This window comes from Emys orbicularis, chromosome 8, assembly GCF_028017835.1.
Source record: "Emys orbicularis isolate rEmyOrb1 chromosome 8, rEmyOrb1.hap1, whole genome shotgun sequence".
Lineage (NCBI taxonomy): Eukaryota > Metazoa > Chordata > Testudines > Emydidae > Emys > Emys orbicularis.
The window spans coordinates 13,080,405-13,151,768 of record NC_088690.1 but is presented as its reverse complement, the minus strand read 5'-3'; the positions used below and the strand labels follow the sequence as shown (position 1 = coordinate 13,151,768).

Sequence of the window (71,364 nt, the reverse complement as noted above, 5' to 3'; positions counted from 1 at the left end):
AGAGAGGGGGGAGACTCTATTGTTTAGGAACATTGGGGAAATGTGTGATCACCTGACCTCGGCTGCTTGCTGGCGTAGCCTTTAGTAATTAAAAAGCATTATTAAATCTCTTTAAGCATTTTAATCATTTAATATTTTTATTGTCTAGTTCTCTTTAACCAAATCCTCACATAAAGTTTATAGTTATTGTTTTTAAATTTGTTTGCTTGGGTGAGTTTGAATTATTTGTGAGTTCATGCGGGGTAGCCACTGCCTTAGTATGATTAATCCCTTGTCTCACTGGGGGCACCACCAAGTAGCTTTAGTCTTCAGCACACCAAGCAGAGGAAGTGTCGGACACCTACCAGCAGCAGCATGAAACTAGCCCAGGCAACAGAAACTTGGGGACTGTCCAAAGACCGTGAAGTCCCCATCTGTTCGCACATCATACAGGTACTAAGCCAGTGCCAAATGGGGGATTACATTTGTAGTGGTGGATTAGTTACACAGAGGTTTGCAACCGTCAGGCTGGTGTTGGTCTTTGGTTTTAAATAAAGAATAAGGTTCTCACAGAGGGATTAACTAGCCCCACTGCACGCAGGGTGTAGGGTAGGTTCCTAATTACACTGTTAAATAGAACTGGCCAGTTCTTCACCCAGTGAAAATAGACCCAGCTCCAATTGACTTCAGTGGAGTTATATGGGCCAACATCAATGCACTGTGGGCCCCATCCTGCCCTGAGAGGAAAACCCAAATCTGATTGACTTCAGTGAGGTTTTCACAGATGTACCTGAGGTCAAAATTGACACTGCTGTGTGCAATGTGGTGAGATAAGGTTCCTGTAGCCGCCCATTTGCAGTTCCTGATTTCTGTGCATTTCAAACTGTAACCTTAAGCTAAGCTGTTCAGGTTACTGCATTGACTGGCTGCATTCGTCTCAGTGCCGTCAGGCAGGGATCCCAGCCACGTGGCTTTGTACTTGTTCTTTTCAAACCCGCAGGCGCGCTATTCTCAGCCTGCACTGGCCACATCCTAGCATTCTCCCAGTGTAACCTTAGCTGAGCACTTGTCTGGTGCTGGCTCGGGAAACCGAAGGCATGACATTAACACAGCAGCTCCCAGAGGGAGGGAGCGAGGGACTGGAACTTGGCCCTTACAATCCAGCCATGCCCACATGACAGCTGAAGGAAGGAGGGGCTGACGCCTACATTGAGGCACTTCCATAAAGGCCTCCCTGTGGTACAGTCCCCACAGGTAGTGCTGGGCTGGTAGATGGGGAGCCCTCCAAGGCAGCACTGTTAGAAAGAAGCTGTCCAAGAATCAGGCCGATGTATGTATCAGCTCCTGCCTTTGGAGCGTGTTTGAGCTTTAGACACTGTCAGCCTTCGGCAAGAGTTTAATCATTATAAACTTCCCCAGCCTCAGCCAGCCAGCCCTCGTGCACTCAGTTTTCTTTTGGAGGTAGCTGGAGTTTCATAATGCAGCTGCCCAAGAGTGGGTGCACTCAGAGGACTGTCATGGTTTCCAGTCAGAGGAGGTGTCCTTCCATAGGAGCGACAGGAGCAGCAGTGATTGGTGTCTGCGTTGTTGCGGTGATTTCTACCTGCATCGCTCTGGCTGTGTGTCTGACCATTAACAGGACTCCCCCCCAAGGTACAAAGCCAAACCAGTTCATGCTTCTTGACCTTAAATTCTGGCTGATTGGCTCCAGAGGGTGCATTTGGGGAAAGTGGCTAAATTATTTGCACGGGAAAAAGAAGCAGAAACAAGATGGGAGCCAGCTGTGCTAAAAGGGGAGTGAGAGTGTGTGTGGGGGGGGGGGGAGAGAGAAAGTGAAGACACTGGGGTGTGATAGATGTAATGATGATTGTGTGGTGGCTTTGTGGATCAGGAAGAATCTCTCACACCATTCATTGTGGAGGAACAGGCTTCAATCATTAAAAATAAATGGCGTACCTGGAGTCTGTCTGCAGAGCTTCCCCAGAAGTGACACTTCAGTGAGAATATAAATGCCATCCCAAGCCTCTGTCAGGTGCGAGAGCTGTCCTTTCAAACTGCATTAAGCTAAACTTAATATACAATTTGTCAGCCTGGAGAGGGGATTTATATTTTGTTTGTCTGCCTGTAACCGTCTGTTACTGACATAATATTTAGAACTGGGGGACTACACAGAGCAAGGAGTTTTTTAATTAGATTTTTAACCACTGCCATAGCAGGGATCAGTGTCTACATTGTTATGCATATGGAGATCAAAAATGGGTATTGCATGTATCCCAGGGGGCTCTTCACTGCATTGTCATCTTACCAGCACCGTTCATGTGAGTCTCTGCTGAGACTCTCCTCGTTCTTACTGCAGGTGCGAACACAATGAGGCACAGGACAGTTACAGTCACTCCTGGCACTAACTCCATTGTGTCACAGCCAAAAAGTCTACAGGTGTTAACCCTTTCCCCACCCCCGCTCTGCTGCAGCTTTCCCTTGAAATCAGCAAAATGAGAGAGGAAACCTGCTGTGCTACAGAATATGTCCTACGTTTGGGAGCAGTCAGGCAGTTCTCCTATTACTTCCCTTTGGGTCCCACTCTTCAAAAACCCAGCTATTGCTTGGGTTAGTTTCACCTTTGTTTCCCAAAATTAATTGCGATTAATTGCACTTTTAAACAAGAATAGAATACCATTTATTTAAAATATTTTTGGAGGTTTTCTATATTTTCAAATATATTGATTTCAATTACAACACAGAATACAAAGTGTACAGTGCTCACTTGATATTTATTTTTGGTTACAAATATTTGCACTGTAAAAAAAGAAACAGTATTTTTCAATTCACCTAATAGCACTACAGTAGTGCTATTGTAACGTCGGCGTGCGGGATCGAACCGGGGAATCTCTGGAGCTAAATGCATGAGCCTCTACCGCATGAGCTAAAAAACAACTGGCTGTTAACTAAGGCTGTAGAGCAGACTCATTTCTCTCTTCTCAGTGGTCTTGATGCCACTAGATGGGACAGCAGGTGTGTGGGTTACACTATCTCTTTATCCTGAAAGTTGAACTTACAGATCACTGCAATAAAAATTAAATAATGTAAAGCTTTAGAGTCTACAAGTCCACTCAGTCCTACTTCTTGTTCAGCCAATCACTCAAAAACAAGTTTGTTTACATTTGCAGGAGATAATGCTGCCCGCTTCTTGTTTACAATGTCACCGGAAAGTGAGAACAGGCATTCGCATGGCACTGTTGTAGCTAGCATCGCAAGATATTTATGTGACAGATGCGCTAAAGAGTCATATGTCCCTTCATGCTTCAACCACCATTCCAGAGGACATGCATCCATGCTGATGGCGGGTTCTGCTCAATAACAAGCCAAAGCAGTGTGGAGCAACGTATGTTCATTTTCATCATCTGAGTCAGAGGCCACCAGTAGAAGGTGGATTTTCTTTTTTGGTGGTTTGGATTCTGTAGTTTCCGCATTGGAGTGTTGCTCTTTTTAAGACTTCTGAAAGCATGCTTCACACCTCATCCCTCTCAGATTTTGGAAGGCACTTCAGATTCTTAAACCTTGGGCCAAGTACTGTAGCTATCCTTAGAAATCTCACATTGGTACCTTCTTTGTGTTTTGTCAAATCTGCTGTGAAATTGTCCTTAAAATGAACAATATGTGCTGGGTCATCATCTGAGACTGCTATAACATGAAATATATGGCAGAATGCAGGTAAAACAGAGCAGGAGACATATAGTTCTCCCCCAGAGAGTTCAGTCACAAATTTAATTAAATTTTTTTTAACGAGCATCATCAGCATGTCCTCTGGAATGGTGGCCGAAGTACGAAGGGGCATAAGAATATTTAGCATATCTGGCATGTAAATACCTTGCAATGCTGGCTACAAAAGTGCCATGTGAATGCCTGTTCTTATTTACAATGGCACCTGAGAGTGAGAAGTGGGCAGCATTATCTCCTGTAAATGTAAACAAACTTGTTTGTCTTAGCGATTGGCTGAACAAGAAGTAAGACTGAGTGGTCTTGCAGGCTCTAAAGTTTTACATTGTTTTGATTTTGAGTGCAGTTATGTAACAAACAAACAAACAAAATCTACATTTGTAAATTGCACTTTCCCGATAAAGAGATTGCATTATGGTACTTGTAGGAGGTGAATTGAAAAATACTATTTCTTTTATTTTTACAGTGCAAATATTTGTAATAAAAAATAATATAAAGTGAGCACTGTACACTTTGTATTGTGTTGTAATTGAAATCAATATGATTGAAAATGTAGAAAAACATCCAAAAATAAACATCAAGTGGTATTCTATTGTTTAACAGTGGGATTAAAACTACGATTAATCACGATTAATTTTTTTAATTGCGATTAATTTTTTTTAGTTAAGCACGTGAGTTAACTGCGATTAATCAACAGCCCTAAAAATTACTTATTACGAATCTTCCTTGGTATTTCAGACTCTGCACCCAAACCAGCCTTTGAGACAGACGGAGACCTGTTAGAATACCTGCTAAATCTGGGAAGCATTGACAGGAAGGATGGATTGCTGGTCACCTGGTATCATTCTGCAAACAAAAAGAGCGAGCTGGCAGCTGCCTTGAAGAGTAAAATATATTTTTTCCGTCTGTAATAACCTGTGTAGCTAGGAAAGCTAAGATAACAAGGGGAGTTGGTTCTCACACTTCAGGGTGTAATCAGATCACCTACAGGAGGCAGAAAGGAATTTTTCCCCCCTTTCTCACCGGGTACAACACTGAACAATTGATTTAGTGGCGAGTTTTCCTTCCTTTGAAGCATGGCCAAAGGCAGGATGCCGGACTCCATGTATCAGTGGTCTTGCCAACTCTGGCAAATCTTATTCCCTGTCCTTTATGTTTCTAGTTACATGATATTGGAAAGCCATAGGGTCAAACCCTGGTTCCATTTATGTCAATGGCAAAACTCCCAGTTGACTTCAGTGGGGCCAGAATTTCACTCAGGAGAGTTAGCTGCCAGCACACAATGTAGGGAGCTCAGGCAAACACTGAACATATTAGATTTTGGCATGATTTGATCAAAATAGTGGCAACTGAGCATATGTAGAGTTTCTGTAGTGATTCATTTATCAGTTTATCTGATTGGGGCAAAAAAGATACGTCCTACCCAGAAGACAATGCTGAAGGGGTTATCCGACATTTAAGGTAAAACTAAATGGTTTGAAACTGGGCTTTGTACTAGCAAAAAGTAGAATACTTTAGGAAGAGAAGAGGTCTGCTCAAGTTTAATGTTCAGATGAGAACATCGTTCTACACACTGAATCAAGCAGCAGAAATCCCGGATACGTTGAAAGGCGGGCTCACCTGAAGTGATAAGCAGGGCTTGCTTATAGCTTCATGAGATAAAGCTACTCTGTAAAAGTTGACTGTTTTGTGCCACATTCACCTGAAGCAGTTTTATCTTGTGGTGATAACGTACAAGAGGAAAGTACAGAAAGCTCCATGGTGATGCAAGACAGTACCAAAAAAAAAAAAAAAAAAATCAGCTTTTTCTGATCTTATGAGATACATCGCAGATTAGAGGTTTATCTGCTAACTCAGGGTCATCATGGAGCATTTGGAATCATTCCAGAAAGAAAAACTGGAACTTACCAGTCTGGTATCACTCACCTGGAATGGCCAGGGACTAGTTACAGCTGGAAGAGAGGAATCTCAGTAATAGCTCTACCCAGGAATCGGTGGGTAGCACCAGGCTTAGAAGAACCCCCCTTTTGGGGTGATTTGGGGCCTGATCTGAAGCCCAGTTAAATTAGAATCATAGACTATCAGGGTTGGAAGGGAGCTCAGGAGGTCATCTAGTCCAACCCCCTGCTCAAAGCAGGACCAATCCCCAGCTAAATCCGAAAGTAGTTTTTCACCCCAGATGGGATTAATAGAAAGACTCCCATTGACTTTAAGGGGCAGTGGATCAGGCCTTTTGTTATCACCTCTCTAATCATTTAATGGACTATAGGGACTCATCTGTTCCCTGGCCATATTTATGATCAGAGCAGGAACTATTAGCCTGGAGCTGTTGGTGAAGCTGCTGGCTGCCTTGTAGGTGACCATCCCGCTTAAAGAAAGACATTGCGGCTCCTTGGTCTAGCACAGGCAGGAAACATCGCATATGTATCTGTGAGAGACACAGGGCTTGAGCCTCCAAGAGCTAAGCACCATGGCCCCTATCCAGCAAAGCACTTAAGCACATGCTTAACTTTAAGCACCTGAGTAATTCATCAACTTCAGTATGACCATGCACACGCTTAAATGCTTTGCTGGGTAATGAACAGAGTGCGCAGCCCATAGGGAGCTGCCTTCCTATGTTGTGAAGACACTGACAAGTGTGGAGGGTGTAATTTACGTACACAGACTCCAGTCAAGGATTCATACTGTGAATTCACTTTGCATACAGGTGATGCTATGGTCCTGGAAGCAGATGTCAACATAGAAGGACATAACACTCGTAATGAGACCGACAAGCCCATCATGGCCCACCCCCCTGCTATTTACAGTGACAACTCTTTTCAGGAATGGCTGGATGTCGTCCTTAACTCATCTAGCAAAGGTAATCTAAAGTGCTATACCTTTAAACAAGCTGATGTAACCCTTTGCCTGAGTGGTCTATGAACATATGGAATTCAGAAGCATGCTCTTCACACCCCATTTGGCAGGGAATGATGGGGCAGTGCTGGGGACTAGCAGTAGGCAATGATAAAGATATCATCATTAATTATTTGTAGGACCATAGTGCCAAGGAGCCCTAGTCCTGGACCAGGACCCCCCGGTGCTGGGTGCTGTACAAACAGGCCTCCTATTTTCATTTGTGCATAATTGACCAGCTGCTACTATTCAATACTAATGGAATTTCTCAACGGATTCTTTCTCGGACAGGTATCAAGCTGGATTTCAAAAGCATCAAGGCAGTTGGCCCATCTCTGGATATTTTACTAAAGAAATCCTCAGAAGTGAAGCTCAATAGACCTCTGTGGTTAAACGCAGATATTCTAATGGGTCCCAATGTCCCCATAAACACTGCAGTTAACGCAAGTTTGTGAGTAAAACGCATTTTTCTTAAATCACTTTCAGGGCTTATTTTGTGCTTTTCAGTTACTTATATCCCAGCCTGGACTGATCACGTCCATAGCTTTGGAACAAAATACTCTGTTATACACTAGCAACAATCCTCTACCGCAGTAAGAACTCTGTGAGCCCAAGAAGCGCCAAGAATAGAGTTCAGCTAAAGAGCTGACAAAGGTGGGCAAAAAAAGTTTATATAGGTAAAAAGAAGAAAACCAACCATTTAAGATCCCAGGTCACTGAGTGCCTGATCCAGTGGCTATTCATGTGAGTGGGAGGCTTTCAATAGGCTTTGGATCAAGCCCCTGGAGAACATATTTAGGTTTCAGAAATCACTCCTTCCTCCAGTTGCTGGAGCCTTGAGTTTACTAATCCTTGGTTACCCTGTAACAGCCGGTAACCCTGTTAGCCAGGGCCACTCGAAAATTTTCCATTGAAATGGTTTTTAGCAGAAATTTATGTTTTTAAACCTAAAATAATTTTCTTGGCAAAAAGTCTCAGCTTTCCATAGAGAATTTTGACTTTTCATTTAAAGAAAAAAATGAACCCTTGAAGAAAAAAAAAAAATTCTGATCTGGGGACACCGCCATGATACCTCCTGGGAGTTGTAGCTTGGCGGTCTCCTGCCCCCATTCTCCTCTACGGGCTGGGCTCTCTTGCTGGACTGTTTCTCCCAGGACCATTTTATAACCAGCTGTGCACCTGAAACTGAGCAGATCTTGGCACGTAAGTAAAGGAGAAACTGATTTTTGAACTCTGTTGGGTTTAAAGTGATCTGTTCAAATTTCTCAATGCACATACTGTTATTAATAGGAGCTCTTAGACTGTATTAAAAAAATTAAAAGCTACACCTCTAAGCCCACAAAAAAGCCAGGAGTTACAGAGTTAACACTGAAAATCTGGGGTTTCCGACCCAAATTTAGCTCAGACTCTTTTGGAAGAAGCAAACACCACCAGAAGGTGAGTTAAAGTAGGAGCAACAGAATGGACTTTTAACCTCAGCGCTGAACTTTTTCCTCTATTAAGGAAAAAAAAAAACTGTACAGTTTAATAGGAATCAAACCAATGGGGTCCTACAGAAATTACTCTAAAACCCTACAGAGTTTCTATTTTCTATACAATTGTTAAATCAACCTCTGGCATTTTAACCCAGGATTTTAATACCCCACTGTCTTAAAAAAAAAAAAAAAAAAAAAAATTAGCTGGAATGGCTAGCCCAGCCCAAAGTCCAAACTTTCGGAGGTTCACCAACACCTACGCTCTACATTTTTGTACAGTTTTTCCCAATTACTAAAGTCTTTTACTGCATCGCTCACAATACATGGGAATCACAGCATGGACTGGGGTAAAGTTCACCTTTTTATTCAGAATTCTGTCACCAGACAGGTATTTTCACTCAGCACTATTTGCAGTCTTATGTGAATCAATATAGAGGCCAGTTCTGCTTCATATGAGGAGCAAGCCAAGGATCTAATGGGTTAGGGTTGAGCTACAGTAAAATCTACCTGTCCACAGCAAATTTCCCAGTCAATATGCATCACTGTGATGAGTTTCTACCATGTTCTGCCCAGACTCTCCTCTGTTTCCCAAGGGGGGTGGAGGGGAGGGAGTGCTTGCTGTTGGAGCTGTTCGGAGAGTTGTCTATAAAAAGTAGCGTGTGTAGTACAGTATATATAAAAAGAGTGCCATCTAGTGGCATCTGGTGTGTTCTTCTTATGTTTGTAGGTTTAATAAAGTTGTTGTTTACTGGCTTCTTGTTTGCAGCTCTTAACAATAACTGTTGCTCTGTACATGGTTCCTTTAGATTCCTCTCACTCATCCAGGAGAAGTACCCAAACTGCACTCTCTCTCTGGGGTGGACGACCCTCTACTCATTTCTGTTCCCCAACAAAACCTACACTCAGAAAATGATTCAAAAGATGCACAGCATCGTGGGGACGCTGCCCCAAAGAGTCACCTTCCCTGTCAGGGCCGTCATGGTGAGATTGGCTTGGCCTCATTTCAGCTGGCTGCTGGCTCAGTCTGACAGGTAAGGAGTGAACAGCACACGTTCATCTTTAGTCCTTCGAGCAGGATTAACTAAACCACTTAAAGCGGTGGTTCTCAACATTTCCAGATGACCTTTCAGGAGTCTGATTTGGCTTGAGTACTCTTGGTATCGCCTCACTCAAAAACTACTTGCAAACAAAATCAGAACTAAAAATACAAAAGTGGCACAGCCACACTAGTACTGAAAAATTGCCGACTTTCTCCTTTTTACCATAGAATTATAAAATACATCCATTGGAATATAAGTATTGTACTTCCATTTCCCTGTGATGCTTGAGCCTACTTTTCACTGGTGAGCCTGGTCTGAAGCCCAAGCCCTGCCGTCCAGAGTAACTGTTTAGTGGGGGGACTCTATGGCGTGGGTCCCCAGGCAATTGCTCTGTTTGCCACCTCCTAATGCCAGCCCTGCAGCTGCGACCAGCCTAAACCTGTCCCATGACCACTCTGGGGGCTGCAAGCCCCAGGTCGAGAAACACTGATCTAGAGGAGTTGAGTACCCCCTAGAAGATGTACCCCTGGTTAAGAACCGCTGACTTAAAGAACAGTACCGGCCACCAGCACCTTGCCTACACTGTAGCTCCAAGTGGTCAGGCCTCCAAGTACAAATTATTCCCATGTTGCAGAAACCTTTCTATAGTCAGACACTTGCAAACGAATAACCCTCCTACAGTGTCTCTCGTTAAAAGAGAGCTGCTTAGGGTGCTGGACAGTATTGTCTTTCCAGATCATCACTTATTTTCAGAACTAAACCCTTCCATTTGAAAGGGACCAAACTAGCGATGGCTAATTAGACCACTGTATCTCCAACTATTGAAAAGCCAGCCTGCGAGAACCCCAGGCCAGCTCAACGCTCTCTCTTCTCCACAGGTATAGCCTGACTCTGTGGCAGGGGAAGACGGATCCGATCAGAGTGGAAGATCTCCTGTTCATCCGGGACAATAGCCGTGCTGAACAAATCTATTATGACATTTATGATCCTGTTCTGTCTCAGTTCAAGGAAGCAGCGTGTATGTTTGTATTACAGTAGTGCCCAGAGGCCCCCAATGAGATTGGGACCTCATTGTGCTAGGTGCTGTACATTCACATAGGAGGAGACAGTCCCCGCTCCAAAAGAGCTTATCTAAATAGACAAAACAAAGAGAAGAAACCGAGGCTTAGAGAGGTGAAGTGACTTGTGTAAGGTGACAGCAGCTCAGTGGCAGAGCTGGGAAAAGAAACCAGGGCTCCTGACGCCCATTCCATTGCCTGTCCCCTACGCCACACTGCCTCCTAACGCTACACCACTTTCAAAGGGGCTCAGACCCATGGTGGTGAGACCCGCTACGTGCACCTTGGCCAGCAGCTAACTTGAGCCCACTTCAAAGAACAATCATGAAAGGCAGAGAAAATGTCCTGGCTCTATTTTGATGTGCACTTGTGCAGTGAAGGTGCTAAATACTGTAAATAGGCACATGCTCTGGGCCCTGTAAAGAATTTTGTTTGTTTTAAAGACAGGGATTGTGCTCTTTTTTCGATACACAGGAGGCCTGAAAGATTGTTTAAAAGGTTTCTTCTGCTAGTTGTTTTACCTTGAAGATATCATAAGTCTGGTTTCCAGTTAGTGTTGCCGGAAGACTTGTTAGGGCCATAAAGGATGGCTGACTGATGGCGCACTCTGACTGAAGAGGCACAGGTGTTGAATCTAGAACAAAGGCATCCTTTCTCCCAAGCATCCATTACCCAGTAGAGTTAAGTAGGTGTTAACCAAAACAAATTCCCAGAGTTTGAAACAGTCTGGGCTAAAAAAAGGTCTTCCTCCTTCAATAGCTCCTAAGCTAGTCCTTTGTGAGTCATAATTTCATTAGATCTCTGGGTTCTTCCAAGGTAGAGCAGACCTACATTTCTAAAGTCATAAAATTAAGTAGAAAAGAATTAAAAAATAAATTCAAGGTTTCCATTACACATCAAAGAAACAAACAAGGAATCATTAGAGAGACAAGAATTCATTTTCTCCCCTGCCTTTTGCAGGTTAGTCATCCTGTAGAGTCAGGAAGTATTGCTCCCAAGTTCTGCTCTCAGGTCGCTCTGTACAACACATGGGATTGGCAGAATTTGAGGCTGACCCTTTCAGTTTGGGAGCAGTGATTCTCTCTACCGCCTCCCAAACTAGTAGGCACCTTTTTCTCAGAAGTGTAGTTGCTTCCCCTCTGGTACAAGAAGGATAAACAGCTGTACTCCACTTAGTCAAGATGGGGTTTTATTGGCTCTATTCCAGAGACCCAATTTAGTTTAACGATCGTGTATACTATTTAAGATTACTAGCTAAATTGCTGCTTATTGGGGACACATTCAAGCTAGGTCAAGGGACTAAACAGTGTTTAACTATATGTGACATTCTAGGCTGTCATCTAGTTTGAGCAGGATCAGATGAGAAAGGGGTAAACACAGTCTACACTAGTCTCAACTGTTACCATAGTTGGTACAGCTGTAATGATGGCAAGTTATGGCTCCTACATCATATCCTACTGTAGCCATAGCCCTAAAGACAAAAGCCCACACAATACCCTGAAAGGGAATGATTTTACTCAGCATTTTTCCCCCTCTCAACCCAACAGTGAATTCAACAAGAAAGAGATTCTACTATCCTGGAGGCAATTTGCTAGATTACTTTCACCCAGCAGACTCCGATGAACTATGGATAGAGTGGTATGGGATGGATCACTATGAGAACAGGCTGGAAACACTGTCAATTCTTACAGGTGAGTAACACGTCTTTCCCCATGTACCGATCTAACACAACTGGAGGGGTTTTCATACGTTGTCACAGACTTGGCAGTTCCTAAGAGTTGTAGCTCATGCTATAGTTCTCAGACTAGGGTCAGTAAATCCCGGTGAACATTTCTGTTTGCCTGTAAACCCAATTTACAGACAGAGCAGTGAGGCAGGTTAGGTAATTGAGAGCTTCGGAATGGATAAGAGGAGTAGTCTATGCATCTCCTAGAACAAAGCCTGCAGAACGTGTTGCAAAAAACACCACAATAACGAGAATAGTGCAAGGAGAGAGGGTGAAACATGGGGATATAAATAGGATTAAACTGAGCAAAAGCATATTTAAATGGACTATCAGGAGAAAAGTACCAACACTAAGATCTATGAATAGGGCCCTACCAAATTCACGGTCATGGGATTTTAAAAATCATAAATTTCATGATTTCAGCTATTTAAATCTGAAATTTTGTGGAGTTGTAATTGTCGGGATCCTGACCCAAAAAGGAGTTGTGGAGGGGGGAGAGGGTGTCACAAGGTTATTGTAGGGGGGATTGCAGTACTGCTACCGTTACTGCTGCAGGCGGTGGCGCTGCCTTCAGAGCTGGGCAGCTGGTGGCCGGGAGCCCAGCGCTGAAGGCAGAGCTGCCGCCAGCAGCAGCGCAGAAGTAAGAATGGCATAGTATGGTATTGCCACCCTGACTTCTGCGCTGCTGCTGGCGGGGCGCTGCCTTGAGAGCTGGGCACCTGGCCAACAGTGGCTGCTCTCTGGCCGCCCAGCTCCAAAAGCAACGCTCAAATAAGGGTGGCAGTACTGCAACTCCCCTGCAACTCCCTTTTGGGTCAAGACCCCCAATTTGAGAAACGCTGGTCTCCCTGTGAAATCTGTATAGTATAGGGTAAAAGCACACAAGAGACCAGATTTCACGGTCCATGATATGTTTTGCATGGCTGTAAATTTGGTAGGGCCCTATCTATGAAATGGTCTATGAAAGCAGTAGGAGAAGACCTATTGATGGAGTAATAGAAAACCAGACTGTTTCAGGCAACGGAGAATCTATATGAGGAACAATCCTAGGTTAGGTCAGAAGCAGGATTAAGATTATCTAGTACTACTGGTCAAAAGGCCAAAAGGTGGAAGATTACCTCTTACCCTACCATGGATCTCACAATGCTACCAGATATTAATCAATTATTCTCCCTAACTAATTATCTGGAGAGGATACACTGGGAACTGGTGGATGATGCATAGAGGAGTGAAAGCGCTTGTTATCTGCAGTTAAGAATACACTTTGAATCAATTACACAGACAATCAGTGTATCTATCATTTTGTTGTATATTAATTAAATATCATATAGTCCAATGAAAATTAGCTGTTGAATTGTTTCTAGCCAAACACATATAATGGAGACATAGTTCATTTCCTCCCTTTAAATCTTCGTGCTAATTACACATAACAAATACATTGATACATTAAAGGGGTCACTGAGGCTCAGGCTGTTATGAACCATCTCCCTTTGCTTTGTTCTCCAGATAAGAGGGGCATGATTGCCCTGGACATTGCATTACAGAATAGCACCATTGGAAATCTCATTCCCGTTGCACTGTCTCCATCAGCAGGCCTCCCCCTGGAACAGGGTCTGGTTACAGTATCCAGAGATCTCAATCCTTGGGGTATATACCTGAACATAACAGAATCCGGAGCACTTCGCCCTGCACTGGAGCTCCTTAGTAAGCTATATGCCCAGAATCTCTTATGGAACCCCATCTGGATAAGCATGGCGCTCTCCTTTGGAAGCTTTGAGACACCAGGATACATGCAAGGTGAAGAATTCCTAACAGCCATCAACAGCATTTTCCCATATGTTACCGTAGCCCCTGGCTGGCCCAGGGAAGTGATAACTGCTGGTTACACTGACCCATTGATAGACGATATGCTCACACTCTGTAAGGATCTCTGGCAACAAGTGTCATTTCAGCTGGAGGCTGTGCCGCTGAGTAGATCATGGCTGGCGACTACAAAGCTGTTGGAGATTTCACCCAGCTACACCATCACTGTGCAACACAGTTACTCAGAGGGTAGCTACTGCGATGGCTTCCCAGGACTCCGGTCTATCCGAACACACACACAGAAGGGGGTCTATTATAAGATACCGAGACAATGCAGAAATGCTTTGATGGCGGATGTCTTAACTTCTTAGAACTTCCCTGAGAGCCTGGTAAGTGACCCAGGTTTTTCCAGGGCCCATTGTTAGGCAAACTTCTGAGTGATCAGCCTTGACAAGCATTACTCTGGCAATCACAGTCGTGGTAGGGCTGTCACTGACTCCTGCACATGGGGGACGGGCATGAGAACTATTCTTTGAGTAGAGTTTAATTTATTTGGTTGTACTTTTTGCTTTGAACAGGTCTCCCAAACAGATCCCCTACCCCCGTTCCTTTTGGTTTGTAGCGTCAGCCTGCTCAGTGGTTCACATACTGGCGGGGCAGAAGGGACGGTCTTCTCTCTTTAAGCATGGTTGGTTTGTGGTTAAGGCAGTGCACTTGGACTCAGGCGATCTGGGTTTAAATCCTGGCTCTGCTACCACACACAGTGACCCTGAGCAAATCCTATGGGGCTAGATTATCAAAAGAAGCTCAAACCCCCACAGCTCCCATTGGGATGCTTCTGACTAGACTTTTGGGATCTCAGCACCCAGCATACCGAGCCCTTTTGAAAAAAATCAGTCCTTAATATCTGTGCCTCCGTTTTCCCATCTGTAAAATGGGGATAGTATTTCCTCTCTCCTACCTTTTGTCCATTTTAGCAGATTGTAAGCTCTTGGGGGCAAGGATTGTCTTGCTGCAGGTAGGTATAACCTCTAGGAGCTGCTGTCAGACAAATAATTGTTTTAAATAAATGTCATTTCATCTGCTTGAGATGGAGGCCTGTTTTGCTGGACACAGTTCGGTTGTGGGGTTTTATCTACGGCTAGTTGTTGCTAAGGTGGAACTCTCCACATAGCCCAGTTTCTCCCCCTTTCTCCTTGGAGGGACATTTTCTTTATAGTAATTTGCTTCAGGTTACCCCCAGCACATACTCTAACTTTCAGCATCCAGCTTGCTCCCACACCAGTTTCACAGGCACTGTATAATTTGTGATCAACCTCAACTACAAAGTAATGAAGTGGTGGGGAGAGGCATATTTCTTCTTCCCAGCTAGGATCTGCCAGGACCTTTCAGAAAAGCATATGTATCAAGAGTGTGGGCACAGTGTATTTTTGGATGTGCTTTAATTGTCACTTCTCCATACACACCTATGGCCATGGTCAGCAGCAAGATGTCTTGAGCCTGCCTGAAGAGATCTAGAACTCAGCCACGAATCCCGGAGACGCCTGGCTGGGATGACTAATATTTTAATCAGATACTTGAGTTGCACAGTTGAACATCATAGAATAAAGACCCACAAAGCAGGAAGACTGGAAATCCGTCCCCTTAGTTGTGCTTTAGTTACCAACAAAGGGGGAGAAATTCTTCAGACAGCAGTTTAAAAATTCTTAAACAAGATGAATCAATTTCCCACAGAAAACAGTCCAATTTCCCTTACTCTTGGGCTGATCAAGAAAAATACTCAGCTAACTAAAGAAAACCAGGCGAGAAGAACTACTCAGGTCATAAGGTGAACGGGCTTCTTTATTACCACTCCCATTCTTTGTATGGTGTGTGAAAGACAGAACATGAAATTGCAGCACATCAATGAGGTATCCTGCATCATAATGCCTAGTGTGTCAAACACAACAGTACTGTGTTACAGGAGACAAGGCTGGCCTTCTCCCCCCCAAATCCTGTCCTGATTTACTTCAGTGGATTAAAGATGGACAATTCCTCCATTGAATTACAAGAACTGGTGAAAAAAAATAATCCATTTAGTAACCGTTACTCTTGTACAAAGGTTCAAGCGCGGGTGATGCTGTCAGAAAGTCAATTCCTGAACATGAGGATACAAGATTGAATAAAAATAAAATAAGGCTAGTGCTTTTCAGCAGATTACATGCTGCTCTAGCACTAGACCTTAGAGTGATCTGACTGACTTCGCAATGAAACACTGGCCATGTAGGGACCACCTAGACCTCTCTCCCCATCCCACCCCAGGCCAAATTTTGCCCTCAGATAAACCATAATAGAAGCCCCTACAGTTGCGACAGAGTTTGGCCCTAATAATCCCTCTCCCTGATTAGGCAGATTGCCTCCAGCCATTACATTTCTCATCATCATCAAGCACACTAGAGAGAAGAGCTGATTCTAGTCACGCTACAATGGATGGATTTCAAGTCATTGTGCTCCTAGCAATGCCACTAACATTATCTAAGTAATTACTCTCCATGGTGCTCTCACCTACACAGATCAATCGCTTCAATATGTACAAGATATTCACACAGCACTGTGCAAAAAGGGCCAACAGTTACAGATTCTGAAGCCCGACTGTGATCTCATCTTTGTTCTTCTGCAGGAATCTCTCACAGGCTTTGAAGGTAACATAGAAGTCCGAGGACAGTCCTGCAATGTTAGTCGTGACGTACGCTAGGTATCCTGGAGCTGCCTGGTTGTAATAGGACACCTGAAATCCACAACACATTCATTAAGACAGCTAAGAGGACATCCACAGGCTGAAACCTACAGGAGTCATTTTCTAATATGTACAGCAGCAGCGGTACTGGCTTCCTCTCCCCGTGGTTCAGCACGGGTCTCCCCAGTGGCTCTGAATAGCTCAGAGGTTTTGGGATGTACAGACCGTAGAACTGCCAGTTCCCCTGATCCAGTGGCTGTGAACTCCCACACAGTGGGGTGCCGAAGGGCAGTAGCCACTATCCCAGCCCATAACTTGGAATAGCAGCTGTGTAAAGGTTCCTCCCCGGCTTGGGGGCAATGAATACCAGCTCCTCACTTAGTTCCCACCACAAATTCCTCTGGCTTTGTGTGGGCAAGGGTGAATTCCAACCTAAGTGCTGAAAGCAAAGCCAGCACGTGAGGGGCTTGGAAAAGTTTGGGTTGGACACAGATATAGTGGCCCTGACTGTTCTTATAGCATGGAAAGGGGATGTTTTGAAAAGGTTTTTAGAATTTGAAAGACCTTTCAGTCCAGACTACAATAGTTTAAATGCAGTTCAACTATTAGGCCTCCATTACTTGAACTGTCCATAGTATTAACATTTCCTCTTGTCAAAGTGACTTGAGTTCACACTCAGACCACACTGCTGCATCCACTCGGCAGGGGACAGCCTGGGACATGCAGCCCTTTGGCAAGGGAGGGTTATTGGGATAGGGCTGGGAGTCAGAAAACCTAGGTTCCATTTTCAATTCAGTGCTCCCTTGGGCAAGTCATGGAATCATGCTGTGCCTCAGTTTCCCCACCTGTAAAATGGGGATAGCATAACTTATCCACCTAAGCAACAGGGACAAATGTGTGCACATAAAGGCGAGGTGTTATGTGAGAGTAGGAACGGAGGTGTTGGGGGGGAAAAGAGGTTTGTTTGTTTTTTTAAAAAGGAGGGGGGTTGGAAATTGAAGGACTCCAGAAATTCTCCCAAATCCCCAACGCAGCACAGACAGGGATGTGCAGCACCAGACTTGCAGGCCCTTCGGTTTTCCCCCTCTGAACTGGGCACTGGGGATCTGAACTAAAGCACTAGTACCAACCACAGGTCAGCATGCGCGAGTTCTTGGTTATGGAATGTGGGTAAAGGCCACGGTGATTGTCGCTGGGGGACACAGCTATCCTCCAGAGAGCTGAAAGCCTCACCTTGGTTAGCTCGGCTGTCTCCTGCCAAATACAGAAGCCGGAACACATAGTCTCCCCTCGGGTGTACTCGGGGTTTGGTGGACGGGTGGGCAGCGTGACCGATCTGAACGCGACGACATATGGGTCACTGGAAGAGAAGGAAGTCTGCTTAGGAGCAGTTCACAAGTGGATTGAAAAGGTGAGAAAGGAGCAGGATTTTATGCCAGCTCTCAAGTTAATCCAGCTCAGATCAAGGCCAGGAAATGCAGGTGGCAGAACTGCCCCAACACATGCTCAGTGACAGACTGGAAATCACCTCTGCCTAGGTATTCGTGCATGGAAACACAGCACTACGCAGTCACAGTCCACCTTCTGCTTCTGCATTTCTTCTTGTATTGACTTCAAAATAAAGTTACTTAAAACTACAGCCAAGATATCTTGGAGTGATTTTTTTTTTTTTAAATCAAATCAACTGAAAACAATGCGGAAAGAAGGTATGGGGGAGGGGAAGGCTGGCTACGATCTGGCCTCTATCTACAAATCTCATCACAGTGGCTCCAGTGTCCCCTGTGTTTTTATCATATTGGGTACCGAAAGCAGGTGAGGTATCCCTTTCCCCAGGCACACTAAGGCAAATACATTACAGTCAGAGTGGGTGCTCCCAATCCACTTAGTGCCAAGGGATTGGAGACTTGGATTTTCAGAGGAGCCTAAGGGAGTCAGGCAACCAGCTCCTACTGAAATTCAGTCTCCCTGAGACTCCTCTGAAATTCCCAGCCGAAGAACTGGGCTAAAAAGAAGGCTGGGGTGAGAATGGTCAGGAACAGCATGTGACAAGTATTCATCTCCTAAACTGCATGCCGATGCTCACCCTTCTCTAGGAAGGGGTAACTCGAATGAGCTCCCCAAGGCATGTCGTCCAGTCCTTGGATCATTCTTGTGGTTCTTCTCAGAACCATCTCCAATACAAAATCCTTCTTGACTCACAGGCCCCAGAACTGGGCACAGGATTCCACTAGCAGTCGCACCAGTGCCAAATACAGAGGTAATAAAACCTGCCTACTCCCACTTGATAGTCTCTTTTTTAAATAGATCTAAGGACCACACCAGCCCTTCTGGCCACAACATGGCACTGGGGACGCATATTCAGCTGATTGTCCCCCAGGATGCCAGTCTTTTTCAGAGTCACTGCTTCCCAGGAGAGAGTCCCCCATTTCTGGAAGTAGGCGGACATTCTTTGTTCCTAGCTGTACAATCTTACATTTAGCCATACTGAAATCCACACTTGCTTACACCCAGCTTACCAAGCGATCTAGAGCGCTCTATATCAGTCTAGATTTCTACATGCAATACAAAAAGCTACATACTGAAACACACCCATGTTCTATATCCAAGTTACTTTAGATCCCTCTTGCAGCCAAAAAAAATAATTGTGCAGTGAAAAGGAAGCAGTGCCAATTGCTCCTTTGTGCAACGTTTTCGGATCCACAGAGATGAGGCTATGAATTAACTATTTTCATGGTAACCTATTTTTCACTCGCTGGCTGATAGGATCATTTTCATGGCAAGTGTTTACATTCTTCAGCATGTCATAAACCAACCATCTCGCAAGGGCTGTGCATCATTGGACATAAGTATGGGGTTCCAGCAACTGTTCGACACACTGCACTTGAATACCACAGGCACTGAAAGACAGCCTGGCACGAGAGGGAATCCCAGACATATTAAAACAGGAGAGAAAGCACTATCTGTGGGGATTTGAGAGAGCGGAAATACTAAGCTAATACTAAGCACGAACTTTGTAGCACTGAAAGCAAACACCACGCTAACCAAACACTAAACGTTTCCAGCCCCATGGGCTAGACCCAGCACTGTTGTCCCTATTCTGTGCACTGGCTGCCAGCAAGCACTGCACAGGGCTAGACCCAACATACCACTGGAGCCATGCTAATCTACGTACCCTTCATCACAAGGTTTTCTTCTTGACGCCAGGATGACAAAGTCCTGAGGCTTGTTTTCTTGACTAACCGTCTGACTAAGCACATGGTAGATCATGTCGTCTTCATCAACTTGCTGGACGAGCTCAGCGCTCCTGGAAAGAGGCAGAAGGACATTCCAGAAAGGATTCAGGCTGACTTCCGAAAGATGAGGTCATCTTCCCAGCACCATGACACCAGACACCTTCCCTTAAAAGATGTCCTCCCTCTCTCTCAATAGAGTTTCATCATACATAGGGCCCTACCAAATTCACAGCCATGAAAAAACACAGACTGTGAAATCTGATCTCGCCCGTGAAATCTGGTGCCCAGCCGGGGGCTCCTACCCTGTGCGTGGTCCGGCTGCTAGTCCCAGCCAGGGATGGGGAAGGACCAGACATCCTCTTCCCCTGCAAAGACTGCTCCCAGGGCAGGTCAGACCCACCTCAGGGAACCTCCCCAGTCTGGAGGAAGCTCCATGGCTCCAGCTGTCATTACCCCCCACCCCCATGCGGGGACCCAGTTGCTCCAGCTGTTGTCACCTCTCCCTGCGGGCAGCTGTGGCTCCAGCTGTCAGCCCCCCCCCCCCCCCGCCCCCACTCAGGCAAGAGACAGCCGGGAAAAAAACAGGCCTATGGTAACCTGCCCCCCCATACCCTGTGACCCTCACTTCTATGCTGCTGCTGGCAGTGGTGTTGGCTTTAGAGCTGGGCACCTGGCCAGCAGCCTTCCTCTCTGGTTGCACAGCTCTGAAGGCAGCGCCCCTGCCAGCAGCAGGGCAGAAGTGAGGGTGGCAATCCCATGACCCCCCTACAATAGCCTTGTGACCCTCCCACTCGGACCACCCTTTGGGTCAGGCCCCCCTGGGTTACCATACTGTAATAGTTTAGATGTAAACATTTGAAAACCTGAAACGGACTCATTTTAACCCCCCTGGCTGGGACATTGACCAAAACGGGCCATGAGTTTGATAGGGCCCTAACCACACGGTGTTACTCAGCAGTAACTCAGACTCCAGACAGAAGCAGTTCAAAGCCAGAGAAACAACTGTCTAACTGGCTTTTGGTTTGGCTAACTTACCATCAGTCAGAGGGATGAGGAAGAAAAGCTTTCTCCGCTGAAGTAGAGCCACCTTCCCAGATATATCCGCTCTCCCATGGACTACGGGCCAGATTTTTAAACACATCTAGGCACCCAAAGATGCAGGTCATGAAAATCCCACCGGGCGCCTACCTGCCTCTTAGAGCCAGATTTCCAATTTGACTACCCTGTAGTAGAGCATTTTCTTAACAAAATTAATTGCTCCAAACAATTCTCTTTTGGACACACCCTGAAATCCTTGCTTAGGCTAAAGATCAGTTGCCTTCTGTGGGAGTTCATACTTGGCTCTCCCTGGGCAAGAGTCTGAGCCAAACCCCACTGGTGTCAACGGGCTTTGGATCAAGCCCTGAGTTCTTCTGCATCTGACCCCAAACGTTTCAATTGTATTGTCAAGTAGGTTGCAAATCCTTTTCACGCACTGTGACGTGGCACCTCCTGTGCCTTCTCGGTCTGGTTTTGTTTATTTTTGAAAGATGGGATTGGCCTGAAATTAGAGGTGGTTTCTGAGCCTTTCACTGGGATATTTTGGTTTTGATGGAGGACATGAGGTTCGTGGCTGGGATCAGAGCCACAAAGATCTCCGACACACTGTGTGACCTGGGAAAGTCATTTCACCTTCTTGTAGCTCAGTCAACCCAGGGGTAAAATGAGTAAGGAAGTCCAGTACACTGTCACTGAAGCGCACACATACCCCCCCGGAGCCGACCGTCCCTGGGAAAATAAGTTATAGCTCCTTAAACTTCCCAGGCTGCTCCTGCGAGTGGAGAAGTCCTGGATTCAGTGCAAATGAACAACAGGACAGGCCACTCACCCGAGGCTGTGGTACGGGAAGAACGAGGGGCCCTGACAGAGGTGTCCTCTGTGACGGATACTCCGAAGACTCCAGTCTCCATTTTAGAAGTGTGTTATGTATCTGAATGGGCTAAGGATTGTATTCTGGCTCCATGGGGGAGTTACAGGGTTTCCTGCAGGAACGAAAACCATTGGGGGATAATTCATGCAAATCCCCATGCAGCTAAGCCTGGAGAAGGCTCATCCCCTGGGGGAAATTGCATAGACTGGTTTGATGTGGCTCATGAGGCCTGGCAAACAAAGAACTGAAAACTGTATCAAGTGACCACTTTGACGTAGGGAGAGGGGCCACACGCATGGTTTCCAAGAACTGCAGGACATGAGACAGTGACCCAGACACATAGGCCCTGCCAAGGACCCTGAAGCCTGCCAGGGTCTCTATGCTGAAGACGGGTGACTGCCTGCTGAGCGAACACTTGCACGTAAGCGGTTCATTGTTTTTAAAAACATTCTCTCTGTAATACTTTTCTTCTGAATAACTAGTACTTGATTTATGGAGGCTGGCTGGTCGCTGGTTAACCCTGCCATTGCCCCAGAGAGAACAGGGCTTGGCCTAAAGATAGATCTGCTGAGGTGAATTGCAGTCTACAATCCCCAGCCTGGAAAGAATGGATGGCAGGATGCTGCCCCAAGGAGAGGCGAAATCTCAAGAAGGCCACAAAGGGATCAGAGGTGCAGTTATTTTGGGAACTGTGACACCCTCCTGCAAAGGAGATTTTAAACCAGAGTTCCTTCTGCCTCTGACTGGGTGTCTGTCGATGTGGCAGCTTTAAAATAAAGGCAGGTTGGACAGGCGTATGATCCTGGCACAAGATTCCACCCCCTCTCAGTAAAACCAATTCTAATTACCATCCAAGGCCATGGGAGAGCAAAGAGCATATGCTGGTCATAGTGTATAGTCACAGTCCAGCCACTTCATGGAGTTGGGAAGAGCAGCACAGCTTTATAGCACGGCACACTTTATAGGAAGTTAGACCCCTTATATGGGACAGGAACATAGAATGTTAAAGCTACGCGCCAGCTCACTGCTGTGGTTACATGCCTCTGCCAGCTAAGAGTCTCAGCTGCAATCCTAGGCTAACAAGTCTAGAGGTGTCATCAGCATGCAGGCAGAACAGTTGACTAGCTTGTACACGTGGCTGGTCTCCAGAAGATAAAAGCTTTGCTACTGTCACCAACGGCTAACGGGGCGTCTTCTTTTGCTCAAGTGGCAGAAACGTGTGCTTCAGGAGATAAAGGTCCCGGATTCTATTCCGCTGTACGACACACGAGCAGTGTGGCAGCCAACTCCGATATCGGTACATATCCAGCCACAGACTGCATAGACTGTACACTCCTGCTTTTGGAGTGGGGTGGATGATGGAGGGGAAAAAACACTTTGCACGGCTTGAATGAAGAACCTTTTTGGATTGGGAAGTTGCTTTGAGGGAGGAAAGCCAAAGAAAAGAAATTGGGGACCTTCCCCCCCCCTTATTCCCGATAAAACAGGGGCCATCAATCCTAACATTTTAGCTGTCCTCCAAGTACTCACGCATAATGTCTGTCCCATTCGTGCCTCTGTCTTAAGTCTGACAGAAGGAAGAAGGCCTGTGTTGCATCAATGCAGAGGCTCATCTCTATTCGGAAGGAGAGGTACTTGTCTTCCTCCAGCGTGTACATCCTGACCTTTGAGAGGGAGACAGACAGAACAGGTGAGAGGCACAGCCTGCTGTCTTCGTTAAAATGACATTTGATTTTCCCCAATAAGATTCATTCATATTTTTACCTTATTATAATATAACCAAACAGCTTTGATCTCTCGCTCTCTCACACACACACACTTCATTACATTAGCATGAAGAATCACATATACCTGGTGGTACATGAGGCCTCTGTTTTATGAGCTGGTTCTGACAACACCATTAAGCCCCATGAGTAAATCACAAAACAGTTGTCCAAGAGAAAGTTACCGGATAGCTAGCATGGGTATTGAATGGAAATGGGTGAAACTGGAAACAGCTCTGGTTGGTGGGTTCAGTGGGATTTTACTAAAGCACAGGTACTACGGCATCACTGGAAGCCATATATTTTACATGGACATAAGTGTGTGTATGCAGTGTACATTTGGACGTACATAGAATGTTGATCGTATAGACACACAGTCATTGACTACATGTAGTACAATCCCATTTATCCAAAGTGTTTTGGAGACATCAAACACTTTTGGATACACTCGGATTCAAAGAACTGGGGGCGGGAAAGGACTGAAGCATGTCCTCTGATCTTAACACGAGTGGTTTCCACTAACTGTAGGCAATCCAGAAGACTAAAGAAGGCAGTGTTGACTTGGGGGTGCAGCAGGGTTAAGTACCTTGTCTATTTCTGTGGCGAGTACCCAATTGGTTTTCGCTACAAGAGTCTTCAGTGCAGAAACATTGTTGTAGCTCAGATAAACCTACATCAAAAACATCATAAGAAAATACAGTAGAAATCACGTTGACCTTCAGTTAGGTTTTCCTGTATCGAAACTCATGGGATACTATAGCAAAGCTTGCAGCTACTCAGATACTGAATTAATCAGAATAAATCAGGGGATAAGAAGGAATTTATTCTTCCAGTTAAGATCTCTCTAATGCATGCTGTTTTAGGTAAGGTTTCATCCTTCTGGTTTCCATAGACCATATTGATTCATGTATAAACTTCTAGCTGCTACTTAGTACCGGCTCCTGGGCCTTCCTACAGCACATGGGGCTTAGGTGCCAGGGGAGGCTCTGGCCAGTACCTATGGAGACAGTTATTTTACCTTGTTACTTTGGTCCCAGGGCACCGACAATGGCACTTTTGTCTGTTCACAGGAAATGATGTATTTTCTAGGGAAAACAAAGAGAATGGCTTAAGTTACAGCAGTACTGATCTTCAGCACGTGGCAGGGAAAAGGACATCTCAAACACATGCTGGTGAAAGAGAGAGACAGTAAAGTTAGCAGCAGTGTTTTTGACTTCAACATCTTCTCCAGCAATGATCTACAAAAGGAGTGGGGGAAAACATGGTCACCTTATGAATATCTTGGGACCAGGATCCCAGTGGATTGAAACAGCCATTTCTTCTTGGCTCAAATTGAGGGAGCTCAGAGCAACAAAAGCCTCAGAAATCCTGCACATCATTTGCAGGCAGAAGGGAGAGGAATCAGATTTTGGCCCAGGGTGAAAAGAACCTTTAAGGATTACTTCTAACAAAGGCCAGGCAGTGATCTGGATGGGGCAAGACTAAGGCCTGGTCTACACTAACACTTCTGTTAGTCAGGGATGGGGCTGGATTTGAACAGGAAGTGCTCCTATCTGGCCTTTCTGGTCAGGCAGGCCAATCTCTGCGGGTGGTCAGGGAGTGGCATAGGCAAGCTGTAAATGCATGGCTTCCATCCGTGCACCCCCTCACGGCAGCCCTTGGCCTCATTTCCCCTTGATTTCTCAAATAACCCACGGACTCTGAAGGCTCTACTGAGTTTAATTTATTACCAACAGTCCACTACCATGAACCAGAATCCCCTCAGCACAGTGCAAACGAACAGTCCAACTCCAGCATCTCTCCCCCGACCCCCAGGTACAGCTCTGGCATTTCCCACCCCACCCCACCACTCTAGCTGGGGTGTTTCTCTGCCCGGTTTCCATCCCAGCTACGGTTCCAGCTCTTGCCCGGACACATCAGCAGGCTCACGTCTCCATCATACCCCAGACTTTGGCCCTCTCTGGCCAGCAGGCATCTCCCTGGGCTGCTCTCAGCCTTCAGCGCTCTCTGGCCTGGGGACATTTGTAGAAGACCCTCTGGCCGCCCTCCTCTTTCACCAGCCTGATCTAGTGCCGCTGCTCAACCAGGGAACTCTTACCACTCGGTCCTCCAGGGGAATCCCCTCCCTGCAGCTCTTCGCCCAGCTCTGCCTGTGAGCTCGCTTTACTGTGGACTCACCCCTGTCCTGAACTCTGGGTTCTGAACTCCCCTCTCAGTTATAACTCCCCCGGGCACCCCACCCCCCTCCTTACACCAAGCCAGGGCACACTTGGACAGGAACAGGAGAGCTGAGCCTACTTTCATTTAATAGGCCAGCTACCCTGTTACACAAGCAGACCGGACCCCAAACTAGGAGCCAGGAGATCTGGGTTCTGTTCCCAGCTCTTCCTCTAACTTACTGGATAACCTCTTTAGCAAGTCCCGGAGAGCCTCTCGTGGAAATGGTTTTGGGTGCCCACAATCCAGGACCTGGTTTTCAGAAGTGCTGAACACCCACCAACTCCAAATCAAATCAATGGGAACCACATCTGCCCAGGCCCTAGGGTCTAAAAGCAGGGTGCCCAAAACAGGCTGCTTCTGAAATCTGGCCCTTAGCTTCTCCATTCCAGTTTCCCAGTCTGTTAAATGGGGATGGTACTTATCCACCTTTACAAAGTGCTTTGAGAGCCACAGCTGACGTGTTACTGAAGAGTTCGTCATTCGGTTTGTAACAAAATCTGAAGTCGGGCAAGTCTCTGTTTGGAGGTGCATAGCATCCCAAGCTTGGATTAGAAGAGTTTGGGTTTTATCACTGGAGCAAACACTATATTTGAACTATACACAAGAGCAAGTCAAATTTGCAGGATGCTGTTTATTTAGGGTCATTTGATGGAAGCCTTTACTGTAACAGAAAGGATCAGAATTTATCCCGGTTCTGGTGTAATGAGTGAACAGCTGATGCTAGACTCAGACAGATACTGCACTTCTGAGGGACCATGCGTTTGTTCTCATATTGCCCTTGGACTCAAGGGAAAGTTATGAAACTCCTGGAAGCAGGAAGGCAGATGCTGCAAGACATTCCAGGAAGAAAATATTTTCACTGCTTAATTGCCACACTTCACTACAATCTTATTCTCGGGAACTGAGATACTGGGGTATAATTTGTCTGATAACACCAGATCTGTAATCAGAGACATGATATAACCAAGGTGAAGAGTTGAAAAGTAACAAAATAAAGCAGCTGTCTCTTTTGCAAGCTTCATTGCAACCACATGACCAGAGAGGACTCCAGGAATAGCGATTCACAATGGGTGGGGAAGACAGGACTCCAACTGCACATGCAGATAAAACAAGTGGAGAGATTGGGGGGGGGGGGAGGAGAAATAGTGTTCGTAACAGATGTAAAACTAACTAGAGACCAGCTTCCCATTTTTCTACAGATCAGGGGGCAGCAGTAAGATACCTGTTAGGGTGAGGACAACTCCAGTCCAGAGAAGAGCCATTAAAGATCTAGAAAACACGACCTATGAGGGAAGATTGAAAAAAACTGGGTTTGTTTAGTCTGGAGAAGAGAAGACTGAGGGGGAACATGATAACAGTTTTCAAGTACATAAAAGGTTGTTACAAGGAGGAGGGAGAAAAATCGTTCTCCTTAACCTCTCAGGATAAGACAGCCAGGGCATTTTAGGTTGGACATTAGGAAAAACTTCCTAACTATCAGGGTGGTTAAGCACTGGAATAAATGCCTAAGGAGGTTGTGGAATCTCCAACATTGGAGATTTTTAAGAACAGGTTAGACAGACATCTGTCAGGGATGGTCTAGATAACACTTAGTCCTGCCATGAGTGCGGGGGACTGGACTAGATGACCTCTCGAGGTTCCTTCCAGTCCTACAATTCTAGGATTCTCCAAAACCCAGTCAACTACTGGTCTTGATGCAACTAGGGCTTTATATCGAGGTTCTGCAGATACTCCATTAAGCCAAAAATAGCAGCTTCCAGGGGAAAAAACTGACTATCCAATAAGTTACTTTTTCACTGCTTGAGGGGACGGCATAAGAGATGTGTGCACTCTTGTAATAAAAAATAATAATAATTATAATATTTAGCACTTTTTACCCATAGTTCTAAAAGAGTTTTACAGAGGCAGGCGAGTATCATTATCCCTGTTTTACTGAAGGGGAAACTAAGGCACAGAAATTCAATGATTTGTCCAACTCTCACAGCAGAGCCAGGAATAAGGACAGCAAGAAAACAAGGAACAATACACAAATGGAACACGATAGATGTACCAACTCTCAGGCTCAAGCTGTTTATTCATTCCATATCTTACCCACTAAACCAGGGGTGGGCAAACTTTTTGGCCCTAGGGCCGCATCGGGTACAGAAATTGTATGGAGGGCCAGGTAGGGAAGGCTGGGGGAGGCTATGCCTCCCCAAACAGTGAGGAGTGGCCTGGCCCCCGCCCCCTATCCAGCTCCCCAGAACCCCCACCCAACCCCCCATGCTCCGTGCGGTCGGGGAGTTGGGCTGGCTCCTCCGCAAGCCTGTCCTGACCCCGCTCTCTGGCAGGAGCTCAGGGGCCAGAGGGAAGGGTCCTGTGGGCTGGATGTAGTCCGCAGGCTGTAGTTTGCCCCCCTCTGCACTAAACCATACTGCTTCTCTTGTGCTCCGAGAGCACCAAATATTCAAGATCTCTAATCCTGGCTCACGACAAATGCTTGGAAGTCTTGGGCAAATCACTTCGCTCTGCCTCAGTTTCCCCAAGAATAGAGTGAGGTTAATAAATTCTTCCTTTCATGCCCCACAGGAGGGAGATAAAACTGAACGATTACAAAGCACCTCTAAGATGCGTAGCACTAGAAGAGGGCTAAGCATTATGATTATTACAGATTGATCTTGTCTAGCTATGTATTTTTGTGTTCTCAGTCTATGCAGATATTATAGTGCATTAATCACCAAGGTATCTGGATATTAGAGAGTGTTTTGACAATAACAGATGTATAAAATAAGCATAGCCCTGTGATGCTTTGTTTTATACACAGTTTCTACTTCTGAATTTAGACAGTTTTTCCTGTGCTGTCCCTACCATCTTCTCTCTCTCCAGCTCCCCTACATATGTCTGTCTTCCTAACGTTCCATGATTTGGCACTACACCACTTAGCCCTCAAGTACCTTTTCACAGAATCATAGGCTAGGTCTACACTGCAGCGGGGGTCCGACCTAAGATACGCAACTTCAGCTACGTGAATACCGTAGCTGAAGTTGCGTATTTTAGGTCGGCTTACCTGGCGGTGAGGACGCGGGAAAGTCGACCGCTGCCGCGCTGCCGCCGACTCCGCTGCCGCCTCTTGCCGAGGTGGATTTCCGGAGTCGACGGCAGAGCGATCAGGGATCGATTTTACCGCGGCTTCACTAGACGCGGTAAGTCGATCCCCGAAAAACCGATTGCTACCCGCCGGATCGGCGGGTAGTGAAGACAAAGCCATAGAAATGTAGGAATGGGACCTCGAGAGGTCATCTGGTCCAGCCCCCTGTGCTGAAGCAGGACCAAGTTCATCTAGACCGACCTTGACAAGTGTTTGTCCAATTTGTTCTTAAAAACCTCTAATGAATGACATGGATTCCACAGTCTCCCTTGGAAGCCCGCCTATTCCAGTGCTCAACTATCCGAATAGTTAAGTTTTCTCCTAATATCCTAAATAATTTTTCCTAAATCTTCCTTGCTGCAGATTAAGCCCATTACTGCTTGTCCTGCTTTCAGTGAACATGGAAAACAATGGATCATCATCATCTTTATAACAGCCCTTAACATATTTGAAGATTGTTATTGGGTCCCCCCTCAGACTTCTTTTCTCGAGACTAAACACGCCTGTCTTTAACCTTTCCTCATACATCAGGCTTTCTATACCTTTTATCATTTTTGTTGCTCTCCTCTGGACTCTCTCATATTTTTCCTAAAGTGTGGCACCCAGAACTGGACACAGTACTCCAGCTGAGGCCTCACCAGTGCAGAGTAGAGTGGGACAAATTACCTCCTGTGTCCTACCTACAATGCCTGTTAATACACGGCAGACTGATGCCTCTTTAGCAACTGCATCACACTGTTGATTCATACTCCGTTTGTGATCCACTAGAACCCCCAGATCCTCTTCAGCAGTACTACCACCTAGCCAGCTATACCCCATTGTGAAGTGCATTTGATTTTTCCTTCCTACGTAAAGTACTTTGCACTTGTCTTTATTGAATTTCGTCTTTTGATTTCAGACCAATTCTCTAATTTGTCAAAGTCATTTTGCATTCTAATCCTGTTCTCCAAAGTACTTGCAACCTCCTCCCAGCTTGGTTCCACCATAAGCACACTTTTCACTCCATTATCCAACTCATTCATGAAAATATTGACTAGTACCAGACACAGGACAGACCTCTAGAGGACCCCTCACGAATACCTCCAGTTTGACAGCAACCTTCTGACAATTACTCTGAGTACAATCATTCAGCCAGTTGTACACCTGTCCTAGCCATTTCATCTGGAATGCATCTCCTTAGTTTACTTATGAAAATGTCATGTGGCAATGACATTTTCCTTACTTAAAAAAATATATATATCAAGGTAGATCATGTCTACTGCTTCCCCCCATTCAGCTGGCCAATAACCCTGTCAAAGAAGGAAATCAGATTGGTTTGGCATGATTTGTTACTCGGGCTTGACAAATCCATGGTGTCTATTTCTTATAACCCTATAATCCTCTAGGTGCTTACAAAGAGATTGTTTAATAATTTGTTCCATATCTTTCCAGGTATTGAAGTTAGGCTGACTGGTCTATAATTCCCTGGGTCCTTTGTGTTCCCCTTTTTAAAAGATAAGTACTATGATTATCCTTCTCCAGTCCTCTAGGACCTCACATCCTCCATGAGTTCTTGAAGACAATTGGCTAATAGGTCTGAGATTGTATCAGCTTGTTCCTTAAATATCCTAGGGTACATTTCATCAGGACCTGCCAGCTTGAATGCATCTAATTTATCTACATATTCTTTAACCTGTTTTCTCTCTATTTTACCTTGCATTCCTTTCTCTTTGTTGCTAATATTGTGTTAAGTATCTGGTCACAATTTACATTCTTAGTGAAGACAAAGTAGGCATTAAACACTTCATCCTTCTTGATGTCCATTATTAGCTCTTCTTCCCTGTTAAATAGGGGCCTACACTTGCCTTCATCTTTCTCTTCTTCCTAATGGATTTATAAGCCCATTTCTGATTGCCTTTTATGTCACTTGCTAGCTGAAACTCATTTGTGCCTCAGACTTTCCGATTGTCCCTCCATGCTGGTGTGATTCTGGTGTACTCATCCTTAGCAGCTTGTCCACGTCTGCACTTTTTGATAGATTCCTTTCGGATTTTCAGATCCTTAAAGAGTTCCCGATGGAGCCATACTGACCTCTTACTATTCTTCCTATCTTTCCTTCACATTGGGAGAGTTGGGTTGCACCTTACTACTGTCTCTTTGAGCAACTGCCACCTCTCCTGAGCTCCTTTGAGTGTCTTTCTGCTTCAAGCTGAGCTCAGCACCGAATAGGTTGGGCTAGAAAGGCAACTGGGAGTCCGTCCTGAATTCAAATCCTGTTTCCAACACTGACGCGCTGTGAAGAAACCACTTGAACTCTGGTCTCAGTTTCCCAAACTGAACTCCTGGAGAGCTGGAAGGTTAAGTTCCTCCAGTCTCTGAGAAATCCTCACATGGAAGGTGCTATGTAAGTGCCAAATATTATCACAGCCATGGCGTGCAACCCCTCCCCCACACATAGGCACTGACTTCCTGCGTTTCCAGGGGGTGCTCCACCCGCGCTCTGCCCCAGCCCCTGCCCCCACTCCACCCCTTCCCCCAAGGCCCCAGCCCCGTCCCTTCCCGGCCCCGCTCCTCCCCCTCCCCGCACCTTCCGCATGCCTCTAAACAGCTGACTGCGCTGGGAGGAAGGGGGAGGAGCTGATCAGTGGGGCCTGATGGCGGGTGGGAGGGGAATGAGCTGATCCGCAAGGCTGCCGGTGGGTGCTGAGCACCCACTATATTTGTTTTTCCCCATGGGTGCTCCAGCCCTGGAGCACCCACGAGTTGGTGCCTAGGCCCCTCCCCCCACCCACTCACACCTTCCATGGTACAGAAAGCCATGGGCTACCTCCAATTATCCCAGCCTTTACTGAGTTACCTGCATGTGATCATTCAGAGCAGAACGTGGACTGGAATAAAAACCACACTGTTCTATTTAAAACGCTATAGCCCCCCGGTTATTTTTTCCTTCTTAGTTTGAGGCTGATCCTTTTCACTCACCTGTCCAATCTAATTTTTTTTCTAGCACTGGCTTCTCTGTACCGTCTCTCTCCATCCTGGGAAATGGAAACATGTTTGTGAGGTTAAAGTTTTGGAAAAATAATAAAATTTATTGACCGGAAAAAAAAGGTTTTTCAACATTAAGAAAGCGTATGCGCGAACCAGTCCCACAGCCTCTGCTGGTCTCGGTAACAGCCATGGCTGGGGAAATGCATGGGATGTGAATGGAAACACGACACGGATCTTGTCCATGCTCTGGCTGTTAGGTTGGTTCTTGGTTAGCTCTAACCAGGGCTATTGTTTGCACACACTATGGTTAACACATGGCAGGCAACCCTAGCAGTTATCAGTGTGTTGCCCCCACCAGCAGCCTAGGCTAGGACTGTCTTCCTGCCAGCAAGTCAGCAGCGCTGGGTTTGTTGTTGTTTTTAGAGTATGGACAGAGCCTCCCAACTGTGCCTGTGCACCCAGGCTGGCTAATTCTCCCACCAAGCATTCCTCTCAGCAAGCCATCCCAGCATGCATTGCCTCACATGCTGCTGGTGCTACTCTGTGTAGGTGCCTGGCCTCTGGGAATCCTACCCCAGAGGAGTCAGAATAGGGGAGTTGATCAGGTTTTTCCCAGAATGTACCAACGCAACAGAGCTATGCAATGTGGTAGAAGTGGATGGCTAACAGCCAATGCATTTGTGCTGTGTGGGAGAGCGGGGTGGGGAGGGGTGTGGAGAACCTGCTGTGCAGACAACTCAGTTGTGTTTGTTGTAGCCAGGACACACGTGAGTCCCAAACTGGTAACAAAAATTTGGTTGTACTTGTTATGTAGACGGGGCCACTGGCTGAAGGCAAGTTAGCATTGTACAGCTATTTGACTTAGTATAGAAGATACTGGTTAAATGCTTGTGTTGCATTAACTTCCAGGCTCCCTTGCCGCACGCTGCTAGGCAATGCTGCTGCTTGCCAGTTACTATACGGGCTGTGAATTTCCTCTGATTTTCCAAATGGGCTGATATAGCACCACTTGATTTACAGCAAATATTTCTGTTTTACTGCCATTTGCATTAACATTCAAGTCACTAATTCACAAGAACTTTTTAAACACGAGTCAGCCTCCTTCGGATTCCATGATTTGTTTAAATCCACCACTGTTACTGAGAAATTCATTACAGTGGTCTCAGCATTGCGCGGTATCTGAGATCTGCTGCTCCAGAGCCAGCCAACCACTGGGGATTTCCCTACACCCCTCACTTGAACTTCAGTTGAAGCCCTCACCCCCTTCAATGGAACTTCTCATGCTCTGGCTTTAAGCAAGTAAGTGCTCAGCAAGGCCCCAATCCTGGAAGCAACTTGTGTAGTGAAGTACATTCAGCTGTTAGCAAAGCACTGGAAATATATACCAGCCCTCATATGATCAGAGAGAGACACTTTGATTTAGTTCATCAGTTTTGAATCACTGAAGTCCTCAAGGAACATGGGATGCACTCATGTGCTTCTAAAACACTTCAAAACATTCTCATTCTCTCTTTAGAAGGGAAAAGATCAGCTTTTCCTCTTTATTTGAAAACCCTAATTTCTCTTCCTTCCTTCCTTCCTTCCCTGCTTGCTTCATTCTGATGGAGCTCAATACTTCATGGTTCTAATTTGTTTACATTGTTCTTTGTACCAGGCATTGCCAAGCCCATGAATATCAGCATAACATTGGCTTTTTTAATTAATATTCTCTCGGTGTTTTCCGCAGGAACTGAAATTAGAGAAGGGGGTTGGATTTATAGGGGGGGGAGAGCAAAGACAAACAACTAAATTGGCAACACTGAGAAACCTCTCTGTACCTTAGGGTAAATCCTAGCGGGTGGGGCAGCAAAGACATTCTCTCCTAATTAATCTGTGGCTGCATGGACTGACTCCAGTCATCATTTATTTTACATACATTGGCTGCATAGGATTCAGGACCTTCCACCCCGACCCTTGGGTTAAAGGAGAATTTCGGTTATATGTAATAGCACAAGGGCTTATAGCCTCATAAGCTAAAGAAGATGGACAGCTGGAGGGGTGCATGGTCTTGCGCACTTGAGCAGGTCCAACATTCATAGAATATCAGGATTGGAAGGGACCTCAGGAGGTCATCTAGACCAATCCCCAGACAGATTTTTGCCCCAGGTCCCTAAATGGGCCCCTCAAGGATTGAACTCACAACCCTGGGTTTAGCAGGCCAATGCGCAAACCACTGAGCTATCCCTCCCCATCAGTCGCATGTACAGGGTTAAAAATAGGAAAAGATAAATAGGAAAAAATAAATAGGAAAAAAGTGTTTTTTAAAAATAGGAAAAGATTTTTTTTTTGAAAATACGAAAAGATTTACTCCTAAAAATGAGGAATAATTTACCTTAAAAACACTTTCCTGGCTTTCGATGTTTAAATCTGGAACTTTTTTACAGCTTACATATACCAAGTGCCGTCTGTCTTATTAGAACTAACTGAAGGCAGAGAGGTTAGAAGTCTTCAGCCCTGATCCTCAACACTTACACCCCTAGGGTCAGATTTTTTTAAAGTATTTGATTTCAATGGGAGTTAGGTGCGTAGATGCGATTAAAAATCCCATTAGATGCTTATCTACACCTCTAGGTGCCTACATATCTTTTAAAAACATGTCAAGAGCACTGTGTGGATACAAAATTTGTATCCTCATCTGACCTGCAATTCGAAATACATGGTTCACGGATATCTGCATCCACGGGTGCGGATATCTGCAGATAGAAGGCGGATATCCACAGATTTGCAGGGCTCTAAATATGGTCCCATTGCTCATTGAAATCAATGGGAGCTTTACCATTGACTTCAGTGGATGCTCGTACTAGCCCTCCTTTTGTGATATGCCCTACGGCATACGGCTATGCAAGTAAAATATGCTTTAGAAGCTAAACAGTTTAAGATTCGCATTCTTTCCAATAAATTGCAAGAAAGAGGAGTTCAAAATAGTAAGCAATACTCTGTTAAGTCTTGCCTGGCTAATACATTTCAGTCTCTACATAGGAAATTTTTCATTATTATTATTAATAATATGAAATAATCAATGTAAATTCACTCTCTATTGAGCAATTTGATTTCCATTATAGCAAGCTGCATTTGTTTTGCAGCGAATCAGATAAATGCAATACAATTAAAGGCTGTCAAGCTTGGGGCAAAACAAGATTCAGCTGCATCCTACTTCCCCAGATTCTTACATCACTGCACAAGACCACCGATGTGGGCAATGTCACTTTGTAGGCCCTGATTATGGTTTCCATTCTTACCCCAGCTTCTGGTTTCACCATCGGAATGGTACTGGGCTGACCCTCTTGATCCAAGACAACAAATGTCATAAAGGCACTGTTGATGTGTCTTCGACTAACTTCCATTTCCTGCCGATAGGCCTCGACGCAAACGCCAACCTCCATGCTGGAAAGAAAGAATGGAAGCAGATCATCGCTAGGTGCCTGGGGCGTAAAGCAACGCTACTACCTAGCTAAAGGAACCCAGTGTGCCATATATTTCATTGCTTATTTACCAATAAAAAAGCAGAGGAACCTAAGAGTGGACCTACTAGATCAGTCCAGCTCAATCAGTAGGACATGAAAAAGGCACTGACTCAAGCAGAGTGCGCGCAACTTTTCAAATCTTGATGCAAGTTTTCAACAAAATTTGAAATGTCAACAAAAAAGGGAAATCTTTGCAATGAAATCTGAAATTTTCCCCTCCAGTTTTTTGACTAAATCTGGTCACTTGGACTGGACGCACCACTCTATTATGTCAAGCAAATTTTGCCCACAGACACACAGCTCCCATGGATTTAAATGGATGTTGCATGTACTTTGTCTGAGAGCAGATTTAGGGCCTAAAAGTCTATTTTGAAAATTCACTGCTTCTCATGTGAGAATTAAGGAGGTTGATTTTGAAAACCTACAGTAAAAACACATTTTTTCCTGCCTGATGTTTAGACCTGACCTGATCTAGGTAGGAAGTAGAATAAAAGGAAGTAAATAAAGACACACAGTGATTGGCTGCAATAGACTAGATGATTTAAGGGGTCTTTTTTATCTTTTATTTCTATTAATTTATTGATTGTGAATTTATTTTTATTTGAACCCATTTCAAGCTATTTGAGCCAATTCAGATTTATTCTCAGAACAATCTACAACCCGAACTTCTGAATCAACTTGATTTTACAGTCAGTAATGCAGTGGTTCTCAAATTTTTGTACTGGTGACCCCTTTCAAATAGCAAGCCTCTGAGTGCGACCCCTTTTATAAATTAAAAACACTTAATATATTTAACACCATTAGAAATGCTGGATGCAGAGTGGGGTTTGGGGTGGAGGCTGACAGCTCGTGACCCCCCCATGTAATAACCTCGCGACCTCCTGAGGGGTCCCAACCCCCAGTTTGAGAATCCCTGCAGTAATGCATTCTGTAATTCAAGGGGAAAACACTGCTCTGTTAACATAGCTGATCCCTTTATATAGAACCAGATATTGAACTCGTTTTACAACAGATATTGAACATTGGCAATTCCTTCCTGTTCAATTATTTTTCTTCATTTGTGTAAATCCTGCAGCCAATAATTTGCACGGTTTTGTTTTCAAAGACAAAAGTGCAAGCTTCTGTTTAACTTTCTTATCAAAATCCATTCAAAACCCTGAACCAGAGAAAGATGTACCTGTTTTTGAATGCATTATTAACAATAGCTTTTAACAAGAGGCGGTCCCCAACTTGTGATGGTCCCCTGAAATGGAACATTTCAATGGTCTTCAGAGTGGGGTGGGCATGGCACAGCCGGCTGTGGGAAGGGAGAGAGAGATTTGATTTGCAAAATGCACTCAAAATGAGGAAACTATTTCGCCAAGCCAACATATCAACCAGTGTGCATGCCCCGCTGCTGGACAAAATAGCAGACCTGCGCAAGTGTTCGTGCACAAAAGAGAAACCACTCAAGCCAGAGAGCCCTGAGAACAGGATAGGAGGCAGGTTCTTGTCAGGTGACACAGGTATATGCAGCCACCCCAAAGCAAAAACTTTGATGCTGGCCCAACTATCACCATTACACAGTCCCCAGCAACGCTCAGCCAGCCTGAGATATTTGGGCCTATTTGCTGCCCTCAGAAAGGCAGCCATTGAGATCTGTATTCCCCTGAGAATGTGTCTTTTGCCTCGGGCCCAAGCCTCTTGCCCCTGATTCCCCATGTTGTGACTAATCATTCTCCAAGCTCTGAGGGTCACTTGTGCAGAGAGAAGCACCCTTTTCCTAGCCAACTGAGAGCGCGAATGACTGGGACCACACTCTGCGTTTCCCATGCGGCAGGGCAACACTCTGCCAGTAGCCACCACCAGATCAGCTCATTACAAGCCAGTCTCTGTAGCCAGGTCACTGGTTATACCCCCTTTCCACTCAAGGATCCGGTGGCCCTTCTTTACCTCCCCCTTCGTCACTAGAGCTGGAGAGAAAGAAGCTTGGTTTAAAAAACGTCATCCAAAGAACAGAGTCCTTCACAGTGCGTCTTCCTCCTGCTACCGCACTGCAGTGTTAGCATTTGGTAGGCGCCCAAATGTTGGCGTGGGACTTGGGCCCACATTTATTTTGGCAGAGAAGCAAGAATGCAACAGTCATACAGGCAGTGCAAGGATACCGGCAGCCAACCCAAGTGCGTCTGGAGCGCGATGTACATTTTATGATTAAATAATTAGCGGGGGAGGGGGGTGTGGAAGGGGGAGAGAGAGAGAGAAAGAGAAAGAGAAAAAGAGAAAAATTTGCTCTGAATCTCTACCAGTGCCCTTCAAGTGCAGCTGTTCTGGGGCTATTGTTCCCACTCCACTGTAAAATCAGAACACAGAGACTACTCCTTGTTCAGTACGAGTCAACCTAAGAACTCAAAGTTAGTCTCTGAAGATCAAAAAACCAAACCCCGAAAAGGTAGATGGTGAAAAATGGGATAAGACATTTAACTCCTTCACTACCTCCCTTCCCATCACATCACACACACAGGATTCAGAATGCCCATAATTCATGCATACAGAGCACCATCTAATGGACAACTGCTGATTTATCTATGACAAAATACATCAGTCCTGGACGTCCTTCAAGGTTTAGAATAAATATCGCCCAGTTCTTATATAGCTCTTTTCATCGGGCACTCTCAACGCGCTTTACAAAGGCGGGAATCACCGCTATCCCCCCTCTCCTGAGGCGCAGAGCGATGAAGCGACTTGCCCCAGGTCATGAAGAAGTGTTTCCAGGATCACAACAGTACACTAGAAATCTGTCCCTGGTCACGACATCGCACCAGACTATGTATTTGTACGTGAACAGAAACACTGGCCGGCTTTGCAGAAGAGCTGCTTCAAAACACACACATGGAAAGCCCCCTCACAGGGGAAACATACTGCTACAGTCAGGCCAAGGGCGTTACACTCCCGACAACGGAGCTGCCTCACCAGAAGGAAGGCGCACGTGAGACCGTGCAGCCTCAGTCAAGGGGTGAAGCTGATTCTGTGGGATCTATTTCGACGGTGTGATTCCCACCTCGCTCATGGGACTCAGAGACATGCCCCCATCCCCCAGGTCATCTTCCGGACCGGACCCACCGTGGTAAAACCTTGTGGTGTGATGCAATGACGACATCGTGACATAGGAATTTGTCCCACTAAGCAAACTCCAAAGATGGCATCCCTTAGTCGGGTAGGCTAGTCAAAGCTGGCTCCCCAAGAGTAGCGCTCGGGTGGAGAATCCTCAACATGGAAAAGGCAATTTGAGTCCACCCCATCTCAGGCTGTGAGGACTGGGCCTAGTCAGTATGCGGGGAGGAGATCCACAAGGCTACATTGCTCAAGAGAGAAAGTGCTCTTGGCGTCTCAGTGGTGGCACTCTTCCCTTAGCGTCAATGCCAAACCCATGCCCAAGCAGGGCATTGGAGTGCTGGGCGGTTGTAGGCCCAGTGGCCTGACTGGAAAGAAAGTTTAGGTCCTGACCATAGTGGTCATTAAAGTTCAGAGGGTCTGTTCTTGCCAAGACAATTACTTGAGGCGTGGGCAGATAATTACCTGGCACACCCCACCCCCCCCCATGTCATTTCACTTGCACAGTATTCTTCCTCCCTGTCTGCTGTACCGTCTTGCTGTGCCTCACTACCGGACTAGGTAATGAAGGAGCAGAAGATGCTAACAGCACATGCAATCAGAACCCCTCCTGTGACAGAGGCGTCTCCAGCCTTGGGGAGGAGAAGCTCAGAACTGCACCTTGCTGCTATCGTGGCCACGTTTTCCATCCACGCCATGATCTGGCCTCCGAACGTGTTCCCCTGATGATTGGCATGAGGGGGCAGCACCAGTTCCACGCTCTCCACCCTGGTCTTTTCAGCAGGCACCACGGTGTTGCAGTCTCCGTTCTCACGCTCTGGCATGAAAGAAACACGCGTTTACCAGAGTGGCGTGTGGAAAGGACTCACCCCACTGGGCTATTTGCACAAGTCATCACTCAACTAATTGCTACAAAACAAAAAAAACACCGTTTTCTCATCCATCACCATGCCCTGGCCCCTTCCAGCCCAGGGGACTGTCCACTGCCTTGCTGACTGCAGAAGGATTCCCCCTACGCCACAGTCACCAACCATCCAAGTGAGGCGGCTTTGAGAGCAGCTCATTGTCCCTGCTCAATGGAGGAGAGCGTTCACCGGGGAGCAGTGCAAGGTGCTCTTCCCCAAAAGAGGCTGGGAGCCTTCTCCTCAGCAAGCTCCGTCCCTGAAAGCCTAAGGAGTACGAGATGAGGGGTCAGAGCCAGCTGGTCTCTGTGGCTTTGCAGAACATTACCACCGAGTGTTTTGCATGGATAGCACCTTCCATCAGATGAACTCTAAGCATGGTGCAGACATTCATGCAATTGCCTCACAACTGTCGTGAAGTAGAGATTATCTCCGTTTCACAGTGGCAGAGAGGTTCAGCGCTGCCCAAGATCAAATCTGTGGCAGAGGCTGAAACAGGACCCTGATCTCCTTCCCCACCAGTCCTGTGCTGCAGGCACAGCACCACCCTTCTACTAGCCCACCGGAATAAGGGGATTTTTCCAAAAGCAATGAGCCAAGGCAAGAAGCAGCGATACATGGGGAGCGTATTTTGGGTGGCTAGAACCTCATAGTGGAGGCCAGGCTTCTAGGATAGAGATCAGAGGCAGCACAGTCTGGAGGACAGCACAGGACTAGGAGCTAGGAAATGCTGTCTTTTAACCCATCTCTGCCAGCAACTCACTGTGTGGCCCTGGCAAAGTCACGGTCTCTCTCTCTCTCTGCCTCAATTTCTCCCACCTGTAAAATGGGAAGAGTATTTACTTACCTACCTGGCAGGGATCTAGCAAGGAATAGTGAATACTTGTACAGCACTCTGAACATTGCTACCTGGTAACCCTACACCAAGTTGTGGAATTATTTTCCTGACACAGACATGACCGACTGTTTTCGGACCCCAGCTCAAAGCAGTCAGGCAAGCACCGGGCACAGTTTCAAGGTTTGCTTTTGTTCAGGGGCAGGGTCCGCAGGGCAGCTTACCAGTCTGCATGGTGCTGTTGGTGAGGAGATCCTTGAGGGTGTCGGTGTGGGCCAGGCGCATTCGGCGGCGCTCAGCAGCAATGCTGTGTTCCATTTTCTCCTCCTCGGTCTGAGGAGCCAGCGGCTTTAGCTTCATCTACATGCCAAGAGAAGACAGAGTGACAGTGTTTAGCTCTTTCCCCATCTCCATGCCGGTCCCATGGGGATGCGGTTCATTGATCAAAGGGGACATCAAGGAGTGAGGATGTTCCTATTTATCTGCAGGACTTTTGTATTCTAACTGGCCTCTCCAGTGATAAACTCCAGCGTTAGTATGAATGGAGAAAATCTGATTCCTTAGGGGACTGAATTCTTCTGCTCGCTTTTAGAGGTGCTGCTTCTCCACAAGACCAAGATCCTCCTTGTGCCTTTCTTCCCAAACAATCCCAAAGCACTTTACTCTCCCCACAAAGGAGGCCTTTGCATCCAAAGCACCTCCATCAGGAAATCTCAAAGCACTTTACTAACAGGAGTGACTATTTGCTTTACAGCAGCACCTGCAGACCTCAGCTGAGATCAGGACCTCCTGGGACTAAGCCCCGTACAAACACGCAGCCAAAGATTGTAAGTTCTTTGGGGCAAGGACTAGCTACAAAAAACAGGACAAAAGGGGAGTGGGGAAATAGAAACGCAGAAATGGACGTGACTAGCCCTCACACAGCAGGTCAGTGCTAGAGCTGGGCATTCAACCCAGGTGTTTTCACTCCCAGTCCAGTGGACAAGGTCCCTTTATCTGAGGTAGGCAAGTATTAACCTGACTTTACAGATGGGGAAACTGGCACAAAGGTGAAAGGAAGGGTAGGGACTTTGTCAGAGCCATGAATAGAATACTGATCGCCCGACTCCCAGCAGTTTGCTCTAACAACTACCTCATGCCTATTTAAATAAAATTTGAATTGACAACCTATGCTAAGGTTTAAATTTGCTATAATCTATTAAAATATTTTAAATTAAGTACAAAATACATTACGCCGTATATGTTTGCTACCCAGTTTTAAAGAAAGTCAGCCCAGTGAACTGGCAGATTAGCACTTCCACAAACTCTGACTTCAGGTGCTTAACTAGCTTTAGACAGCTGTAACCTCTTCTGCAGGTGCACAGAGAATATTTGCTTCATTTCAGTGTATTCAGCTAGTTCAGTTCAAGGAGAAGAAACGAACTGGGAGTTGAAAAAGCAGGAAAGCTTGATTTCTCTCTTCCAAAATGTGAATAAAAACTAGGTGTGAAAGGATGAGATATACTAGATCTAAAATCTTGAAGGACATGGTGACCAGAAACAATCTGTTCACTTTGCTAACTGACGATGAAGAGTTTATCATCTAAACTTAATAAATTGGTTTTACAATGAAAAATGTGTTCTGATGAGCTCTCTCTTATGTATCCAGCACACTTAAGGCAGTTTTATTTAGTAAATAAATTAAAATGCTGGTTTTGTGCATTTTTAATTTAATTTCCATCCAAATACAAAATTTCAAGTAAAAATTAATCTAGGTAAAATTTAAAAAAAAATTCAACGTTCACCTTTTTCTAACATAAAAATGTAAAAAAAAAAAATCTGAATAAATGTAAATTAAGCTAAGCTATCTAATTGCTTAAATCAACATATACAGATCCTCCTGGTTAGCAAAAAGCAGCACAAAATTTAGTATAGAGAGTATATCTGGTTGAAACGCAACATGTTTTAATGGTTACCAGCCACTGAGAATCAACCTATCTTTAGGAAAAGAACTACAAAGTACAAATGCAAAACATCATTGTTTTAAAAAAAAAAAATAGATAAAATTTAAAGTCAAGGTTTTCTGCTTGATGGTTAAAATCATGATTAAAATTGGTGATTTAAATCAATCCCCCCTGTCTTTAAGTAAAATATGCAAACAGCTTAGCAGCACACTTCATTACTATACAGTGGTGTAAGATGTGGGGTGAAGGCTACCATATTCAACTGAGGCTACAGAGGATGTTTTAGGTGGAAGGCAATTACCCAAATAGGAGTTTGGCTAGGACTCTGGGACTAGCTTCCAGCACACTGTGGGATTTTTAATAACCATAAAGTATCAGCTTAAAAAAAAATTCAGTAAATGAATAGGAATGCCATTTATTTGTTAATGTTTATAAACCTACCTACCAACCCTTTGAGAAATCTAGTCCCTTTTATGAAGAGAACCAGTTAGGCAGGCAGCTAATCAAAAAACAGTTTATACAGATGTTCAAACAACCCTGCAATACAGGGTAAGTTATTATTTCACATTGACACTGTGGTAGCACTTTGAGGCCCGTCAGATCACGGCCCCATTTTGCTAAAACATATACAAACACAGTCAATACAAAATGACCACTGTCTTCATACTTATGCCAAAGAATGGTCATAAATGCTACAAAAATACAACTAAGAATTACATTGTGTCAGACTTAAAGTTCCAGCAGACATCAGTGGTGTCACATAAAAAATAATCTTCACTTGGTTTTATGGGCCTAATCCAGTGCCCTTTGAAGCACTGGATGTCTTTCCAATAGATGCTGGATCAGATCCCAAAAGCAGGTTCTTGTCAGTGCCAAGAACCGACAAGTAGAAATTACACCAGCCTGATTTCTGCAGGATCTGTTCCTACCTTGCCAGTTGCTTTGCCTTGTGCAACAAAAGTAGCATAGGCCTTACACACATTCCACTGCTTCCCGCTGCACAGATCTTCATAGCTGACCTGTATGCCAACCTGGAGGGGGTCACAATAGAAAGGCATTGAACAGAATGTGATAGATAGGGGAGACTTGTTCAGTTTGAATTATTTCTATTGGGGGAAAAAGACAGTTTGAACAACCTGACAAGGCACCACGTGAGAAGAAAGTCTGAGGATTCAAATCCAATGTAGAATTATTTGGGAGAGGAAGAGGTCGTTATTGTAGGCTAGCCCTACACACCGTCCTGGTACTTGGTCCCAGTTTAGCAATTGATAATTTTGATTCCCTTTAAACAGGAACAGTGAGAGCAACGACTGCATTGCAAGTTACATGGTTTTCTAGTTAACAGATCACATGGCTAGTTCCCTGGTCACCAAAATGAAAACCACACATCCCAGATCTTACGGTCACTCCCCTGAACAAAGGCGACCAAAACACACAAAGACTAGCAGAATAGAATCATTCTCTAGGGGTTATTACTAGATTATTAAAATGATCAAAGTTAAGGAAAGAGAAGAGAAGAATCCCCTAGAGCTGGGTACACAGTAGCACTGGCATGCAGGGTCACAGTAAAGCTGGAGAGTAGGAAGCCCCACAAGATAGCGGGTTAAAGCATACAAACCTCCATGCTAGAGTTAAAGGCTCGGTTTACTTTGGCTTTGATGTTAACAACTTGCCCAACACTGGAAAAAAAATACAATAAGGTGTCAGTGGAAGATGCCAATCGGCCTTGCTAGAGACACAAAACACAAGTTGGAAACCAACAGTGCTACAACAGAAAGCAGCACCTTTCACAGATTGACTATCAGGAGCAGCATTGCAGGTACCTTGATCTATTGATAACAAATGCAACAGCTTTTGTGCAGAGCTATCATATTGGCCTTAAACGAACTATAAAAGTATACACCCTTCCAACCTAAAGAAATCAGACCAATCCCTGGTCAGAAAATTGCATTCCTTGATTTAGGATACTGCTAGACACCAGCTAGACTTTGCCAACTAATGTGATATAAAACCAAACATCCTCCCATCTCCTTTAATTTCTAGGTTTTTTTTTTTTTTTTTTTTTTTTTTTAAGGCAAAAAAACAATGTTAATGCTACTGCAACACGGCACAGGTAATCCCTCAAAAGTCAGGAAATATAAAAGTTAAGTAAATCAGCCTATTAAAAGACAAAGTTAACTTGAAATCTAGTCAGTTTTTAAAAGAGCTGGATTCAAAGTAATTTCAGATCCCACTTCTACCACCAAGCATCTTTACTAGTTTTGGGAGATTTAAAATCCCATTTTCTTGTTTTTCAAAATGTTTCTGTCCCCCAGGTGAAAGACCCATGGAAACTGATGGACTGACTCTACGGGGAAAACAAGGAAACTCACTAAACAAGATGCAAAAATAAAGTATTTTCCTTCCTTCAGATCTATTTCAGTTTTAGCCATCTTAGGTAAGAAGCAGCATGTAATAGGCACTACTGTAGAACAGCCAGGGCACTCTTGTATAACATGATCAGTGTTGCTGCGTCAGCTGGCTCTAATAAGAAAAAACAGTTTGCAAAAAGCTGACGTATTACTAGGATTCCCGTTTGCGATCACTGCAGCAAACTTGTGAGTATGGAAGTGGATGTTGTGTAAAGTTTCACTCAAATTTCATTCCAGCTGAGTGTGACACATGCCATACCTATGACCACTTAGTGAGGAAAGCCATCTATCTCTGATACAGTGCACATTGGAGGCCCAATCCTACAAGGTGCAGAAAACCCTAGATTTTGGGAGCCACCCTGAGAGTTTTTAGGCACAGACATGAGCCCTTGGTCCAAGAGAAGAAGCTGCATAACATTAGTTATGTTTTCTAGAAGCCAGAGCAGGGAACGGCCAGCTAACGCTACATTTTACATGCACGGCTCTCGCAATCAATCACACCTCCTTGGGAATGCGGGCTCTTCTCAATTCCAGTGGAGGTTGGCTTGGTGTTGGCATAAAAGTGATCTCTGATTTCAGAAAAAATGCAAAGTTTAAGAGAATGGCCTCAGTGCATGTCAAAGCCAGTAGATACGGAACACTGGTGTCAATCAGGTTAATGCTACTATAACACACCACCACTAGGTTAGGCCAGCTGCTAAATCTAGTCTACTGTTGTAACTTTCCGTATTCATACCAGACATTGTTCTTCCCATGCTGCTGCTGCCAGGGAGGCATTATCTGAATCTGTCTGATACAAAAGAAAAGGAGGGTTTGGGTACCAAGGATGTTGTCCTCTCTCGGTGTATTGTACATCATCATCTACAGAACTCACCACCGCATTTTAGGAATAAGCTTTGATTTTGTTGGATTCATGGATTATTTCTGCTGCTGTCACCCTGACTGGGAACTCTGGGGATCAGGGTCCCAATGTGGTAAGAGCTATACAAACAGGGTAACAAGATTACAATTCCTGCCCCAGAGAGCTCACACTTTAAGTTTACGATCAGATGCAGAAGGTGAATGGACTAGACTCAGAAGACAAAGGGAGGGGATGTGGGAGGAGACTAGGAAGAAGCGGTAACACATTCCCACTTTGCATGGTAGAAAGTAGCCCCAGATTGCCCCCTGCCTAGCCTAGTGTTCTCTGTTTATCCAATACTGTGCATTTTTAGAAGTAGTTTTCCATTTGCTCATGTTGATTTTTGCTGCAGACTACATTAGAATGGACAGAAGTGGAGTCAGGAAGTCAAAGCCTTAGTGGGACAGACCTCTGGCCTTAGCACTCCCCTAGCCCCATGAGACCCAATCAGCTTTCTCTTCACTTCTTGCACCTCATTGACAGCTTTTCTAGCACTGGGCTGAATCAAAGGGTCAGTGCCAGGGTACAGGAACTCACTCACAGGTCTCTTCTTGAGATAAACCCACAGACAAGCCCTCTTACACACATGCCAGCACACGCTTAAAGGGACACTGTCAATTTGAAATCTAGTCAGTTCTTTTTAAAAGCTAAGTGAGTAGTTTCAGGAACGGCAACTACCCACTGTCAATATCTGTGGTTTTACAAATCACATTTTCCTGGTTTTTAATGCGTTTCTCTTCCCTGTTGTGGGGTGTATGGAGGGGGAAATAAAACACCCCATGCACACACAGAGGAAACAAAGAGAAACTATGGAACTGATCCAAAGCCCATTGGAATTAATATAAAGGCTCCCATTGGCTTCAGTGGACTTTGGATGAGGTCCACCCTGGGAGGAAGGCCCTGAACTAGGGCTTAGGAAATCTGGGGTCAGTTCCAGGTTCTACCCCAGACTCCCTTAATGGATCCCTGCAGGTGAGCCCATGGCCCACGCAGCGCACCCCTGGAGCGGTGACCATACAAAGCTTTCCAAGGGGGCAGGTTATTGGCCCAAGGAAGTTTCAGAACTTCTCCGGAGCTGTGTGTGCTCAGCAATCCCAACACTCCTGCAGTAGCCGTGACTAAAGGCAGGAACATTATGGCACAGACAACAGCGGGGTTCAAACCTGCTTTAAGGTACCAGTGAAATCAATCTAGAGGAGCTTATTGAAACAGGACCTCATGTTTCAGGTAATTCCTCCACAGATAAAGATGGCTACAGCTTTTCAGCAGAAGAGCTCTACATCGTTCAAGTAGAGACCCTGCTGCCTGCGTTCCCTCCCACCTCACCGTGTTTTACATGATGGATCTACTCCAAAGATACACATGGCTGGCCCACAAGTCCTGGCAAGGACGTGGACACACACTGGCACAGCACATGTAATCAGGTGTCCTAGTGGCTGGCTACAAGGTCTGTAGCAAACTGCTAATTACATATGGCTTCCAGACTCTCTCCTTGTCTCAAGTGGGAGGGGCACATGCTTTATTACTGAAGTTCTCTCTCCATCCATGACCAAGGGGTGTGTGTAAGCAAGTGGCCACTGCTGGTTCTTTAAGCAAAGCAGACACCGCCCCGAGGCAGTGACCACACATGAGGCCGGATAGCACCAATTGTAACGATCACTTCTAAATGTTCCAATCCCTCTGTCTGCAACAGGAGCCCATTAACCTGACAACAGAGGCTCAGGCACCAATTCCCATGAGCCTGCGGCACTAGTGCCGAAAGGGCTACCCAGGTTATTAGGCCAGAATTCACCCCTCATCCTTTGGCCTCTGACCCTCAGATTATGTTTATTATTAATCCTGTTTATTATGGTGATGCTTAAGGGCCAACCAAGGAGGTGATTGGCGTGGTACAAAACACAAAATAGCAGGTGGTCCCCACCCCAAAGAGATGACAGTCCAACTAGACAAGACAGACACCGGGTGAGGGAGAGGGCAGAACACACAAGCAGAGTGACCAATGTGATGAACAGCACACTAGTTCCCGTAAGTTTTGGGGGGCTGGGTTTAGTTACGAGGGGATCAGCTAAATGGAAAGAAAAGCAAAGGGAGAGGGGACACAGAAGGGAAGAGGAGCAGGGATAAGAGGGTAACAGGGCAGGTGTGGAGCAAAGACATGAAGAGATGAGAGAGGGGGAAGCAGAGGGCAGACATCCTGACCTCTACAGCGCTCCCGATCATCCCGAGACACAGAAGGGCTGCAGAAACCAAACAGCACAGCACACACTGATTTAGTGAGATCACTAGGCCCCATTGACTCCCCCGACTAGGGAGGAGTCCCAGCGAGCTGGATTTCTCTGCCAGACAGTTCCAAGTACTGTACACAGGGCCGGCTCTAGGCACCAGCAAAACAAGCTGGTGCTTGGGGCGGCACATTTTTAGGGGCGGCATGGCCGGCGCCAGAATGCCGCCCCTAAAAATGTGCCCGGCCGCCCTAGCTCGCCACGGCGCGCGAAACAGCTGATTCGCGTGCCGCTGCTCACCCTCCCTCCTAGGCTTGAGAGCCTGGGGGGAGGAGGCAGGGCTGGGGATTTGGGGAAGGGGCGGAGCTGAGGCGGGGCCGGGGGTGGGGTAAGAAAAAAACGGGGGGGGGGAGGGGTGGCGGCCAAAATTGTTTCTGCTTGGGGCGGCAAAAATCCTAGAGCCGGCCCTGACTGTACAAGGTCTTGGTCTGCATGGAAGTCAAAGTAGCAGAGAGCCATTGTTCCCCGGGGGCCGCCCCAGCCTGGAAGCCCAAAAACATGGGCTGAGATGTTTTTACCTCTTTTGTTCTAAGCTGAGATTGGACTCCTGAGTGACCCCAGTCGTGCATACCAGTGAGCTCTAGAGAAGAGTGGGAAGAGTGTTCTAGGAAAATAACTCCTCGGCTAACTGCTTTCTCCAGATTGTTCAGCACACCACCGTGCAGGAAAGCGCAGCCCTGGCCCATCTTCACTAGGCGATCTGAACACGACTGAACGCGATTCTCCACAGCGCATTTGGTGACAGGACAGCGTCGAAGAGGACAAGTCAGGATCAGCATTGTGTCAGTAGTCAGGGGGAAACTCTGCTCCTAGCATGAAGCTCAATGTGACTAGTCCACATCAAGTCCCCTGACTCAATTGTTAAAAACCAGGATTTTAGGCTTCATTAAAAGGTTTCTTTGTGAAGAGGATGAGACCTTAGAGCAACGTCAAGCTTCCAGCCCAGGACAGGCTGGTAATAGGGGGGAGGGATAGCTCAGTGGTTTGAGCATTGGCCTGCTAAACCCAGGGTTGAGAGTTCAATCCTTGAGGGGGCCATTTAGGGAACTGGGGTAAAAATCTGTCTGGGGCTTGGTCCTGCTTTGAGCAGGGGGTTGGCCTAGATGACCTCCTGAGGTCCCTCCCAACCCTGCTTTCTATGATTCTATGACAGCACCATGACTTTGGAAAAGGAGAATTCTGGCTCTCTATCATGGCCAATCACTGGAGTGGTACCAACTAGAGCCCTGTGCAGGACCACTTGTAATCCTGCTCCCATCCCGCTCAGTTTAGCAGGACTCAGCTGTCCCCCTCACATCTGCCTAATGGGGAATAGCAAGGATTAGCCTCGATTCCTGGTTTCTATGCAGGTGAATTCCCAAGAACCTCTCAGCCCCCTCTCCACCCCAAATGCCTCTGGAAAGTTTTGTGATCTCTACTTGGAAGATCTAGTTTGGACTCTAACTCTTCTAGGAGAATGGCAACTCTCTCACACTCGTGAATTTGCTACGTCAGGCATCTAACTATCATCATACTGGGTGGCAAAGGAGATTCCCAAAACAAAACTACCAGCTTTTGGAGATTTCACTCATTTTCAGCAAATTAATTTTTCATATAGGGAACTTTTCCCTGCACCACAGTGGAGAAGCAGCAAGGGCAAGTCAGCGGGATTACAGGGTTTTCACCATGGAGTCCAAATCTATATAGGTCCAAACTGGATGGGTTTTCCCTGAACTTTTGCAGAAAGTCTCATTGGGAGGACTGCTAGTGAGCTCTGATCTGCCTTTCCACCTAGCTGATAAGTAATGCCAGGGTTGAGCCTGGAAACAAATACAAACACAAGATACCTTTCAGGAAGGAGGGGAATCTCTCCCCGCCCCTCTCGGGTTTGGATCTTGTTCAGTCCTACTGCATGCGGAGTAGCCAGCTCAACGGTTGCCCTGGAGAAAGGTGGCCAACTCCCATCAGCCACTGGGGCTGGCAGGTTTAAAACAGGTTTGAGCTGGAAGCCAGCTCCCAGTGGCTGGTGGGAGTTGAAGGTATCTAGCTAGCTAGCTAGCTAAGATCTCTCCATACCATCTATTGCAACTGGGTCCAACTGCTACCTAGCTTCAGCACCCATAGACTACAAAATTAAAAGGAAAATGTTAAAACAAGAGGGTCACAAATACCTGTGTTTAAAGCTTATTTAGAGTAAATGGTTGAATCCAGAGGTTTGATTTAGTTACTTTAACTTTAAGCCACCTCAGAGCACTCTCTAAGACATACTGGTAAGGCTGTACATTCCCACAGCATTCTATTTATCAGCTGTCTACGTAACAAGCGCCATAAATTCCTAACACATAAAGGTGGCACATTAAATGATGGTGTCTCCATCTTTGGAGCACAGACAGAATGCAGCGGAACTGGTCTTCAAGATGAAATTATTTTAAACAATCACCTGGCCATTTTTCACTTTATCTCATCAAATAAAATCAAAGTCTATTAACACAATTAGCAAAAGATTAGTGGGAGATTCCAAAACCACCAATCATTCTTTTTTAAAGCTTCTCACAAATTAACATTTCCCTTTATTAATTTGATTTTTACTTATATTGGTGACTATCTTGGATTCCCTTTGTGATTTTGCTATAGATTTTAAACTAAACGGAGGATTGGTGAGAGACGTCAAAGTAATAGCACATGAGACAGATCTCCATTCATCCACAAAAGTTAGCAGCATGAGCAGAGGCAGTGCCTACTTCTAGGAACAGGGCTCTGTTTCTCATCTAGTCAATCTCACACAAAGATGGTCTAGGAAACGGACCAAAATACCCAAATCATTTCGCACAGGCCACCTATCAGTAGCCAAAGTGGGAACTTTTATCACCACCGGCCTAGGACAGATTTGCACTATTGCCCAAGGACGGCTCCACAGCTACTCCCAATTCCTGAGCCATCTAGATGTCATTTGTCTATATTTTATATACTGATAGAGCAACAAAAGTACAGTTGAACATATGACATGTTAATGTTCTGTCTGGGGCATTGTAACACTGAAGAGGTTTTGCCAGAGGATTTTTCATACAGTACATGACTGGTATGCCTGTAATTAATCCTAGGCCACTACATTATTGAACTAGCTGTCTTCTGGGTCTCTTTCAAACAGAAGAGAGGGGTTTGATCTAACTTATTATTACTTCACTAAGTTTGCTGCTAGATTTTCTATTCCAGCCGCTACAAGTTAGTGCTGACACACACACGCGCACACACACACGTAAAGGTTTGGTTTAGAAAACAATCCAAACAAGTGACTAAATGCTCATCTCAAGCTCTCAAGGCTCAACAGCTGGCTGCTTGTCTCCTGAGCACAGACTGGCATGACATTTCTGATGCTGTGCCTTCTACTTCCTGTCAGGTTAGAGATACAGGTACCACCTATCCTCTGCCGTCCTGGGTCTGACTGGGACAAGAATCAGATGTAAAATAAATGGAATGCATTAAAAAAAAAAAATAAAAAAAAAAAAGCAAGCCTCCAATAAGGTTTGGCTTCAGGTTTGGGTCAAGGTTCAGGTCAGCTCTCCTATCTGAATCAGTTTACCCATTAAGGGACTGTCCATTAGCACTTAATGCACCATCAGGATTTTCCTAGGAGGTCTGACAGGACAGAAGATGCATGACTGGTGGATGCAGCCACTACCTTCAGGAGCAGCCGTGCATTTAGAGCCATAAGGATGGTTTATAATGGTAACTATGTCAGTGTAACCAACCATCTGTAATGGCCAACAGTTCTGTGCACCTAAAGTAAAGGGTTTGTCCACCTTAACTGGGGCCTGGTCTACAGTACGAGTTTAGGTCGACTTTAGCAGCGTTAAATCGAATTAAGCCTGGACACGTCCACACAACGAAGCCCTTTCTTTCGACTTAAAGGGCCCTTTAAACCGGTTTCTTTACTCCACCTCCGACGAGGGGATTAGCGCTAAAATCGGCCTTTGCAGGTCAGATTTGGGGTAGTGTGGACGGAATTCGACGTTATTGGCCTCCGGGAGCTATCCCACAGTGCTTCATTGTGACCGCTCTGGACAGCATTCTCAACTCAGATGCACTGACCAGGTAGACAGGAAAAGCCCCGCAAACTTTTGAATTTCATTTCCTGTTTGCCCAGCATGGAGAGCACAGGTGACCACGCAGAGCTCATCAGCACAGGTAACCATGATGGAGTCCCAGGATCGCAAAAGAGCTCCAGCATGGACAGAACGGGAGGTACGGGATCTGCTCGCCATATGGGGAGACGAATCAGTGCTAGCTGAACTCCGTAGCAGTAAACGAAATGGCAAAATATTAGAAAAGGTCTCAAAGGCCATAGGCCATAACAGGGATGCACAGCAGTGCCGCGTGAAAATTAAGGAGCTAAGGCAAGCCTACCACAAAGCCAGAGCCGCAAACATGCCGCTTCTACGCGGAGCTGCATGCCATTCTAGGGGGTGCAGCCACCACTACCCCAACCGTGTGCTTTGACTTAATCAATGGAGAAACACGCAACAGGGAAGTGGGTTCGGGGTACGCGGAAGATGATGATGATGATGAAGACAAGGAAGCGGAGAAACCGGTTTCCCCAACAGCCAGGATATGTTTATCACCCTGGACCTGGAACCAGTAACCCCCGAACTCATGCAAGGCGCGCTCCCAGACCCTGAGGGCACACAGGGGACCTCTGGTGAGTGTACCTTTGTAAATATTACACATGGTTTAAAAGCAAGCGTGTTTAATGATTAATTTGCCCTGGCAATCGCGGCCAGTACAGCTACTGGAAAAGTCTGTTAACGTGTATGGGGATGGAGCGGAAATCCTCCAGGGACATCTCCAGAAAGCTCTCCTTCATGTACTCCCAAAGCCTTTGCAAAAGGTTTCTGGGGAGGGCTGCCTTATCCCGTCCACCATGGTAGGACACTGTACCACGCCAGGCCAGTAGCACGTAGTCTGGAATCATTGCATAACAAAGCATGGCAGCGTATGGTCCCGGTGTTTGCTGGCATGCAGACAACATCCATTCCTTATCTCTTTGTTATCCTCAGGAGAGTGATATCATTCACGGTCACCTGGTTGAAAGGGTGATTTTATTAAGGGGGCATTCAGAGGTGCCCGTTCCTGCTCGGCTGAACAGAAATGTTCCCCGCTGTTAGCCACGTGGTGGGGGGGAGGGGTGAAGTGATCATCCCAGAGAATTGGGTGTGGGGGGGGCGGGGGGGTAGTTGGGTTTGTGCTGCATGTTAACCCGGAAACCCCAGCCCCTCCTTTTACATTGCAAACCCATTTTAAATGGCCAACCCAATGGGTCCTTGGTATGGGAAATGAGGGCGCTGCTGTTTGAAACCATTCCCACATATTATGAAGGTTAAAAAAGCCAAAAGACTGTGGCTTACCATGGCTGCCTGCAAGCCAAATTCTGTTGCCTGGCAATGCGTGAGTGATCTCTCACACCAAACCGGCAGGCCCTCAATATAAGAGGAAAAATGCGACCTTGTAACGAAAGCACATGTGCTGTGTAATGTGAACAGCAAAATTTAACGTGAAAGAGTGTACCCATTGTTCTCTAAAATGTGTCTTTTTTAACCACCTCTCCCCCACCAGCTGCAAATGTTTCTCCTTCGCAGAGGCTAGCGAAGATTAGAAGGAGAAAACGGCGGACTCGGGATGATATGTTCACGGAGCTCCAGATGTCCTCCCACACTGAAAGAGCACAGCAGAATGCGTGGAGGCAGTCAATGTCAGAGTGCAAAAAAGCACCATTTGAATGAGAGGAGAGGTGGCGGGCTGAACAGAGCAAGTGGCGGGCTGAAGATGATAGGTGGCGTCAGCTTGCAGACAGAAGGCAAGAGTCGATGCTCCGGCTGCTGGAGCATCAAACTGATATGCTCCAACGTATGGTTGAGCTGCAGGAAAGGCAGCAGGAGCAGAGACCGCCGCTACAGCCCCTGTGTAACCAACAGCCCTCCTCCCCAAGTCCCATTGCCTCCTCACCCAGACGCCCAAGAACACGGTGGGGGGGGCCTCTGGCCACCCAGTCACTCCACCCCAGATGATTGCACGAGCATCAGAAGGCTGGCCTTCAATAAGTGTTAAAGTTTTAAACTGCAGAGTGTCCTTTTCCTTCCCTCCTCCCCCACCCCTCCCGGGCTACCTTGGCAATTATCCCCCTAGTTGTGTGATGAATTAATAAAGAATGCATGAATGTGAAGTAACAATGACTTTATTGCCTCTGCAAGCGGTGCTCGAAGGGGGGAGGGGAGGGTGGGGTGGTTGGTTTACAGGGAAGTAGAGTGAACCGGGTGGGGGGGGGGCGGAGGGTTCATCAAGGAGAAACAAAACAGAAGTTTCACACCGTAGCCTGGCCAGTCACAAAACTCGTTTTCAAAGCTTCTCTGATGCGCACCGTGCCCTGCTGTACTCTTCTAACCGCCCTGGTGTCTGGCTGCGCGTAATCAGCGGCCAGGCGATTTGCCTCAAACTCCCACCCCGCCATAAATGTCTCCCCCTTACTCTCACAGCTATTGTGGAGCGCACAGCAAGCAGCAATAACAATGGGGATATTGTTTTCGCTGAGGTCTGAGCGAGTCAGTAAGCTGCGCCAGCGCGCTTTTAAATGTCCAAATGCACATTCCACCACCATTCGGCACTTGCTCAGCCTGTAGTTGAACATGTCCTGACTACTGTCCAGGCTGCCTGTGTACGGCTTCATGAGCCATGGCATTAAGGGGTAGGCTGGGTCCCCAAGGATCACGATAGGCATTTCAACATCCCCAACGGTTATTTTCTGGTCCGGGAAGAAAGTCCCTTCCTCCAGCTTTCGAAACAGAGCAGAGTGCCTGAAGATGCGAGCATCATGTACCTTTCCCGGCCATCGCACGTTGATGTTGGTGAAACATCCCTTGTGATCCACCAGGGCTTGCAGCAGCATTGAAAAGTACCCCTTGCGGTTTATGTACTTGGTGGCTTGGTGCTCCGGTGACAAGATAGGAATATGGGTTCCGTCTATTGCCCCACCACAGTTTGGGAATCCCATTGCAGCAAAGCCATCCACTATGGCCTGCACGTTTCCCAGAGTCACTACCCTTGACATCACCAGGTCTTTCATTGCCCTGGCAACTTGGATCACAGCAGCCCCCACAGTAGATTTGCCCACTCCAAATTGATTCCCAACTGACCGGTAGCTGTCTGGCGTTGCAAGCTTCCACAGGGCTATCGCCACTCACTTCTCAACTGTGAGGGCTGCTCTCATCCTGGTATTCTGGCGCTTCAGGGCAGGGGAAAGCAAGTCACAAAGTTCCATGGAAGTGCCCTTACGCATGTGAAAGTTTCGCAGCCACTGGGAATCGTCCCACACCTGCAACACGATGCGGTCCCACCAGTCTGTGCTTGTTTCCCGGGCCCAGAATCGGCGTTCCACGGCATGAACCTGCCCCAGTAACACCATGATTTGCACATTGCTGGGGCCCGTACCTTGGGTGAGGTCTATGTCCATGTCAATTTCCTCATCACTCTCGTCGCCGCGCTGCAATCGCCTCCTCGGCTGGTCCTGGTTTTGCTTTGGCATGTCCTGGCTCTGCATATACTCCAGGACAATGCGCGTGGTGTTCATAGTGCTCATAATTGCCGCGGTGATCTGAGCGGGCTCCATGATCCCAGTGCTATGGCGTCTGGTCTGAAAAAAGGTGCAAAACTATTGTCTGACAGAGGGAGGGAGGGGCGAGTGACGACATGGCGTACAGGTACAGGGAATTAAAATCAACAAAGGTGGCAGTGCATCAGGGAGAAACACAAGCAACTGTCACACAGAATGGCCCCCCCAAAGATTGAACTCAAAACCCTGGGTTCAGCAGGCCGTTGATTTCACAGAGGGAGGGGGAAGCAAATGAATACATCTATTTTTTACATCTTAAGCTGGCAGCAGACAGTGCAGCATGACTGATAGCCCTCGGCATCTTCTGGGTGCTTGGCAGAAGATACTGTACTACGACTGCTAGCCATCATCGTCAAGACGGTTCAATAGGACTGCCGGCAGGACTGAGTCTCCAGGAGACAAAGCATGTCTGCCCAGGTGCCTCTGATTGAACTGGAATATGACAATGATGGATATCAATCGTAATACACCATCTACTGCCAAAAGGCAAGGGGCTGCTGCTGTGTAGCAATGCAGCCCCACGTCTGCCAGCACCCAGACAGCCGATAAAGGCTACCAGTCATACTGCACCGTCTACTGCCAAAAGGCAATTAGCTGCTGCTATGTAGCAATGCAGTACCACGTCTGCCGGCACCCAGATGACATATGGTGACGGTGAGCTGAGCTGAGCTGAGCGGGCTCCATGCTTGCCGTGGTATGTTGTCTGCACAGGTAACCCAGGTAAAAAGGCGCGAATCGATTGTCTGCTGTTGCTCTGACGGAGGGGGAGGGGCCTGACGACATGTACCCAGAACCCCCCGCGACACTGTTTTTGCATCATTCAGGCATTGGGATCTCAACCCAGAATTCCAATGGGCGGCGGAGACTGCGGGAACTGTGGGATAGGTACCCACAGTGCAACGCTCTGGAAGTCGACGCTAGCCTCGGTACTGTGGATGCGGTCCGCCGACTTCATGCACTTAGAGCATTTTATGTGGGGACACACACAATCGACTGTATAAAACAGATTTCTATAAAACCGGCTTCTATAAATTCGACCTAATTTCGTAGTGTAGACATACCCTGGGATAGCAGCTCCTAATCATGCCATGGAAGGTAAAAGAAAGGAAGATATGCAATGAACTAACTGACCTTTTCTAAATTGTAAAAGGGCTTGAGGACATTAAGATATCTTGTATCTACAGCTCTCAAACCTGCTGATAGACAAATGTTGGCCTGAGCTCACGGACTGTGTGTGTCCCTTTAATAATACAATACCTGCAAATCACAGGTAGTCTTTAATGCAGTATTAACATTTTCAGGGAAGTGGTATCTTGGATTGCTTGCACTCAAAGTTCAGAAACTTCGCTGGATCTGAAGTTATACATTCAGTTCTTCACAGAGCCACACACAACTCTCTCACTGTAGGAGGCATTAGATCTTGTAGGCCAGTAAGATTATGAATAAGTCCACATGCAGTGCAGTACAGTATTTCATTCAACAAAGCTTATGGAGACAGCAAGGATTTTAGAATTAAAAGTATTTCTTCACTTCTGGCTGCACATTAGAATGTTACATTACCGCACGCCATTAGACAACTTCTGTGTTCCACCCCAGAGCTGGCTGCATTTCAGCTGTGGGTGAAGCAACAATCCCTATATCTCCTTACCTACTCTTCCTGGAGTGTTACGGGTTTAGTTAATGGTTGTCAAGGGAGATCCTTGAATGAAAAGGTGCTACAGAGGTACTTACAGACAGACTTGTCTCCTGGGCTATAAACACTACGTCTACACCCCAAAACACAAACAAAACAAGCCATCCCGGCGGCGGCGGCAAGGCTGAAAGCCAGGGTCAAGTGACTCGGGCTCCCGCTGTGAGGCTAAAAATATCAGTGTTAAACATTCCCACACGGGCAGGAGCCTGAGCTCAGCAACCCTGTGAGGGGGATGAGTCTCAGAGCCCAGGCTCCAGCCCAAGCGGGAACATCTACACTGCTCTTTTTAGCTCCAGGGCATGAGCACAAGTCAGTTGAGCTGGCTTTAAGACTCACTGCCACAGTTACTGAGGCAAGTTTTTGGCAGTGTAGATAGAACCTAAATCAAAGGGGGTTTCTTGAACAAATAAAAGAGCAGCTAGATTATGAGGAAAAACCAGGAGGATAACCAAGCAAGAGCCTCCCAAATGAACTAAACATCAATATTATTAGAGAAGTAACATGAGGCTGTTCGTTGTCAGATCCCAGGGGGATTCTAGCCCTTAATGTGTAGGTATATTGCAGAGCCCATCTCAGACCCTGGGTTCAAAGCCACTGTGTCTTACATTCCCTCCCCTTCCCTGTGGATTGGGTTGAGGAGGTGTGGTTTATTTGTCCAGAATAGAAGGGATAATTAACATAGTGCACAAACTCCAGTTCTTCAATATTTGCTGCATGCCAAAGAAGGGACTTTTTTCAAAGCCAGCAAACTGCAAGAGAGGAAAGCAAGGCATTTACCTAATCGTGTGCTCAAAATAGATATCATCCACAGAAGCCGTGACGCAGGGGCAGCCAGCATGTCTCTCGGCTAAAAAGGAGAACAAACCGCAGTAGTTACCTTCAGACAATCAGTGCACCAAACAAGTGGACTTTTGCTGTTCTTGCAACTCTAGTTGCAGACTTTGAACAGACACAAGTAACCCTCGTCTCTGCAGATCCACATTGTCCAGTGTGTGTAGGACACTGGATTCCCTCTCTGTTGAGGGTCTCCACAGGTTCCACGGAGAAGATGCCCATTTCTACTTTCCTTAATCAAAGGCTGTACGTGTTTAACATTGGCCAGCATACAGATTACCTGTCTGATCTTTCCAGTCAGACAGACATACTGCTCAAGTTAGTAGAGCAGTTTTCTTAGCTGATTTTCCCCCTAAATCTGTCAAACATATTGTAACAGTTAAACCAATTGTACATTCTACTAAACAGAGATAAATTAGATTACATGTTTAAAAATTATATCAGTGTTCTCCAGTCTCCCTCCACATTCTTGTCTGTTGCTAGGATGTGTATTTATCTTGTAAGCAACTGGTGGGTAGTTTATATTTTAAAGACATCCTAGCTATACATTGGAAACTGTCTCGTTATCTCCTGTGGTTAGAAGATCTCCGAGAGCGTGGGTTCTAGAAATACGAATACCAGCCTCTTATAAAGTGCTTTTCATCAGCAGACCTTAAAGAGCTTCACAAGCGTGAGTGTATTTAGCCTCAAAACAGCCTTGTGAGGTAGGGAAGTGCCGTTATCCCCATTTTTACAGATGGGGAACTGCAGCACAGAGAGATTAAGTGACTTGCCTAAGGTCACACAGAAAGTCTGTGGCAGAACAGTGAATTGAAGCTGGGCTCCCAAATCCTAGCCTAGCACCCTAATCACTGCCCCATCCTCCCTCTAAAGCTTTTGTGGAAGTGCAATTCCCGAAGTGGAAACCCAGTTAAGGACAGTATCATGTATCAAGCTCTTGCCAACATTTTACTTAAAATCCCAATGCCCATTCAGTTTGTACAATCTCATTTGATAAGGAAGCATGACAGCAGGCAAAGGCCCTGGGTGCCAAGTTTCAGCTAGAAGCTATGCTTAGGTCCCTACCAAATTCACAGCCATGAAAAATGTGTCACGGACCGTGACATCTGGTCTCCCCCCATGAAATCTGGTCTTGTGTGGTTTTACCCTATACTATACAGATTTTGTGGGGGAGGCCACGATTTCTCAAATTGGGGGTCCTGACCCAAAAGGAAGTTGCGGGGGCGGGGGGGTCCGCAAGGTTATTTTAGGGGGGGGGTGGTATTGCCACCCTTACTTCTGCGCTGCCTTCAGAGCTGGGTGGCCGGAGAGCAGTGGCTGTTGGCTAGCGCCCAGCTTTGCAGTCAGCAGTGCAGTAGTAAGGGTGGCAATATCATATCATGCAATCCTTACTTCTGCACTGGTGCTGGTGGCGGCTCTGCTGGGATCCCGGCCAGCAGCCGCTGCTCTCCAGCTGCCCAGCTCTGAAGGCAGCGTCGGCGTTAGCAGCAGCACAGAAGTAAAGGTAGCAGTGCCGCAACCCCCCCCAGAATAATCTTGTGACCCCCCCCCCCCCGACTCCTTTTTGGGTGAGGACCCCTACAATTACAACACCGTGAAATTTCAGATTTAAATAGCTGAAATCATGAAATTTACTATTTTTAAAATCCTAGGACTACAAAATTGACCAAAATGGACTGTGAATTTGGTAGCTATGCTGTATGTAACTGACAGATAACCCTTGAAAACATGGTACTGCGAGTGCTGACACAGCCTTAGCTAGCACTGCATGAACACCATGCTGTGACAGCACCAACAGCTGGACACTGCAGCCAGCTAACCTACAGGACTATTACAGTGACATCCGAGTCTCTCATACACACAGGGAAACAACGTCACCATTTCGGCCCTGCCAGCATTACATTTTCTAAGAGGGGGTTCTCCCATCTTTTCCTTCTGTGGACCACTTCATAGGAGCCTTCCATGGACCCACCTCCCAGACCATAAAGATGAATTCTAAAACTATGGCATCAGAGTCTTAATCCTAGAGCAGAGTTTCGTTACAGTAGATTGCACAATTGTCTTATCTTTGGGAGAGCTCTCAGATCTACCCATCCACCTCTTAAGAAGCAGGATCCTCTTCCATGCTAATCCTACTGGGATCTCACTTCTTCTGTTTCTGGGGAACTCCCATGAGAGCGGTTTGCCAGGAGTTCCCTCACCATCTCACTGATGTTTTGTTCTGAATTGCACCCCCAGGTCTCCTTCATATCTGATGCCCCAATAATCTGAAAACCCCATTCATTTAAGGACTAGATCAGCCATCCCCTTTTATCTGCTTCCCCTCCACATTTAAGTTTTCCTGTTTGTTTTCCCCCTTCGCAGTCATGTTAAGATACAGAACTCTTGAACAATGTGTCCCATAGTCTGAACACACTCATACACACCACCCTGTTCTACTGGGACAGAACTGCTGTATCTAACAAGATTATTGGTTCATCTAGTTTAGCGTCCTCCCTTTGGCCCCAGTTCAGCAAAACATTTCAGCAGATGAGAGTAATCCCATCCCTCTCCAGCAAAGCACTAGCATGTGCTAAACTTTAAGAGCAAGTCCCCTGATTTTAATGGCACACACTTAACTGTTTTGCTGAATTGGTGTCATAGGACTGGAATGCAGGCAGTCACGCCTCATGGTTAGAACAGGCGTCTGCCCTGAGGTTGGCACTCATGCTCTTGAGTCACTACAGGCTGCTTGACAAGCACACTCCTGTATTAGCCAGGAAATGGACTGGACCTTTCTAATAGCAAGAACAAATCTGCTCACTAGTTTTTAAATCAATGCTGTTCCTGCATATTCTCACGTTTCCTCTGTTAATACTTGATCAGACAAAAGTCCTGTAGCAAAGGCTGTACTTTTAGCTCTCTATTATATTTTAGGCTGTCCATTCTCAGAGGTATCCTGTCCACAACAACTTCCATCCCTATAGATTGAGCTCTTATGACCTCATCAGATGGGCAGAGAGGAGAGGGAGCTGGGGGGAGGGGGGAAGAAGATCCCACAGAATGGGGAACCCCATGACTCATTTGAAGACAAGCCAGGGAGATGGTACCATGGTGGTGTGTCCCATAGATGTTCAGACCAAGCACTGAACAGATCAGTATTGAGGTACCTGGGAGTAGAAATCTGACCAGTTATTAAAAGGTTACATCCTTTATTCAGGGCCATAATTGTTCTCTAGTCTCTGTAGAGAAATGAGGGGGTACACCAGCTGATTTCATGGCCAACAGGAAGGCTGATGAGTTCTATGGAGAATGGAGGTGAGTGAAAGAAAACAAGGGGCAGACAGTGCACAAAAGATAGTTTGGATCAGAACCATCCTGGCCCACCTTACAAGCAGCCCTGAAGCCCTGAGCTAGCCCAGCGGATGTTAGCGTTGCCAGATGTCCAGTTTTCGATCAGAAAGTCCAATTGAAAGGGGACCTGTACAGTGTCCGACCACGTGTACTGACTGGACACCAAAAGTCCAGCTACCACAGTTGGGGGGAGGGGAGGGGCTAAGTCACCAACCCATGCCACCTCCTACCTGCATCTGGTGGGCAGGCAGGCTCCTGTCCTAGCCCTGGAGCAGAGGGGAGGGGAGAGAGCAGCGAGTGATGGGGACAGGGCCTCGGGGGAAGAGGCGGAGCAGGGGCGGGGGAGAGGTTCCAGCTCTCCTGCTGCAGGGTCCGGTTTTCAGAAAGTAGAAAGTTGGCAGCCCTCGGGCGTTGCTTCTGTGCAGCTGGTAGGTGGCCAAACTCCGCGGCGCAGCTCCGCTTACCAGAGAGGCAGGCTGTAGTGTCAATCCACTTCAGCAACTGGCCGATGCTCAGCTCGCCGCGGTGGTTTGTGTGGCACGGCAGCACCAGCTGGCTCATCTGCACCTCGGTGGGATTGCGGTATCGCTCCCCTCTCTCCATGCCCAGTGCCGGATCGGCCAGGGCCCCGGCGGGAAGTGCGGACGCTGAGCCCTATTGGGGAGAACAGACGTGGAAGTCAGCCCCTGCGACAGCGAGCGGGGGCCCGGCCGCAGCCTGCCCCACGCCACAGCCCTGCACAGGTTTGCAGAGGGGCAGGAAGGGCTCGGGCCATCTCAGGCGAAGTGCTTTGGAGAGAGGGACTCTCTCTCGCACCCCATTGAGAGAAGCAGCATCTGCTTGCCCCCTTAAGGCTCAGGACTGAAAAGGCCCCATGCCATCAGCTTGCAAGGCTTGTGGCTAAGAAATAACCCCCTGTTCTAAGTGCAACAGTCCAGGTTAAAACAAACAAACAAACCAACCATTTTTTTAAAGCAAGATTCCCTTTTCCCATTAGCTTCGGGGGAGAAGAAAACCACACTTTGCTCAGCTAGAATGCTAAGATGGGGAGTGTCAAAGGAGCCCCAGGGCAGCAAGTCCCCAATTCCCCAGTGACACTGAAATTCCATGGAACTGAGCATCCAACTCTTAAAATCCCTCCCAAAGCATGGCTGTAATCAGGAGAACGCCTGTGTAAAAGTGGCACCTTCTTACATGTGTATCACTTACCTGACTGGCAAAAAAAAAGTTTCTCCTTTCTGATTAGCACAGTTCTGCCTTAGGCATCATTATTTATCATCTATATAGCACCAAGAAAGGGGTAGGATGACCAGATGAGAGGGAAAAATATTGGGACACATGGGGGGGGGGCAGTTTCCGCCGGTGGAGCAAAAAAAAAGGGGGGGGGGCACTTGGTGCTCAGCCCCAACGAGCTCGCAGAATTGTCAGACCACAAACTGGGTCTGGACCCAGACTGCCCCAAAGTTTGGGGTGTGGCGGTGACCGGTTAGGTTTTGGTTCTGGCCCACCTCTAGTTACCAGGCAGGAATTGGAAGTAGTGCTGGGCAGAAAATACTCCCTTCTTTTCTCCCTTGGAAAATCTCAACAATGAAAACCAAAATATTTTGATTCAAAAATGGCACCTTATGGCTGCTGTAGTCCCATGGTAGGCCAGGGCCAGGGGCTCCTGACACTTCCTCCCCTCATCAAGAATGGAGAAAGTGGTGCATTGTGGAAGGTATAGTCCAGCCAGAGAGCTTATCCCATGAAAGAGAATGGGAGCATAGGGCAGCCGGGACTACAACTCCCATGAGGCACCGCAATGCCATTTTTTAATCAAAATATTTCAGTTACCAGCCAAAATATTTCAGTTTTCAGTATAGCATGAAATATAAATTCTCCACAGAAAGCTGACACTTTTCAAAAGAAAAAATCATTTAGTCAAAGACCCAATTTTCTGTTAAAAACAGTTTAGATGGAAAGTTTTCCACCAACCTGCCTTTAAATCAGAAAGCAGAGCATGGTTTTCAGCTCACAGGCTGTTCGCAGGGCTGGCCACTCCAGTACTCCCTGAACACTATCAGATCAACTACAGACCCTACATTGCCATGCCTGTGTATAGTCAGACTGATAGGAACAGCAGCAACTCACGCAGTAGTTTATTCTACTTACTATGTACCATAGTTGAGCCCTAGGCTCTTTAAAACATGATACATTCCACATCTTTAATAAATAAAATAGAAAACAGCAACACACTAATCTACTTCTCAGAACTCCGTGTTTTACTAGCCAGATTATCCATAGATCTGGACCTTTCTACTTCCCCATTTGTTTGGTTCCTTTGGCTTTATGCAAATTGAAGGTCTCTGACTCATGAAGCCAAATTTGTTCCTGAGTGGAACTCCAAGTAAAGGGACACGAACCTCATCAATAAATAAAAAGTTGAGAGAGAGGGAAAAAAAGCATATGTATTTTACTTTGCTTTGTGGATGCACAGTAGTTTGTATCTACCCAGCTTCATACCTTCCCCTGCAAAGTCAGTTTCCCGTTTGAGTCTTTCACAAAGCAACAAGGGAGGGGGTGGGGGGGAGAGGGGAAAAAACAACCAAAAAAGACAACCAAACACAATTGTGATTGTAAAGCCACAAAAAAACAGCAGGGACGGGTTCAAAAACCTCATTTTTTAAACAGACTAGACAACCGTGCTGTGTCCTTTTAGATCAGTGACGTTACACCAGGGATGAACTTGACCCCCGATGAGTAACTGACCAGACACACCAGTCTAGATTTTGTTCCTGAACTTTCCTCTTCTTTCTGAGCTAGCAGCATCTCTCTTTATACAAAGTCCTTGTTGCAGCAGCGTCTCTTTCGTACAGCCTGCAGACAACATTTAAATGGTTTGGTTTCTGTTGAAACGTCCCTGTCCTTTTGGGCTGGGCACAGCTGAGCACAGCGCAGTCGCTCGAAGCAGCTCTATCCGCCTCTCCTGCATTTCTAATAGGAGAGCTCCGTTTCCATAGCTACTGTTATACGACATTCCAGAAATGGTTCAAGTCTCAGGTTAGAGATTACAATGTGTGTCAAGTACATTTGTATTAAAAAGATCACACCATCACCCAGTGAGCTGGAGTCCAGGTCCTCCACTAGCCACAGAGCACTGCAGGATCGCTGCATTCCCTGGAATTCACAAGCCACAAGTGTTACATGCCAAGAGGAGCTCAGCTTTCGTTAACTCTTGCAGAGTCTTTTTGAAATCAAACCTGCTAGTCCATTTTGTGACTTCCCAACCTCCCCACGCTGGCAACATGCCAGAAGACTATTTTTAGAAGTCAGCCTTAAAGTTACAAACCAGCCAATCGGTGTTCAAGACCTGCGATGGAGAGTAAGCAGTATGTGTCTCTGCGGAGCCGTCTTCTTTTTACAAGCTCTTTGTGTTGCTAGACCTATAGGAAATAAACTGATAAACGCAAAGGTACCAAGAATGAATTTCCTTGTCCCACACTAACCCTCACACTGATATAGCAGTGGCCAGGTATATTATGGAGAATTTATGCCTTTGGTATTGGCTACAGCCAGAAGTATGACACCAGGTTAGGACCAATGGCCTGCTCCCGCTTGACAACGCCTCTGTTCCCGACATCTATGCAATCCACAATCACATGGCATTATCTGCTGTGCCAGGAGAGAAGAATACCTCTGATTAAATTACAGCATGCTGCACAGGACAAGGTTTATGAGTAGCCACAGAGCCCCGGCAGTCTGCAGGATTATTCGAATGGTAAGCAGGGAAGTTGGATGCCATTGCAAACAGAAACACAAGATCATCTCGGTGGCCACAATATTTATTAAGCATTTTTATGACCTTTAGAGACAGGCAGAATAGAAGCTCAAACCAGACTCCGAGGTTCAAAACCTTCCCAAACTTCAGTTCACATTCCCTCCTGCCCTTGAGTCCCATTTGTCATTCTGTACTCCTGGCCTGCAGCCAGTGCCAGAAGCAAAAAGTTCCACCAAAAAAAATGCCACGAGAAAGGTCGTTCTTGCTTTATTTCTGGCCCTTCTGAAGCAGGAAGCATTGGGAATCTCAACCAGCCGGGTCACGGGAGATTTCCAGACTCAAGAGCTTTTTGAAGAGAATCTAGGTCAGGATTTTCAAACTCAGTTGCCTAAAGTTACATACAGGAATAAGTGGCCTGGTTTTCAGTGATGCGGAGTATCTGCAGCTCCCCTTTGAAATCAGTGCAAGTCATGGGTGCTCAGAGCCTTTGGAAGAAAAAGAAAGTCAGGCCACTTATTCCAGTGCCTCACTTTATGCTCTTGAGTTTGAAAACTCTAACCCACGTATTTAAGTGCCTAAATATGGAGCCAGCTACTGAATGTTAGGCACCCAACTCTGAAAATTCTGCCCGCAAACTTTTGGGGGCTTCTGCGAACTGCTGCCTGCGAGGTTCACTCAACAGTTACCTTTGCTCTGCTTTGGTGACCAGAACGTTTATACGGATTTAAGTTTGCTACTTGATCATTTATACTCCTCGTGTTTTGGTTTGGATGGACTCAGCCTTAGACTTGAATGGAGAACAGGGTGACCAGACAGCAAGTGTGAAAAATCTGGACAGGGGGTGGGGGGGGGTAATAGGAGCCTATACAAGAAGAAGAGCCAAAAATAGGGACTGTCCCTATAAAATCAGGACATCTGGTCACCCTAATGGAGAAAGCTATTCTTTAGGCAAGTTATACCCCGGAATGTTTCTCGCCTGTATGAGCATTTGCAACATACAGATTTTCAAAATGACTGCCCCATTCTAAAACTATCTTGCATCTGGGCTTCAACCCCTCCCCCTAAAAGCCTCAGATATTTACACATACAAATCAGATCTCCCTCTCCTCCACATCTCCCGAAAGATCATTTTGCTTTTTGGGCCCCAACATAGCTCTATTTGAGCCTAGTCTTCTGGTTGTTGGATTTTTATAACGCACAGCTACTGCAAACTGAGCTGGCCTTTCCTTGAATGCCAGAAGATTTGCCCCTTTTAGCAGGAAGCTAAGATGCGCATAGAACACAGCCTCTTTTTCATTTAAAGAATGAAGTGGCTAACCTGGAAGCCTGGAAGATGCAAGAGACACACACGAGACCAATAGGATTCAGATTTAGAACACGGGTGCAAGTGAATTGGGGAAAGAAGACAGCAGCAGCAGATTTCAGGGGCAGGCAGTTTGTTTCTGCCTGGGAAGGACATGACAAGTCTCTCCCATCACTATGCTAGCTAGACTACTGCGCACAGCCATCACCATGCCCTGCTTGGAGGAACGCAAGTGACTTTTCTGACTCCTGTCGCTGCGCGCTCTCTCCAGCAGTGCAGCAGAAAGTACATGAGAAAAGAGCACACTGAAGGTGTAACGGGAAAAGCAGGAAGAGAGCAGAAGAAGAGTAGTAGTGTGGGAACAGGAGAGCAGCACATAAGTGGGGCATAGCTAAGCTCTTCCCCCTACTTCCCAGCTCACTGAAGATATCCCAGAATGCACCACTCAAGTGACATGGCTTGCAATGAGACTTCTGGTTATTGGATTGTCACATTCTGTGTGTGTGTACGTACGCACGCACACACATATATATATAGGCAGAATGTGGCAATATACAAACGTCTGCGTCATACTTCCCTCATTTTACCCATCCTGCTATTCTTACCCCCAAAGTATTTCATAACTCAGGGCTATTACATTTTCAGAGGTTTATCTGGTCCAACCCTCGAATACTTTCTAACACAGACAGGTTAGAGCAGTGGTTTTCAAACTTTTTGTATTGGTGACTCCTTTCACACAGCAAGCCTCTGAGTTTCACCCCCCCCCTTATAAATTAAAAATGGGGGGGTAATTTAAATTTAATGGGGACTCAGGGCTCTCAGCTGCATGGAGTTGAAGCTCATGACCCCCATGTAACTACCTTGTAACCCCGATGGGTCACGACCCCATGTTTGAGAACCCCTGTATTAGAGGGATACATACTCTCTCAACTGGAAAATCCTCAAAAATAAACTCTCTCTCTAAAATAATGATGCCCTCCTCCCAAAACAGGCAGAGTGCTGGGGCCAAGTCAGTCACACACACACACACACACAAATTAAACCCAAGGTCTGATTAAGTCTTGTTGTGCAGCTAGTAGCACAAGAAGTCAAAAGCGAAGCAATGACCCACAAAACTTTCATGCACGTCACCAGGGCCGGCTCCAGGCACCAGCGAAGGAAGCAGGTGCTTGGGGCGGCCAATGGAAAGGGGCGGCACGTCTGGGTCTTCGGCGGCGGGTACCTCAGTCCCTCTCTTCCTCTTTGAGCTGCTGCCAAAGAGGAAGAGAGGGAGCAAAGGACCCGCCGCTGAATTGCCGATCGGCTTTATCTTTTTTTTTTCCTTCCACTTCGCCACTTGGGGTGGCAAAAAAGCTGGAGCCGGCCCTGCACGTCACCAATCTTGTATCAGTGTCACCAGGATCTTGCTGCAAGAGCCAGGCTGCTCTGTGGTCTAGGGAGAACAATTCCTCCAAAAGAACATGCCCTGCCCCTGAAGAACTTCAAATGCAGGATGCACCAGAACTCCCTGGGAGTAGGAATGTGGGTTTTGTTCACTGGAAGGAGCTTCACTCATTACAGAGTACTCCTATCTACAGCTATGAAAATGAGTTACTAGAGAACATGCTGGGAAATGGTGCTCAAGAATGCACAGTGTTATTCGTTGGATTTGTAGGACCAAGGCAACTTATTGTGCACTGCAAATACCTTCCTTGGGCTGCTCTTTACACCAGTTACCAGCAAAAGCCATCATGCTCCAAAATTATGTATCACCAAAAGAGAGCTTATAGAAATTAGAGTACAGGCTTGTTTGCTCTGTGCTCACATCCTGGTGATGGACTTTGGATCAGACCCTGCCTTTAATAGAAAGATTCCCACTGATTTTAGTGGGCATTGGATCAAATTACTGACCATTCAATCTGAAAGGCAGTCACACCACATTCAGAGTTTAGTACCACATTACTGAACAGGTGAGAGTTACTGGCTTTTCTGGGCACCAGGATAGCACCACTGGCACTAGTGACAGGATTATGCTTTGTGTTTATGCTAGGAGTTATGTTTTATGTGGGATTTACTGAGGGATAGCGAACATGAAACATCCACCTCAAGGGCCTCTTTTCAGAGCAGAGTTACACGACAGCACACTGAGGTTTGCAGCAGAAGGCAAGCAGAGTGCAAATGGTGATCTGTGTAAAATCCTACCACATCTTTTCAGCAAAGGTAAGATCTGCTAACTGGCAAGCCAGTAAAGTTTCATTGTGATCGAAGTTCGCTGCCACGAAAATACGCAAGACATTCATTCTACCCCTGCCACAGCGTTGTTTCTAGGAAAAGGCAGGTGTTAGTAATGGGAGATTTGATTATTAGAAATGTAGATAGCTGGGTCTGTGATGACCGGGAGAACCGTATGGTGACTTGCCTGCCTGGTGCGAAGGTTGCGGATCTCTCGAGGCATCTAGATAGACTTATGTGTAGTGCTGGGGAGGAGCCGGTGGTGGTGGTACATGTAGGTACCAATGACATAGGGAAGGGTAGGAGAGATGTCCTGGAAGCCAAATTTAGGCTGCTAGGGAAGAGACTGAAATCCAGGACCGCTATGGTGGCATTTTCAGAAATGCTCCCAGTTCCACGCGCAGGGCCAGGTAGGCAGGCAGAGCTTCAGAGTCTCAATGTGTGGATGAGACGATGGTGTAGAGAGGAGGGGTTCACGTTCATTAGGAACTGGGGAAACTTCTGGGATGGGGGGAGCCTATACAGGAGAGATGGGCTCCACCTAAACCAAAGTGGAACCAGACTGCTGGCACTAAACATTAAAAAGGTTGTAGAGCAGTTTTTAAACTAGGAGATGGGGGAAAGCCGACTGCCGCAGAGGAGTGTGTGGATCGGACACAGACTTCTCTTAGGGGAGAGTCTGATGATAGAGAATCTCCAGGTTATAGTCAGGAGCAGAGGACTGAAAAGTATAATGTAAGGGCCGGATCAGATGATAAACAGCCACATAAAAAAGAATCTGGCACATCAGAAAAAGGCAGGCTAATAAACAGGGACAAGTTTTTAAAGTGCTTGTACACAAATGCCAGAAGTCTAAATAATAAGATGGGTGAACTAGAGTGCCTTATGATAAAGGAGGATATAGATATAATAGGCATCACAGAAACCTGGTGGACTGAGAGCAATCAATGGGACACAATCATTCCGGGGTACAAAATATATCGGAAGGACAGAACAGGCCGTGCAGGGGGAGGAGTGGCACTATATGTTAAAGAAAGTGTAGATTCAAATGAAGTAAAAATCTTAAGCGAATCCACAGGTTCCATAGAGTCTCTAGGGATAGAAATTTCATGCTCTAGTAAAAATATAACATTAGGGATCTATTATCGACCACCTGACCAGGACAGTAATAGTGATGATGAAATGCTAAGGGAAATTAGAGAGGCTATCAAAATTAAGAACCCAATAATAGTGGGGGATTTCAATTATCCCCATATTGACTGGGAACATTTCACTTCAGGACGAAATGCAGAGATAAAATTTCTCGATACTTTAAATGACTGCTTCATGGAGCAGCTGGTACGGGAACCCACAAGGGGAGAGGCGACTCTAGATTTAATCCTGAGTGGAGCGCAGGAGCTGGTCCAAGAGGTAACTATAGCGGGACCGCTTGGAAATAGTGACCATAATACAATAGCATTCAACATCCCTGTGGTGGGAAGAACACCTCAACTGCCCAACACTGTGGCCTTTAATTTCAAAAGGGGGAACTATACAAAAATGAGGGGGTTAGTTAGACAAAAGTTAAAAGATTCAGTGACTAAAGTGAAATCCCTGCAAGTTGCGTGGGCCCTTTTTAAAGACACCATAATAGAGGCTCAACTTCAATGTATACCCCAAATTAAGAAAAACAGTAAAAGAACTAAAAAAGAGCCACCGTGGCTTAACAACCATGTAAAAGAAGCAGTGAGAGATAAAAAGACTTCCTTTAAAAAGTGGAAGTCAAATCCTAGTGAGGCAAATAGAAAGGAGCACAAACACTGCCAACTTAAGTGCAAGAGTGTAATAAGAAAAGCCAAAGAGGAGTTTGAAGAACGGCTAGCCAAAAACTCCAGAGGTAATAACAAAATGTTTTTTAAGTACATCAGAAGCAGGAAGCCTGCTAAACAACCAGTGGGGCCCCTTGACGATGAAAATACAAAAGGAGCGCTTAAAGATGATAAAGTCATTGCGGAGAAACTAAATGGATTCTTTGCTTCAGTCTTCACGGCTGAGGATGTTAGGGAGATTCCCAAACCTGAGCTGGCTTTTGTAGGTGACAAATCTGAGGAACTGTCACAGATTGAAGTATCACTAGAGGAGGTTTTGGAATTAATTGATAAACTCAACATTAACAAGTCACCGGGACCAGATGGCATTCACCCAAGAGTTCTGAAAGAACTCAAATGTGAAGTTGCGGAACTATTAACTAAGGTTTGTAACCTGTCCTTTAAATCGGCTTCGGTACCCAATGACTGGAAGTTAGCTAATGTAACGCCAATATTTAAAAAGGGCTCTAGGGGTGATCCCGGCAATTACAGACCGGTAAGTCTAACGTCGGTACCGGGCAAATTAGTTGAAACAATAGTAAAGAACAAAATTGTCAGACACATAGAAAAACATAAACTCTTGAGCAATAGTCAACATGGTTTCTGTAAAGGGAAATCGTGTTTTACTAATCTATTAGAGTTCTTTGAAGGGGTCAACAAACATGTGGACAAGGGGGATCCGGTGGACATAGTGTACTTAGATTTCCAGAAAGCCTTTGACAAGGTCCCTCACCAAAGGCTCTTACGTAAATTAAGCTGTCATGGGATAAAAGGGAAGGTCCTTTCATGGATTGAGAACTGGTTAAAGGACAGGGAACAAAGGGTAGGAATTAATGGTAAATTCTCAGAATGGAGAGGGGTAACTAGTGGTGTTCCCCAAGGGTCAGTCCTAGGACCTATCCTATTCAATTTATTCATAAATGATCTGGAGAAAGGGGTAAACAGTGAGGTGGCAAAGTTTGCAGATGATACTAAACTACTCAAGATAGTTAAGACCAAAGCAGATTGTGAAGAACTTCAAAAAGATCTCACAAAACTAAGTGATTGGGCAACAAAATGGCAAATGAAATTTAATGTGGATAAATGTAAAGTAATGCACATTGGAAAAAATAACCCCAACTATACATACAACATGATGGGGGCTAATTTAGCTACAACGAGTCAGGAAAAAGATCTTGGCGTCATCGTGGATAGTTCTCTAAAGTTGTCCACGCAGTGTGCAGAGGCGGTCAAAAAAGCAAACAGGATGTTA

The 71,364-nt window shown here is 46.1% G+C and overlaps 2 protein-coding genes across 2 annotated transcripts; one reads left to right on the top strand and one right to left on the bottom strand.

Annotated features, from left to right (window-relative positions):
- The first annotated feature begins 1,496 nt into the window (after positions 1–1,496).
- FAM151A (family with sequence similarity 151 member A) lies at positions 1,497–14,064 on the top strand. The gene is made up of 8 exons (XM_065410064.1): positions 1,497–1,632; positions 4,435–4,581; positions 6,404–6,556; positions 6,883–7,042; positions 8,873–9,097; positions 9,985–10,124; positions 11,712–11,855; positions 13,397–14,064. The coding sequence occupies exons 1-8, from the start codon at positions 1,497–1,499 to the stop codon at positions 14,062–14,064; spliced, it is 1,773 nt and encodes a 590-aa protein (XP_065266136.1).
- A 2,240-nt stretch (positions 14,065–16,304) lies between these two features.
- On the bottom strand, positions 16,305–61,642 carry ACOT11 (acyl-CoA thioesterase 11). Its single transcript, XM_065409708.1, has 16 exons — positions 61,459–61,642; positions 57,605–57,674; positions 45,049–45,102; positions 43,520–43,580; positions 42,831–42,932; positions 40,183–40,318; positions 38,882–39,038; positions 36,309–36,428; positions 34,907–35,051; positions 31,620–31,675; positions 24,333–24,399; positions 23,901–23,984; positions 23,082–23,215; positions 19,582–19,713; positions 17,643–17,769; positions 16,305–16,460 (listed from the first exon to the last, which is right to left on the bottom strand). Exons 1-16 carry the CDS (start codon positions 61,595–61,597, stop codon positions 16,305–16,307), a joined length of 1,740 nt encoding a protein of 579 aa, XP_065265780.1. The 5' UTR covers positions 61,598–61,642.
- Between the last annotated feature and the right edge of the window lie 9,722 nt (positions 61,643–71,364).

What these genes read in the sequence shown, in the direction of transcription:
- ACOT11 (XM_065409708.1), bottom strand. Translation starts at nt 61,597, where the DNA reads ATGGAGAGAGGGGAGCGATACCGCAATCCCACCGAGGTGCAGATGAGC. An exon ending in GTGGCCACGATAGCAGCAAG is followed by an intron (nt 36,429 to 38,881) that starts GTGCAGTTCTGA and finishes CCCTTCCCACAG; the next exon opens with CCGGCTGTGCCATGCCCACC. An exon ending in AAAAAAATTAGATTGGACAG is followed by an intron (nt 24,400 to 31,619) that starts GTGAGTGAAAAG and finishes TGTTTTCCCTAG; the next exon opens with AAAATACATCATTTCCTGTG.
- FAM151A (XM_065410064.1), top strand. Translation starts at nt 1,497, where the DNA reads ATGGTTTCCAGTCAGAGGAGGTGTCCTTCCATAGGAGCGACAGGAGCA. An exon ending in CTGCTGGCTCAGTCTGACAG is followed by an intron (nt 9,098 to 9,984) that starts GTAAGGAGTGAA and finishes TCTTCTCCACAG; the next exon opens with GTATAGCCTGACTCTGTGGC. An exon ending in TCAGTTCAAGGAAGCAGCGT is followed by an intron (nt 10,125 to 11,711) that starts GTATGTTTGTAT and finishes TCAACCCAACAG; the next exon opens with TGAATTCAACAAGAAAGAGA.